The 72,089-nt window shown below is 46.7% G+C and overlaps 1 protein-coding gene across 1 annotated transcript; it reads left to right on the top strand.

Moving 5' to 3' along the window:
• Positions 1-22,124: 22,124 nt before the first annotated feature.
• LOC144819274 (L-threonyl-[L-threonyl-carrier protein] 4-chlorinase-like) lies at positions 22,125-48,598 on the top strand. Its single transcript, XM_078677239.1, has 6 exons — positions 22,125-24,585; positions 25,396-25,612; positions 26,338-26,429; positions 36,817-36,956; positions 42,481-42,585; positions 48,018-48,598. Exons 1-6 carry the CDS (start codon positions 24,456-24,458, stop codon positions 48,123-48,125), a joined length of 792 nt encoding a protein of 263 aa, XP_078533365.1. The 5' UTR covers positions 22,125-24,455; the 3' UTR covers positions 48,126-48,598.
• Positions 48,599-72,089: the final 23,491 nt, after the last annotated feature.

The following is a 72,089-nucleotide window of genomic DNA, read 5'->3' as shown; positions in this document are numbered from 1 at the left end:
GACATTTCACTCATACATACAAAACCATAGAAATTTCTCTGTTATATTTAGTTCTGCTAGCTATAACTCGCACCCCTGCAATGCGCTGCTGATGACATCACATATTACATCACTCATGACATGGAGAGTGATATCACTGATTACATCACTGATGACATCTCAAATGACATCACTGATGACATCACTGATGACATCATCCAGTGACTCTGTTTCTGTGAAGTTTAAATATGTTTAATATATATATGGAAAGGCATATTGAAGAATGAGTGGGTGTATAAGTGTCTGAATGGATGATTTAGTACGTGCGTGACTGACACTATAAGTGAGTGATTAAACGTATCTTACTGAATGCATGGGTTAGTGACTAACTATGTGAATGTCTTTATCCATCTGTCTGTCGGTGGATAACCGGCTACATGGGTTTGTGAATAGCTACATGAGTGTCTATATGTGTTATCGATTGGTTGTCTGAGTGTCTGTATGGGTGCCTGAGTGTTTATGTTGGTGGGTTGTGTGTGACTGTGCATAGATGTGTAAGTGGGTGATTCAATGGGTGCATGGTTTCAAGAGTGCATCTGTGAAGGACTGTATGGGTGTGTGACTGTGTGTATGGCCATGTTAGTGAGTGAATGTATATCTGAGTTGTACATGTATGAGTAACTACATATGTGAAAGGCAGTATTTATGTGTGTTGGAGTATATAAATGGCTATAAGTGAGAGTGTGTGATTCTGAGAGTGGCTGTATGGATGGGTGTGTGCTTGTATCTGTTATTGTATAAGAGCGTAAGAATGTGCTAGTATTGTTGTATAGCGTTTTGAAGAACCGGGTTTTAGAACCCAGCGGCGCCAGGGGCACGCCCAAAGTCTTCGGGTATCACCTGTCTTAGAATACAGAGACACGGAAAGTTCTTGGTGGCGTCAAAGATCAAATTTATTGGCTGCAGCCAGTAACAGAAGTCCTAGAAATCATCACGGTATGAGTTCTCAGGAGACGGCTCAATTTTACACAGCAAGTCATCCCTTTTTATGCCAAACATTATGCTTCAGGCAAACATTCCTTGTTTACAGTTTAACCAATCACATGTGTCCACAACTAAAGTATCAAATGACGACAAACCCACTTTTCAGTTGCCCAGCCCATGATCAATAATCGGTCAAACCCAACATTCTTCTTTAGACAGGTCGAACGAACCCATAATAAAACAAGCATTGAAAATGCAATAGGTCTCGCCTGTGATTAAATTAAAGCCATTTGCTTTGCTAATGGTATTGTATAGCAAAGCAAATGGCTTTAACTTAATGAAAGGCAAGACCTTTTTTATTTTTAAAGCTTGTTTAAGTGTCTAGTCACTGCAGGAGGGTGATTTTTTTACATGAGTGCATTGCTATCATGTATTGTAGGAAAACATGAGAAAGTATGTGTAGTATCCCCAGTGCCACGTGCTTTGTAAACTTTACTCCAAGCATTCTGTAGGTGGAAATAGCAAGTCGTTTTGTGTGTTTTAATGCATCACTAGTAATCGGGTAACCACACTTTTCTTTGTTAAAATAGGTTATTGTCACAACCTGAATAATCCATTTATTTATCACATCCAAGGCAACATTTTTAACCATGACCACCAACCACTGTCCCTATCTTTCTTTCCTTCCTCTGTCCCTCTCCCCATCTCCCCTTCCACTGACCATGTTTGCACAGCCCACTTAATTGACCACTCATTTCTAATCAAACAGGCCTGCGAACATAGGAGCGATCATCTCCCACGCATTTCTGGTCACCGGACGATTGTAACACAGTCCACTCTGCTGGGCCCGAATAGTCTCATATTCTGAGTGTTGGTCAGAAAGTGAACCCATATTATTATTATCCAAGAGCATTGGGATCGTGGACAATAGTTAATAAAAAAAATTCAAACGCTACCGAGTGAAAAAAAGCGATGACATCGCTCACCTACGAAACCGAAAGAGCCCGGGCTGAGAGTGAGGGCGGGGGCTGCCCGCGCATGCGAGATCCGAGCCCCGAGCCCCGGCGCCGAAGCAGAGTGCGTCATCTTAAGTCCCGGGTCCCAGGAGGGGGCCCGGGTGAAGACCAGCGCTGCGAAGGGAGATCGTTGATCGAGACTTACCCCTGGCTGACGAGAGACAGACACGGAACACGCTAAAAGAGCCCGGTGAGTTTGGGGGAGGGGGGGAATGTGTGTGCGTGCGTCTGTCTGTGTGTGTGTGTGTTGTGTGTGCCTGCGTGTGTGCCTGCCTGTGCCTGCGTGTGTGCCTGCCTGTGTGCCTGCCTGTGTGCCTGCCTGTGCCTGCGTGTGTGCCTGCGTGTGCATGTGTTGTGAACAGCCGGCCGGGATCGGAGCGCAGGGGGAGGGGGGGAATGTGTGTGCGTGCATCTGTCTGTGTGTGTGTGTGTTGTGTGTGCCTGCGTGTGTGCCTGCCTGTGCCTGCGTGTGTGCCTGCCTGTGTGCCTGCCTGTGTGCCTGCCTGTGCCTGCGTGTGTGCCTGCGTGTGCATGTGTTGTGAACAGCCGGCCGGGATCGGAGCGCAGGGGGAGGGGGGGAATGTGTGTGCGTGCGTCTGTCTGTGTGTGTGTGTGTTGTGTGTGCCTGCGTGTGTGCCTGCCTGTGCCTGCGTGTGTGCCTGCCTGTGTGCCTGCCTGTGCCTGCGTGTGTGCCTGCGTGTGCATGTGTTGTGAACAGCCGGCCGGGATCGGAGCGCGTGACCTGATCCGATTCCGGCCGGCTGCGTGCGCGTGACAGTCTGTTGTCTCTGCCTAGTCCTTGAACGGGAAAAGGACTAAAATGATTACAATAGATCGCTTTGCGACAGCAGGGGCTTTCGCCCCTGCATCGCAGGCGCGACCTAAAAAGGCACAACCCAATCGTAAATAGACCATAAAGAAAGGAGCAGAAACAGGTGAGAGTAGGATAAGGCATATTTGTGTGCAGTAAAAGTTTATGATGTCCTGTGCTCTGATCCTTAATCTTGATCAGCTAAAGGGCAGGAACTGGTTTAACAAGATCGGCTTCAGGCAACAGGGTCAGTTCACTCAGGTCAAACAGGAGTCAGCACGAACTGGAGCTAAGGTGTACATGTCCTAGAAAAGAATAGTTCAGCCACAGTCATCGGCCTATGTGAGGGCAACCACAAAATGGCTGCCATACATAAAATGGAACCCAAAGGTTCAGAACGAAATCCCTAAATACGTAGTGAATCCATCGGTCTAACGTGATGAAAACACTCATACTTGCCGCACTAACTAGTTACGGTTCGCTAATATCAAATTCGTAACGAAACCATGACCTTTATGGAACGGGTTCAGAATTCACGGAACCTCAGGCCCTCCTTTTGCCCTTACATAGGCAATAACCTAAACTCACGTCAATCTGAATCCAGGTCTATAATAATGAGATCATCAAGATGTTGCTGGAGCATAATCCTATTACTTAGTACCTCTCTTGGGACAGGTCTCCTTGCACACGTAGTAGCACAGAGGTCACATATAGCAGGAGCGCACTGCACACAAAGAGAGAACAGGAAAAGAATCGCTAAAGCCATCCCAATGATCATCAGAATTTTCCATCCCCAGGACGATAACAGTTCCCAAAACCATCCAATCAACGACCAATCTCCTTTATCCACATTTATAGACTCAGAGATCTTATGTAACTTAGAAATGGCCTGGTATACTGTAGGAGCATTGTCTGGTATGAAAACGCAGCAACTCGATTGGATCACTTTACATACCCCACCTCGATCTGCAAGTATGATGTCTAAAACCATTCGATTCTGTAACGTCATAAGACGATCCGCTTGAAGCTCAGCGGTCAGATTACTAAGGGCACCAGCAGTTTCATTTATGGTGGATTCAACCACTCTCGTTAATTGCCGTAAGTTTCTACTGTTTGCCATAGGTCCCCAAAACGGTAGGAAACCCTTAAAAAAGTCTCCCACTTCTTGTCCAGTGGTATCTTCCTTACTGAAGACACCCCTAACAATTCTCGTTCTGTGGTAATCTACAGCAGCAGTATACGTAGGAGGCAACAAATATGCAACATAACATGTTCCCGAAAAATCAGGGGGCAACCATGTATATGCTCTATCATAGCAGACAAAATACGTGCCCTTAGCTGCTAAAAACGGTGGGGAAGTTTGGGATGCAAAGACATACGTCTGAGTACAAATACTCTTCCCTAACTGAGCTCACGGATTCTTGCCTTTCCCTTGCAGACAAAAATGAACACGATGGGGTACAATCCAAATCGGAGGTGACCTTTTTCGTCTCTGCTTCTCACCCAGACTAATACTATATCCGGTTGCATCCCACCCAACATATGCTAGTAACTCATCCTTGGGAATAGTCTCATACGTTTCGATAGCTCTACTCATATCTGTAATTCCCTTCACCAAGGCTTTATTACTTGAGTTATCTCTCATGGAACGCAGGGGATAGATTTCGATGGCATAAATAAACATCGTCTGATATGCCCATACGGACCCATTGTAACTGAATGGCAGAACCAGATAAGGAATACCTCTATCCATAGTATGTGGCATAAGACCACACACCCAACAATTAGTGGTGTTTACTACTAACTGGTGTTGATGGAGAAGTTGCACAAAGGAATTATTCACAAATTCCGACCTTCTAATCTGTTCGTGTTCAGGTAAAGTATGAAAAGAATGCAAAGAAGTAGTAGCAGGTAAAATCGTAGGTTGGAAAATGGGTGCAGAAATCAGTTGAAGAGAAAATACAAACCAACCCACCAAAGCTAACGTCATGCTAAAAAACATCAAAAGACATGCGATCAGAAAACATTTACTATGCATAATTTTACACAGTTTCTTCTTAAAGTTAATTTTCTCAATGGCTCTCCCAATCTCAAAATACTCCATCCTCTAACCGATGCTGTTCACGGCGGTTGGTTTTCTTCTGCTAAGGAATGATTCTGTCAGCCCAGGGAACTCCTTTAGACTAACCAGAACCGTCGACCTTGCGTCTTCGGCTTGCACTCTCTAGTCTTTACACCGTGACCCTACAGCTGAACCCGGATGGTGGTTCATAAAAATATACCAAAAAAGTTTCTTGGCTGAGAGAGTTCAATTCCTGAGAGAGTTCAGTTCCAAAAATCAAAAAAAGGAATTCATTTATTTTATTAGTCCATTGTTTCTAGGACGTAGATTATAACACTCTTTTCCAGGCCTCGTTTGAGGCTGAAACAACAGTTCAGGTTCAGTAGTGTCTAATCTTTGAGACACAGGCACAGCTTCTTGAAGGACATCGTCATCTTCTTTCTCGGAGCCTCTCCACACCAACTCAGCGTCGCTAAACGGTGCAAACTTCAGCACCCTTTCAGTCTCTGAATCTGCAATACCTTCACGGACCCACTGGTCGTACGGCAGAGGCAACTGTGCTCTCTTACAATGTACGCCGTGGATACAGTTCTTTTTCCCGAAAACTTTCACTGAGGGCCTCGTAGACAACAAGACTTGGTGTGGGCCGGTCCAGCGGGGCTGATCATTCTTGGTTCGCTGAAAGTTCTTCACCAAAATCCAGTCACCAGGATTGAGGGTGTGACCTGGATCCACAGAAGCTGGCGGCAATTTATCATGAACCTGTTGATGCAAGACACGTAATTTAGTTGTTAAGTCATACAAGTAGTCCACTAGCATAGGATAATCGATGTCACTGAACTTCGTTGGCCTTGGCACTCCCCACACATTCGCCGGACGGCCAAAAACTATCTCATAGGGACTAAGGCCTATTCGGGAATGTACTGTAGTTCTAGTTGACAAAAGTGCCAATGGTAAAGCATCAGGCCATTGAAGACCAGTGCTCGCTTGAATCTAAGCCAGTTTTAACTTTAACGTGCCATTATAGCACTCAACTAAACCAGCTGATTGGGGATGATTTGCAGCGTGGAATTTCTGGTGAATTCCCAACCCTTCACACACTCTCTTCATCACCTTCCCCACGAATTCACTTCCGTTATCACTCCATACCATCCTTGGCAACCCAAACCTAGGGAAATATTCTTTGACCAGGACTTGAGCAGTGGACGAGGCAGTATTATCTTTTAGGGAGTATGCTTCTACCCATCTAGAAAAGGCGCAAACAACTACAAGGACATACTTTAAATTATTGCACCTTTCCATGTGGATGAAATCCAATTGCAAAACCTCGAACGGATACGTCGGAGGAGCAAAGTGACCAGCTGGAGTTGGGGTTCCCTTGCCAGGATTATACATTAAACACACCATGCAATTCTTGACCACATTCTCCGCACACTTGGGAATTCCAGCATTCTGCCATACTGGAGCCAACAACTTACAAATCCCTTTCACACTGATGTGAGACAAACTATGTGCCATAGTAACCACTGCAAGCATGTACGCATCTGGCAACATCCATCTTTGGTGTTCTGACAATTCAACCCAACAACCAGTCGAATCCAATCTACCCGTAGTTTCTCTCCAAACATTCTTCTCACTTTCAGTAGCTTCAGCCTGTATCGATTTCACACTCTCAATCGTATCTTCGCATATTCCAACATCACCAATCCATCTCGCAGGGCCTGCCACATACATTCGACTCATCAGATTTCTTGCTGTGTCTTTCGCAACTTCATCCGCAAACGCATTACCACAGCCAACATCATCCGTAACCTTCCGATGAGCACTACACTTCACAATCGCAACTTGCTTCGGCAAAGTAAGTGACTCAAGAAGCTCATTCACCAACTGTCCATGCTGAATCTTAGTCCCATGGGATGTCAAGAATCCCCTTTCTTTCCACAAACGTCCGAAACTATGGGCAACACCAAACGCATACTGACTATCGGTATACACATTCACTCTCTTTCCTTCAGACAAAACACACGCTCTCGTTAATGCAATCAATTACGCTGCTTGTGCTGAATTATAGCTCACTCGTGCAGTTTCAACAACTGTACTTAATGTCGTCACGGCATATCCTGCAGTCGTGTCACCATTCGGAAGCTTGTAGCATGAACCATCAACCCATAATGTACCATCAAGATCCGGAAGAGGAGAATCTTTCAAGTCAATCCTACCCTTCGTCTCCTCTTCCGTCCTCAAAAAACAATCATGCTGTTCCTGACCATCTGTATCCACAGACGTCGGCAACAATGTTGCTGGATTTAATACATTGCATCGCTTAATATGCACATGACTAGCCAAAAGTGTCAACTCATAACCCGACAACCTTGCACTTGTAAGGTGTTGAGTTTTTGTCCGATTTAATAAAGTATCCACTGCATGTGGAACCATCACAATCAACGTATTATCCATCACCAGTCCAGCAGACTGTCGGATAGAAACAGCCGCTGCCGCTGTAGCTCTCAAGCAACTCGGCAACGCTCTAGCTACCGGATCTAAAGTTGACGAGAAATACGCACATGGACGCTGCTTATCACTGAATTGTTGAGTCAAAACTGACAATGCACAACCCTCTCTCTCGTGGACATAGAGTGTAAAAGGCTTACTGTAGTCGGGAGTACCCAACACAGGAGCAGAACACAATGCATCACGCAACTCAGAAAAACTTTTCTGACAATCGTCAGACCAAGGAAGAGGATTCAGTGTATCCTTACAAGTCAATGCCAATAGAGGTTTTGCCAATAGAGAGAAATTTGGAATCCACTGTCTACAATACGACGTGATACCCAAGAAAGCACGTACTTCTCTCTGTGTGCTTGGTACAGTCATTTGCGCAATCGCTTGAATTCGTTCTGGGGTCAACCTTCTTCCCTCCTTTGACAAGAGATGACCTAAGTAGGTCACTTCTTGGCGACAATACTGCAACTTAGAAGGTGACACTTTATGATGCAAGTCCGACAAATGTCGCAACAAAGAAATAGTAGCTTCTTTACAAGTTTTCTCATCATCAGCGGCCACTAACAGATCATCCACATACTGAATAAGAGCAGCACCAGCAGGCAACACAAGAGTATCAAGTTGAGTTTTCAAAGCCTGACTATAGATAGAAGGACTTTCGCAATAGCCTTGGGGAGCTCTCTTAAACCGGAAGCTTCGGCCTCTTAAAGAGAAGCCCAAAATATCTCTACTTTCCTCGGCAATTGGAATGCTGAAGAAAGCATTCTTTAGATCTATAACCGAAAACCAGGCAGATGAAGCAGGAATCAAAGTCAACAAAGCAGTAATATCCAGAACAACTGGAAACTGTGGCACGACAATCTTGTTAACCTCTCTAAGATCGATCACAAACCTATAAACAGGTGGCTGAGAAGAGTCAGTGTGTTTCAGGACAGGCAAAACAGGACTGTTACACACATTACCTCTCGTTTTTTCAATCACATCTTTCTCAATCAAATCATAGATGATCGCTAAAAGCGCTCTTTCACCATCGCTAGAAATCCGATATTGGGGAATACGCGGCATTTTAACATTCGCTTTAAGCGTTACAACATACGGTGGAATCTCCAAAAGACCCACATCATTAGGACCAGTAGCCCAAAGAGTATCAGGGAGAGAACGCAATTCCGGTGGAAGCCGATCTTTAGACAAATACATCGGAGAGATCACTTTCTTACCCAATGTAAGCTGTACTCCCGCAGGAGAACACCGTAATGTTGCATGCAACCTTTTCAACAAATCCAAACCCAACAAATTCTCACCACAACCTGTCGTTAAAATGAGAGGTGCTTCCAACTCACAAGGCCCTATAGAAAGAGACAAGGGGCTAGAAACGGGGTTACGAACTGGGGCGCCAGAGAATCCTACTGAAACATTAGTTAAGCCAGACAAAGGTGTGCCAGGGAGTTTAGAGTGCATGATAGAACTCTTCGCTGCAGCAGTATCCAAAAGAAAAGGCTCTACCACACCCGATGTGGCTACTGCAACATAAGGCCCACTCTGATCTACTGGAACCGACACTACTCCCTCTCTTTGTCCATGGCTGTCCTAGCAATCATTATAATCAGCATTCTCACTCTCAACATAATAGTCATCAGCATAGTACTGAGTCGACTGACCAGAGGCAATTTTCTGTTGATCAAAGCAATTCATAGAATTTTGTGGGGGAAAGGAATGTTTGTTCTAAGAAAACGCACCACGTCCTCTACCTCTTGACACTTGCTGAAAACCACTACGGCCTCTCGGGGCCGGCATACCACTCGCACGCTGTCGCAACACAGGGCACTCATTTTTATAATGACCTTCCTCCCTACAATACGCACACTGATTTAAACCCAAGGGTGGTCTTGGAGGAAAATACCCAGCGTTCTGTTGCGGTCTCTGAAACTGTGGAGGTTGCTGAAACTGTGGGCGTTGCTGTGACTCTTGCTGATTCAAGCGAGGCGGATACGCCTGCTGCAAAAGAACCTTTGTCTTTAAGTCTTTGGTCTTTTTATCTACTCTTTCTTTCTCGTCCTTGTCCCTATTCTCGTAGTACTGTGCAGTCGCTAATATCTGGGCCGACGAGGAAATAGCCCAAGAACTCTCAGAATCTTTCAACTTATTACACAGTTCAGGAAGTAAGTTAAAGACAAACTTATCTACAAACAATCTTTGTCCACCTTCCGTACTCATATCTTGGCCGCTATGATCTATAAATGTCTCTTCAAACCTAGTGAAGAAATCAGATACACTTTCGTCCTTCTTCTGCTTACATGCTGCTAACTTGTCCCAATTTACTCGTAACGCTGGCATCATCGTCTTCATTAAATTAATAATTCTACCAGGTAGATCTGCCACTAGAGCTTCAGGTTTAGCACCACCAACCTGTCTAGCATCTGCAGCAGCGACATTCACCCATCAATCACCTAACTTAATCGCATGATCCTCATGACAAATTTTTGCCCACAGATGTTGAGCTACCACCTTACCCAACAGCATATCTATATCGGCTAAATTCATTATGCATGCGTCAACTGTCTGGGACAATTCTTTGTAATAGCCAGCTGGATTCTTATGGGGATCAGGTAAAGACTGCTTAAGAGCCAAGACCTCTGCTCTCTTCCAAGGGACATGTACCCATATTCGCTGAAAATGTGGCAAAACAGGCGGATTAGCATTTGCGTCTCCTTCTTTCCAAAGTGTAGGAACCTCTCTCATTGGAAACTGTCTCACTTTCCTCCTAACAGAGGAATCAGGTTCAAACAGTCGCTGAGAAGGGAAATAGCTCCTAAACGCAAGTACCATCGCAACTGCTTTCTCAATCTCGGGACCCACTATGGTCCCTTTTGCAAACTCAGACTGTACATTTAACAACTCCACTGGGACTGAACCCAAATCATTATCTTCCCATTCCTCACGAAGGAAAGTACACATAACTTCTAAAACATACCTTTGCTTGGGTGCTTCCCACTGCTGGAAAACATCCATAACTGACTCTAAGTTATAACTCGAAACATTCGAAACCCATCTGCGAGCCAAGAGATCTAACACTGCCCGTTCTTCGGGACCAGGTAGCTGACTACACATTTGTTTACGTGCAGAAACAGGGGTCATACTCAATGACCCAAAGAAAGGAGATAAAATACCAGTAACAGTATCAGTCATTCGTTGTCGAGCAGAAGGAGAAGCTATCATAAGGACAGGAGACAAAGTATTTTGAGGTGATAGAAGAGTAGGGTTAGTAGCAAGAGAAGTTGATGGTACAGGAGAATAAGGCAAAGTAGTTCCAGACAAAACTGATAGCAAAGTCGGCGGCCCCAGAGAAGGCTGCACCGTAGGAGGAAGAACCAGCTGAGGAGGAGCCGGTGGCTGAACAGCAACAAGAGGTTGTGCAACTGGAGGTTGCGGAGGTGCCGTAGCACTCTGTGCATAAGGGGGTGGTAATCTCAACAAATGTGACATCAAAGGATCCTTCTCAGGGTCCTTCGTTGCATTCTCAAGAAGAGATGGCAAAGCTGGATAACATTTATCAATAGCCATATTATGTTGCCTATCTGACACCTCAATTGCTTTATCTTCTTCGTTTTCTTTAAACTGCCTAGCAGCTTGCATTATTGATACATCCTTTTCTCTTTTATCTCTTTTAGCTTGTTTAATTTCTCGTTGTCTGGCTTCTTTACGCCAAAGGCGAAAGGAGTCAAACATTGCCGGCCGGGCTTTCTTCTTAAATAGTTTAACTTCCAAATTATCTAGAATCTCTGTGTCATAGCTACCATGATGTGGCCATTTTAAAACACCGTCTTTCCTAGTGTATCGGACCCATACTTCATTGAACGTAATAGGGCCCACGCCGTGTTTAGAATAGAGCTCATAAGTCGGAGTTCCAACAGGAGGTATCGGACACGAATCCTCCAATCGGGAATCCCTGTTGCAACCACAACCAAACCAAGTACCAAATTTGCTACGATTAGGCATCTTCGCTCACTAATCGAGCTTCAAACTTCAAGGGATTATCTCTACCGATACACTCGTAAATATACAAGACCCTCGGCTTTGGAAATTGCAATTTTCAAATCAAAACTAAGGACCAAACAAACTAAGAACCAAAGGACCAAAAACTAAGGACTGGGAGCGACCTACTTATACTTAACTGAGGTATCAGTCACGCCACCAGAAGACCCGTCTATCGTCTCGCCGTACAAAGCATCACAAATGAGTCCAAGACAGGGCGACAGTCAGGGCAGCGGTCCTTCGTAGCCGTCAGGAAAGCGGGAAGCCTTGCAGAAAAGACCTTCAGTCCACATTCGACATGCCGGGGTCGATGAAGTGGTGGCCGTCCTCCAGAATTTCCTCACGAAGCTCCTCTCGAACCTCAGGCTTGGACCGGTACCGCTGAAGTCGCCCCACGTTGGGCGCCAACTGAAGAACCGGGTTTTAGAACCCAGCGGCGCCAGGGGCACGCCCAAAGTCTTCGGGTATCACCTGTCTTAGAATACAGATACACGGAAACTTCTTGGTGGCGTCAAAGATCAAATTTATTGGCTGCGGCCAGTAACAGAAGTCCTAGAAATCATCACGGTATGAGTTCTCAGGAGACTGCTCAATTTTACACAGCAATTCATCCCTTTTTATGCCAAACATTATGCTTCAGGCAAACATTCCTTGTTTATAGTTTAACCAATCACATGTTTCCACAACTAAAGTATTGCATGACGACAAACCCACTTTTCAGTTGCCCAGCCCATGATCAATCATCGGTCAAACCCAACATTCTTCTTTAGACAGGTTGAACGAACCCATAATAAGAAAAGGCACAACCCAATCGTAAATAGACCATAAAGAAAGGAGCAGAAACAGGTGAGAGTAGGATAAGGCATATTTGTGTGCAGTAAAAGTTTATGATGTCCTGTACTCTGATCCTTAATCTTGATCAGCTAAAGGGCAGGAACTGGTTTAACAAGATCGGCTTCAGGCAACAGGGTCAGTTCACTCAGGTCCAACAGGAGTCAGCACGAACTGGAGCTAAGGTGTACATGTCCTAGAAAAGACTAGTTCAACCACAGTCATCGGCCTATGTGAGGGCAACCACAAAATGGCTGCCATACACAAAATGGAACCCAAAGGTTCAGAACGAAATTCCTAAATACGTAGTGAATCCATCGGTCTAACGTGATGAAAACACTCATACTTGCCGCACTAACTAGTTACGGTTCGCTAATATCAAATTCGTAACGAAACCATGACCTATATGGAACGGGTTCAGAATTCACGGAACCTCAGATTTAGGACCCTAGTGTAATTTTCCCGATTCATGCCCTTATATGGGTATAAATCACCTTGTCCTTATATAGGCATAGAAATCATAACCATATTTAGACAAAGCCCATGCAGTCCAAATACGGCATGGCTACTTCCACTAGTTCCGAAAATCCCCAACGATTTCTTGGAAAACTGGGCTTCAGCAGTTAGGGACTTCCCCTTGCTTGAATATTGATTTGTCCAAGAACTCATGGAGTTTTCAAAGAACTGAGACTCTCTGATGACATTATTATGTCCACCTTTATGTCAAACTCGGCACCTTCAAGGTATAAATATGCCCACACGTGCCCTAGCAAACACACGGTGGTTTGGAGCAGTTCGACTATCTACTTGCCGAACGCATCTCGCTACAGCAAGTGCCGAAGGAAGCCGACCCTCCAGCTGACGCACTGAGAGAGAGACGCAGTCTTTTCTCTTGCTGAGAAATCCAGCTCCAGTGTTTCCAAGCTCCCCTTGCGGGGTGTTGGGAAATCGAGTACTGAGACAGAGAGATACCAGACCGCCTTCATTCTGAACCAAGGTACGGAGCCGATTAGACCCTAAGAAAAATCTTGGATAGATTATTGGCAAAAGAATACTAAACTTATGCTACACACAGTTTCTTCTTCCCTCGTACTAGACTTGGGGAGAAGAGGCACCTTGATAATCAGAGCCCCAGAGCGGGTCCCAGAGCGCTGTTCCATGCCACAGCTGCACCGCCATAGCGGGCAGCTGCAATGGTGCCCCTGATTATTCTTACGGCCCCAGTGAGGGGTCAGGGGCACAGTGTTGCCCGAGTTAGAATTGCTAATTTCAGCTGCCCTGTGAGAGCACAGGCAGCTGCAATACTTGGGGCCACTCCAGTTTCAGAGTCCCAGAGAGGGGTTCAGCGGGCACGCTGGTGCCCATGCTCATTTGTCACAGCTGCCCAGCAAGTGGTGGGCAGCTGCCAAGTTTAAGCCTAATCTTTTGCTTTTGCTCCATGCGCAGCTAGCCCGGACATTCTGGACATCGGGCATTTGAGCCCCCTGGAGAGGCCAGTTGACCTGGGCCCAGGTTCAGTGTGTTGTGCCCCAAAATGGGGCACACTGCTTTTATGCTAATCTGTTGCCTAAGGTGTTTACGCTTGTGAGGCCTAATGTGATGCTATGGTGCTCATGCATAATGCATTCATGCCCCTAAGGTATATGCAGGATATGTTTTATTTCTAATGCTACTCTGATGATGCTGAGGTCATTGTTGCGCCAGTAATTACTGGTTGTGCGCTACATTTATTATTTGTGCTACATTTACAATTGGTGATTTGTGATGGTTATGACAGTGGCCCCAGTAGCCCTGTTGTTTGTATATAATCCCCTGTAGATACTGTGTAGTGCCAGTTAGCACAGTGTACATTGTGTGATTGATCTAATGTGTTTATGGTAATACAAAGGCTATTTTTATATATAACCGTGTGTGGAGTTCCTTTTGTGGTGCGCCTAGTGTGTTGCTGCTGTTGTGTGTGTGTTGCGCAAATGCTTTACACATTGCCTCCGGGATAGGCCTGACTGCCCATGTCAAGCTACCAAGGGGGCGAGCAGGGGTTATCTTTGCGTGTAACTCCCTTGCCCTAACTAGAGTGGTGGTCTCTGCCTTGCTTTGGCGCAAGCCGTAGCCAACCAGAGATCCCCATTTCTAACAGGTACCATACTATAGGCCCAGGTGACTTCATTACCCTTCACCCATATTTTCCCTACATACACTTGTCACAGTTTACACGGACTGGCCTTTTACCTATATACGACACTGCATTCAGAACACTGGTTTTTCCTAGTTCGAAATCTCATACATTATGCATGAGGTTTCTTGGAAACACAGCAGGACGACCATCTCCTGTATAATATCTATGTGTAAAGTTCATGCCCGATGTCATCCTAAGGCCGACACGGTAATACAGCGAGGTAGGACCCCTGGGGAGACCGATGGGTATATATACATCACATCTTGCTAAGATAGAACAGAGGAGACCGAGACTTCCCGGCTGACACACTGACCAGAGATGCTGAGGTGCCTGCATGCAGGCACTCCAGCTCGCAGTGATCTAACATCCTTTGTCCAACTTGAGACCAGGACGGGGCCCCAAAGTCTCTCACTTCAGGTACTGGGGATGACTAAATACTAGAGGGATTCTTGGCTTAACACCTACAGACATGCTAGGTACAATTAGGTACATCTAGTTAAGGAGACATCGTAGGAGTACTCATCCTTTAGCATGTGTTTTAAATACTCGTATGTATTCATGATTATTGTAAGATGATAGAGCTATACCATCCCTTTTCCTTTTTAGTACTGCTAATCATTTATATCTTATACTGTCTAACGGTTATTGCAACTCATCTATTCTACACGAGAATAATAACTTCAATAAATACTTATTGAAAATGCCCAGCCTGTTTATTCTGTGTATATCCTAGAGACACACTAAGTAAGCACGAGTGACTGAGCGAAAAGTAGTGTATTGTTTTCACGGTCCTGAGGGATCAGGGTTGTCATGTTCGATGGTTGCCAAGAACTATTCTCTCCTTGATAAGAGGAGATTATAGTGGCACTGTGAGCTAGTTGGTACATGAGGCCAACATACCCGGTGGGGGTGTTCAGAGGCAGTCTGCCACCAATCCTACAGTGTATGCTGTCCAAACGCACAGATCCTGTATAATTATTATAGGAACTACACGAAAGTAGGTGCATGGGAACACACACGCTCCATCCATGGAACACCTCCCTGGGGCAGAGTAACGCAGCAATTTGTGCTGCGTTGCGTTACTCCAGATTTATCAAGCCAGGCAGGGCCATAGAAGGAGGCCTTGCATGGCTTGAGAAATCTGACTGTGGTGCTCCTTCGTCCTTGCTCCTCCTCGCGTGGCACAAGGGCAATGCAACACTATGATAAATACGGGCCTGAAGGTTTAGGCATGAAGTCCTAACACTGTCAGAAATTATTCAATACACACATCTTGTTCATCTCTGGTAGCCCTTTTGGGATTAATATTGTGCCATCTTTGACCCGTGGATGCACTCCACTGGCTCTTGTTCACTAAAAGAAGGGTGTCAATGAGATGTCGGTTGGAATAAGCTGGGGTAGCAAGTATGTAAGCCCAGGTCAGCGTAAAGATATGGAACAAATGCCTCCTGGATGTTAAACGCGTCCTAAAACTTACATCATCAAAGGGTGGTCTCCACAAACACCTATTCACAGAAATGGCACAGCAGGCCAGTACATACGGTACCCACCGCAGATTGACATCATCACTTAACACCTTGTGACACCACACGTGGAAATGGCGTCCCACTGAACAGCATTGAGAACGCCTTGCTCCCCTCTTCCTTTAAACAGACTGTCCACTCTTGAATGGATGACTTTCAGAGGACACACACTGTGAATAGTTTGTGTGCTAAGAACACCCTTTGACAAAGTAAGTTTAAGGCACGTTTAGGATCCAGGGGTCATTCCTTCCTTATCTTAACCCTGAATTGGGCTGACATACTTGTTGACTCAGCAGATTTTCCTGAGTGTTGGACTACAAGTACACGTATCGGGTGTTCCTCCGTAAGGTACTATAATCCCATACACAGGGTAAGATGGATGGATTGTTGGTTGAAGTATTGAACTGGTTTGGACATAAGGATGACCAGCTGTGCTGCTTCTGTGTGTTGTGCCCTCCTGACGTGTGTCTCTGCATTGGCACTTAGACATAGGCATGATTTCACTCTTTAAACTATAGTATGTGCTAATCATATCAAGTTCTACTCCTGTGCATGGGTTCATTTCTTTTTTCTGTTGTATAGGACCTCAAGTTCTAGTAATTGTCAGAACACGAGCCTTGGCATGGAATCTAAGGGCCATATTTATCAAAGTATTGCATCACTTTTCTAACAAACAATGGGGTGCAAAAGCGACGCAACCCTTGAGGCGCGATTTCTCAAGCTCACTCTGAGTGGCTTGATGAACCCAAAAAAATGCAATGCGGCCGAAGTCGCGGCATTGTTCTACTCTACCCCAGGAAAGCCTTTCATGGGTGGAGAGTGGGTGTTCCCACTAAAAAATAATGGATTTTGATGGATTCCCAGATTTACCATAAGTGATAGACCCGGAATGTGCCAAAACTGCTACGACTCCCCAGGTGAGACGTAAAGAGGAGAAATATGTTTCTTACTTTCTCTTCGATGCTTCCTCTTTTTATTCTGCAACACACATAGAGGAAAATGCCTCAATGGATTGTTTTTGTGCAGGAAAGTGTTCCTTACTGCACAAAAGCAATCCTGCTAACAATGCAGGCACCCTTGCACCATGGTGCAAGGGTGCCTGCGTTGGCACTAGGCAGCACATTGTACGCCAGTGCAGGGAAAAGAAGGATGCGCCGTACAACGTTAAGTGCGGCACGTTCATGCCCTTTCCCTATTACTCAGCGCAGCAAAGGGTGAATTTTGCGATGCATGATATAATGATAAATATGCCCCTAATGGGGATGTATTTGTGCTATAACCATTTCTGACTAATTAGACAGCATGACACCAAGGCCGGGGTGTGAGGCCTTGCCTTACATTTTTTTATACGTATTCACACCATTTTCTTTAAAATTTTCTTTTATAGAGTTTTATATAGCACGAACTAGACCCGAACCGAATCAGGTATCAGAGCGCTTTACATAGCACCAGTTACGTTACATGAAGACACACTTTCATTTTAGGCACGGGGAGATTAAGTGATTTGCCCAGAATCACAGGAGGTTTTTTGGCGTCGTTACCGAGACTCGAGCCCAGATCCCCAGGTCCGAGGTCGAGCGCCTTAGCCGTTAGGCCAACCCCTCTCCCCATTTATCCTTCATACTCTAGAACGGTGTGCAGACAGAGGGCAAAAGAGTATACAGTGGCAATGAAAGGGATGCACTGATCTAGTTGCCTGTGAACCTCTGTGAGCCCAAAAGGCTGAGACCTGAGATTTCTAAATGCAAAGGAGCGAGGCAAAGATTCATGAGCCCTTGAGTTGTCTTTCTGTTACGCAAGGCAACGCAAGGGCTTCAGTGAGATTTACTAAGCCACGGAAAGCCACCTTGTGTAGCCCTGCGCGGCGTAGTAAATCCGGACTAGTTCAAGGGAGTGCCAGTCGCTGCCTTACTATACTCTGCGTTGAGAAGGCGTTCCATGGGTGGAGCGTGGGTGTTCCCAAGCATCCACCCATGATTTTTGGCGCACTCACAGATGAACTAGCACTAGTAAACCAGGGAATGCGTCAAAATGCTACGCCTCCCAGGGGAGGGGTAAGAAGGAGAAATATATTTATTTCTTCTTGTCATTTCCCTTTTCCACATGTGCTGCTTTCTGCAGCACCCAGAAAGTGGAAAATGCCTCTGAGGAAAGTTTTGGTATGGGACGATGCCCCTGCCTGCACAAAAACAATCCTGCTTACAACCTTGCACGATGGCGAAGTGTGCCTGCGTTGGCGGTGGGCTGCACTGTGTGCACCAGAGCAGAAGTGTACCATATATATGTAAATATAGCACATTCCTACTGTTTGATGCGGCGAGCCATCTTTCTGCATTGCATTGCCCCAAATAACAGTAAATCTTGGGTTTATTGTATAGATCTGAAAAACCTTTCTCCCTACGAGAGAACAGATCATAAACAAGGTGTTAGATCCACCTTTGCCCCCATTACCTTTCTACTCCAAACCGTCAATGGGATGAGCAGTGGCACAAGGCCAGCAGGCCCCAAGCCTGTACCTGGTTGAGAGATGGGGTACAATAAGGAAATGGAAACAGAAAAAGCTAAAGTTAAAAAACCACAGCAAACTCTCAAGTGAAGTTGGAAAAAGCATGTAGAGGTAAATTAATGAAAGGGTCACGTGCTCCAGCGAAGAGGATAAAAAGGAGTTTGGAGAAGAAGGTACTTTTGGCCTCTGTGCTTAAACAATCTGAAGAAATGATTGAGGGATCTTAAGTACAAGTCGAGCTCAGAAAGTGGGCAGCCGACGTGGGTACAAACCCGCTGGAAACTGTTCCCAGGTTGGACATTGGAAACCCCCTTCCCTGGTGTTACCCGGGACTTAGAAGATCAATCTGAACATGCTGGGGCGATTTACAACAACTGGTGCATCCCTGCATCAGCAGGGATGCACCAGTTATTTTGAGTGACAGTTGAAGCCTCTTCCGCCACCATGGATGCGCCGCATTTACAATGTTGCACACCGTGGCGCAAGGACAGAGAGATGCGTGATGCATCTGCCGGCGTAAAGGTGACGCAGTGCTGGAGTTGTTTCACACATGCGACGCAACTCCAGCACTGCTCGGGTGCTGTATACTTGCTGTGCTGCGTCACTCCTTACGCCTGCTACAGGCATAAGGTTTTGATGCAGCAAGGACGTAAAAGTGACTCAGTGATATCTTGTAAATTTCACGGCATCACTTTTACAGGGCTTCATTTACAACGTGACGCATCTCACTAGATGCGTCACGTTGTAAATATGTTGCATGGTGGCGCATTGTTTACGTCGCCGCTGCATCACCAAAGTGACGCAATGGTGGCGTAAAAGTGTCGCAAGGGGCTTGTAAATCTGCCCCCCTGAGTTTACTCAGAGCTCACAAAATGAGTCCGCTGTAGGTGGGGGCCTTAAGTCAGAAGTGTCATTAACAGTCACCTTCATGCCTTACCACTACTGGTGATAGCCGCCTGCACGCGACTCCCCTGAACGCCCCTCATTTCCTCCTCGGGTACAGGTATTGGTGCCGCTGGCCTTCCCAACACTCATGCTCACCCCCATGGGACAGATCCTGCGCCTGTTTCTATGGGTCCCTTTTCTTGCCAGCATTCAATGCTCTCACCTGTGAACCTCCCAGGGAGGGGTTTGCTATGTAGGTTGAAATGTACTGCATCTCTGTACTCTTGTAGGGTTTGTGTGAATGTGCCCAGAGAAAACGAAAGCGTTGCTTCAGCTGCCCTCAAGGAGGATGGTGCGTATGACGGGATGAGGCCAAGGCTCGTGCATTCCCTGCCCAACTTGCTGCATCACAACCTCTTCCCCCCTGTGGTCTGAGCATGACATGAAGTAGGCTGTGTGCTCCCTGCTGAGCCTGTCAAGATCAAAGTCAGCCCCATGAAAATACTTTTCCATATTCCCCACAACTCTACAGCCGGGGGTGACTGCGATCTGCCCTCATCCCCACCCTGTAGAAACAAAGAATTCTGGTACCTACTTTGAGTGCGCATTATACCTTAAATTTACCCAAAAAACCTGGCAAAGAAGTGTATCTCTTTGTGCAGGGTGTACGTGCCACAGTAACTGTGCTAGCCAGGACTCCTTGTCACACCTGCACCCGCTCCTCTTGTCACGTGCTCTGGCAGCCGCCTTATCTATGGTCTGCCCTGCTTTCTATTCCAATACACACTGGCGGTCAGTATCCCTTCAATGGAATAGTGTCTGGGGGCCAAATCTTGTGGTCTGATTGCCACAAAGCTATAGAGCCAAGGAGACAAGTTGGCGCTATATAAAGCTCCAAATAAAGGTGTCTTCATTCTTGTGCTGCCTACACATCCAACCTGCGTTACATACGGGGCTCCTTTATATCAGTGGCCTTCATGAAAGCCTCAAAGAGGAAATGGGGCCCTTGCAGTTTTTTGTCGAGTGAGGGTTTTTGGGGAGATGGAAAGATATGGTTGGTCTTATTGCTTCCCAGCGCCCAGAGTGAGCAGGAAGCAGGCGCGCAACACCCATTGGCTTCAGCCCCCCCGCGGTGCCTGTCAGCCCGGGCTGACACAGCTTCGCGGGCTGGCGAGCATGTAATTGCAGCCGCACCCGAGTACTTAACAGGTCTTTAAAAGACCGTTTAGTTGTAAATGAGGCTTTTGTTGTGTGGTCATCCCATCTCACAACCACTTTGTCCTTGGTTGGAAGAAGTAGCCCCCCCCCCCCGAAATATGTTCACCACGTCCTCCCCTCCCCCGAAATTTGGATCTAGTTGCCCACCTGCCAGGAAGACACCAAAAGTCGAGTGACAGCACTCTGTAGGGTTTTTGGGGAGATGGAAAGATATGGTTGGTTTTATTGCTTCCCAGAGTGACCAGGAAGAGCCCTCGAGGCGCTGCTGTTGTGACACCAAAAGATCCCCGCGCCGCAGCTGCTCCCACTTGCCCCGGGCAGCTGACGGCGCTGCTTTCCTCTTGGTCAAGAGAAGGGCGAATGCGGAAGAAAGATTTAAAAACAGCAGAAAAGGAAACCGAGGAGTCGAATTCACCGCATGCTTGACGATTATGGGGCATTTTTAGGAGCGGAGGACACGCCCTAAATAAGGGGGCTTCAGATTTGCAAAACAATCCCTCTGGCATGTCATGGTAAAATTCACATGAGAAGCAAGGAATGAGAGCGTTTAAGGGGCAGTTGAAAGGGAGAGCAGTGTGGGTTGTTAGGATTTATTAAACTCAAGGGGCCGTATTTACAAGCCGAGTGCGCCACCGGAACGTCACTTTTAATCTGGGAAAAAGTGGAGCACCGGCGGCGCGAGGGGCTTGTAAATACGCCCCAATATGTGTAAAATAACCAACATTCTAAACTTTGAAAACTGAGCAGAGCGAGAGAGTGTGTATGTTTTAGTCTGTGTGTGCATGTACAAATCCCAGGTGAAATCCGACAGACACCTCACCACACCCGACTGAAAGCACCTCCCCTACTATTTACTAGAGATACCGTTATTAGCGGGGTGTAACACCCCAAACCCCCCCCCTGAAGCTACGCCCCTGATTGCCTTACTGTGCTCCAGGAAGGCATTCCATGGGCGTTGCAGGGGGTTCCCACGCTTCTCCATGGATCTTGAATGATTACTAGACTTACCAGAACTGGTAAACATGGAAATGCGCCAAAAAGATACACCTTCAAGAGAGGCATAAGGAGGAGAAACAGTTTTACTTCCTTTTTCTCATTTCATAGGAAATGCCATGTGTAGAATGATTCCTACTGAGAAATGCCATGTGTAGAATGATGCCCACTGAGACCTGCCATGTGTCGAATAATGCCCACTGAGTATTGTCATGAGTAGAGTTACGCCTACTGAGTCGAAGATAGTCTGGATTCACTTTGTACAAAGGACTGAATTGAATTAAAAAAAAATCATTAAGTTCAATTTTATAGGACGATCAAAATTCTGAAGCCAACCTTCTACCCTAAAGATACAGCGTAAAGGAACTATCAAAGGCACTCTCCCAGAAAGTCACACTACCCAACACAGTAGTGGCTAATGGTATATAGAATATGATACACGATATCCTTCTTATAGGTTTCAATTATTCACATATCAGTACATTAAAAAATCACGAATTATACAATTCAGTTACTGAAAAAGAACTTTTTTCTTTTCACTCAAGTGACATCTGTAAGTCCAGATATGGATCCGCTTCACCAATATACACAGTCCTCTTTTATTTGAATTTGGTTTATTTCAGAAACAAACACCGCCTCCAGAAAGAATTCAGCCAACACGTGTTTCGACGATCTTGACTTTTTCAAGGCAGGTAAGTAGAAAACAATCGATGTAATGTAGGTATTTCCATTGCTTCGTCACACGGGAGTCATCCGTAAGGATCTCAGAGTATCAAGTGTTTATCAATTGTTATATAGTGAAATATGAAAGTAATTGGAGTAGCGGATATTAGTCAGTTATTTGGATTGAGCAGGATAGCAGAGGGATAGAAGAGGGAAAAAGGCTTGCATTTATTTAGCGCTTGTTACCCCAGATGGGGTGCGGAAGCACTTTTTTGCCGAGTAGCATGCTACTCCGGAACCCATAAGGATTAGTGGTGAATTAGTATAGTGAAATATGAAAGTAATTTGAGTGGTGGATAGGTTAGTCAGTTATTTGGATTGAGAAAGGTAGTGGAGAGATAGAAAAGGAAAAAGGTTTGCATTGATATAGGTCTTGTAAACCCTGATGGGGTGTTGAAGCATTTTTTCGGCGAGTAGCACGCTACTCCAGAACCCATAAAGGATTAGTGGTGAATTAGTATAGTGAAATATGAAAGTAATTTGAGTGGTGAATATGTTATAAAGTTTTTGAATAGAGAAGGGTAGCGGAGGGATAGAAGAGGGAAAAAGGTTTGCGGTTATATAGCGCTTGCTAGTCCTGATGAGGTGTTGAAGCCCTTTTTCGGCGAGTAGCACGCTGCTCTGGATCCCATAAAGGATTAGGGGTGAATTAGTATAGTGAAATATGAAATTTGAGAAGTAGACATGTTAGTCTGTCATTTTGATTGAAAAGGATGGTGGAGGGATAGAAGAGTGAAGGATTTAGACTTTTGTTTTTTAGGTCATAGCAGCAGTGGGAGGCTTGGGATGAGTTAAAAGGAATGTGGAGGGGACGAGTCAAAGGGAAGAGTTTAGAAAGGCTTGATGGCTGTATCCTGTGTATCATGGCTGTATGCTGTGTATGATGGCTGTATGCAGTGTATGATAGCTGTGTCTGGAGTTTGATGGCTGTATCTGGTAATTAATGGCTGTATCAAGAGTATAATTGCTGTATCTGATTTATGTTGCTTGTATCTTGTGTCTGGTGGCTGTATTTGGCATATGAAGCCTACATCATATGTCAGGGGGCAGCATCAGATTTCCAGTGGCTGCCATGGTGTATCCGGATATGCTTGCTGTATTACGGCTGTTGGTCGGTATGATGGCTGTATTCCTTGTATGAAGGCTGTATCCTTGATATGAAGAATGTATTCTGTGCATGCACTTATGTAGCCTATGACGAGTGTATCCCACATATGAGGCTCTACATCTCGTGTGTGATGTCTGTATCTGGCCTGTCAGCTGTGGTGTCTGCGCCTGGTGTCTGACGGCTGTATTTGGGGTGTGGGCGCTGCACTTATCCTAGGGTCGGTATACCCCTTTCACGTCATGGCTTCACCTCTCCTCATGAAATTGTGGCAAAGCTTTGGGACGTCACTTCCTCGTCTTCTTGTATTTTGAAGAAGAATTGACGTCAGTTCCCATGAGGTCAGATGTACTTTCCCGCCTTTCACTACTGCCTTTACTGACCTGTTGTTTTCAGGTCTGGCCTAGACACAGCTTTAGCGCTCGGGAGCCCCTCGGACCGGTAACACCCCGATACCGGCTTCAGTGTAAATAAGGAATGTTTATTTATACATACACACCTCAAAGTCCCTTTATTTGGGGGCATCACTGTACGACTCCCTTGTGAAACCCATTGTTGCAGCCCCCTTGGACGGACCACCAGGAAACGTCCTTGCTGGCGTCTGCAGTTTCTCTCCTATGCCTCCTCCGCTGCTGACATGCCCAGGATTACACAATGCCAGTGGCCGCTGGGATTAAAGTGAGAAAGCGAAAGCAGCCCAAGGCTGTGGTGACATCATGGGAGTGCAGACCCGGCCCGGGGCGGAGGAGAGGGGCGGGGGCGGGTCTGAGCGGCTCTATATAAGATGCCGAGGCAGAGGAGGGTGGACACCAGCGGCAGTGACCCCCAGCAACATCTGGAGCTCCAGCACTGCAAGGGGCAGGAGGGAGCACTCACATCTGGAGCTCTTGAATACCAGGGTACACAATCTCCAGCACCTTGGGATCCACAGGTCCACATCTGGAGCACCTGCCAGAAGATCACGCCTGCAGCATCAGCACCGCTGGAGGTGAAGGACAACATCTGGAGCTCCGGCAGGAACATATCCACATCTGGGGCTCAGCTCTCAGGAGGCAGACGGCAGACCCCATCCCTGGCACAAGAAGCGAGTCCAAGTCCTCGCCCTCGTCATGAAGGCGGACCCTCAGCACGTGAAGACCCTTTATGAGGCCCGGGGCTTCCTGACGGCAGTGCCAGTGCTGGACCCGGAGGAGCTGGAGGGCGCCAGGAGGGCCTTCGAGGAGCTGGAGGAGGAGTTTGGTAAGTTCAGGGAGGGCAGCCTTATCTCTCGTGGCTTGTTTCTGAGCACCTTGCGTCATGCTTGCACCTTGCTAAGAGGTACATGCACGTGGCAAAGCCCCAAGCCAAATTCATGAAGTCACGCAAAGCCACTTTGCATCGAGTGGCTTCACAAATATGGAGTACGGCAACGCCGCACCAATCGCTACGTTGCATTACTCTGCGCCCAGAAGGCGTTGCATGGGCGTTGCGTGGGTGTTACCACGCAACTCATTGGTTTTTACGCATTCCCAGATTTACAAGGACTTGTAAATCTGTGAATGCGTCAAAATGCTACACCTCCCCAGGTGAGGCTGTGTTTATTTCTTCTTGTTTTTCCTCTTTCCATGTGCGCTTCTTTCTGCTGGACACCTAGAAACAGGAAAAAGACTCTATGGATTGTTTATGTAACACAGGCTCAAGGGTGCCGCGTTGGCGTTGGCGTCAGGCTGCAGAAACGGCACCAGTGCAGGGAGAAAGGAAAAGAATGCACATTATTGGATGAATATCGCGCACCCCTGCCCTTTCCCAGTGGCGTAGGGCAGCGCATGGATGTTTTTTTGCTGCGCTCCGTGCCACCATTCCCATATATAAGCCCCTCGGTTTAGAGGCTTCTCGGTGCAGAGACTAACCCCCCTCCGTGTGTCCCCCGCAGGCTGGGTATAAACTGGGGTGGCAAGGTGAGCAAAAGAACGATGGATTTGACTCAGATCTCTTGTCTGGGGGGTGAATGTTTGATTTGCTCTGCGTTCCGCCCATCATCTGTGTGTCTTTTGCTTTCTCGCCCCGCAGGGAAGGAGCACACCCAGTACAGCCTGCACAACGCCCACCTGCGCCTGCCGTGGGTGCTGGGCCTCGCCACCCACCCGCACGCCCTCCGGGCCATCACCGCCGTGCTGGGGCCCCACGTGATCCTGCTGGACTCCAGGTTCATCTGTAAATACCCGGCCTCCGACGTGGCCCACCGAGGGAACAGCGCCCCCTACGTGGCCTGGCACCAGGACATCAAGTAAGTCAGACTGCGGGGTCCTGGCTCCAGGATGGGGCGGGCCCAGCTGGTGTGAGGTGTCTGTCTGAACTTCAAGGGTAATGCCAAAGGATGACATTCCTGCCACCTGAGCCTGGCGCGGTGCGATTAACGGGCGCCCTCGGGGTACCACAGGGTGTTTAATACAGGGGCGGGTTGGCAGGGGCACACACAGGGTAGATTACAACATCTTTCGTCTAGGCTAGTACAAGAGGGCATGGGGCTGGCTGCACTACCAGACACACTGTGCCATCCTGTGCCCTCATGTGCCATACTGTGCTCTCATGTGTTATTCTGTATCATCATGTGCCATCCTGTGCCCTCATGTGTCATCCCGTGCCCTCATGTGCTATCCTGTGCCCTCATGTGCCACCCTCTGCCCTCGTGTGCTATCCTGTACCCTCTTGTGCCATTCTGTGCCATCCCGCGCCCTCATGTGCCATACTGTGCTCTCATGTGTTATTCTGTATCATCATGTGCCATCCTACACCTTCATGTGCCATGTGCCATCCTGTGCCCTCATGTGTCATCCTGTGCCCTCATGTGTCATCCTGTGTCCTCGTGTTCTATCCTGTGCCCTCAGGTGCCAGCCTGTGCCATCATGTGTCATCCTGTGCCCTCATGTGTCATCCTGTGCCCTCATGTGCCCTCATGCTCTGGGGTTTGCAAATGTTTGGCTGACAGCGTCCTCCTCCTTTTACTTCCAGGTATTGGGGCTTCGAGGGGGGCCCGGTGGCCTCAGTGTGGCTTGCCCTGGATGACGTAGACGCAGAGAATGGTGTCCTGCAGGTTATTCCAGGTATGGATAAAATTCTATAGTCATTGCAGCATCACAACAGCCTGGAGCTTTAACACTGACTGGCTGAGATTGGGGGATGGGCTAATACTCTACTAGTGAGCCTCAATGTAATCACCTAGGAATCTGGGACAGGGTTACAGCACTGGAGATAGATAGAGAGGCCATCTCTTTACCATTGAGCCCCGTATCGCGATGTTGAAAATTAGTACGTTTTGGTGAACATTATCTGCGCCATCTTGCCTCTTCCCCTGATGCCACACTTTTGTCGTGCGCGCCCGCCATTTTAAGATGCCCCGATCAGAACAAACCCTTTTGCATGCCGCTGGCCCCTGACATAGCCCTTTGCCTTCGCTAAGCCTGCACGCTGACCACCCCCTGCTTGCACCTGCCTTGAGTCATAAACCCCTCTTCGGCGCTGCTCTGCCCCAGGCCCTCATCCTGTTCCCAGCGCGACACCTCCCTGCTTTCCTTTCATGATCTCCGGCCCTTAGATGCAAACCCCCTTTTTCCCCGTGTGCCCGTTTTGTCCTCCCCGTTCCCAAGCCGACACCCAGCTCTGCCGATACCATCCTTGCCCCTCCCCGTACAATAGAAAGCTTCCCCCATCAAAGAATCCCCGGGTTGATCAAAGCCCCCACCCCATGAGACCCGATCAAACCCCCCACATTCCGTGAATCGGCGGATTATCCAGCTGCGCGATGCTCATCACCTGTTGTGACTAGGGTGGGGACTTCAACTGTAAATGTGTATGGGAACGGGCCCAAAGGGGAGTTCCGAGAATGTCTTTTCCGTACATCAAAGCTTTAACATGTATGTGTAATCTACAATAAAGTCATAAATGTGTGTATAAGAGGCCAGGCCTCAGGAATACAGTTAGAGCACCTCAGAACGATACCTTCTGTCCGTTTCGTTGTGTTCTCCTCCGGAGAGAATAAAAAACCTTGTTTCCTGCTTTCCAGTCTCCAGCGCCTGCCTCTTCATTTGATTTAATAACTAGAGGGTCACAGAGGCAATACCGCCGGGCAAATATCGATTGTCCCCGACCCGATTGAACTTTTTACAATTGGCGTCCCAAGCGTGGGGCCCATCAGCGACTCGTGGATCCAGTGGGAGAGGTCCCGACGACAGAGTGAACGACTGCAACGATCGGGAGAGCTCTTGCCCAATAGACCCTCGTCTGGCAGCCGATCATCCGAACTTCACTAGTTCCGAACAGACCTCTCTCGAGTGATCTACGGTCCTGACTGGGAACCATCAGGAGTGCCGTGAGAAATACGAGAAAAAGAGGACGATCGGGCGCTGGATTCGGAAGACAAGAAACTGTCCACATGGTCCGGGTAAGGTCGTGTTGCCACGACAAGTTGCGAAAAAAATTTGTTTGATTGCTTGATTGTTCAAAAATACTAGTATTGCTCGTTTTATTTTTATTTTTTTTATTTGGAGATTCACTGTCTGCAAACGGAGAAACAACAGGCTCTCTCTCTTTGCAAGCAGTGGAGGATAGGTAGGGTAGCAGCCGTGCTTGTTTTCTTTCTCCCCCACTTAATAATTGCTTGAAACTGAACTGTTGTTCGCAAAAATATTGTTTCCTGGAGATTCCCTGTCTGCAAACAGGGAAGTGACCACCCTTTTTGCAGATAGTGAAAAGGGTAGGTAACGCAGATCTTTGCGGACCTACTCATTCTCCCCATTGTTATTTATTGGTCTTTTGGTTTTTTGGTCCATGAGGTATTCACTGCCTGCAAACAACGTAGAATAGAAATATTCTGTCTAGTCTTTGCACCTAGTGATAAGATAGGCAGTGCTGACTTTTTTTAGTCCCTCGTTACGAGCCGTCATGTCTGTCTTCTCCCCACTGATAAATAGCCTGTTTAGCCCGGACCGGGTGTTAGAGGTGGACCATATAGCTCCACTAGAAGGCACCCCTAATAAGGACATGTTCATAAACTATGGGTTAGTCACCATAGCTTATAATAAATTATGGCACAGGTATACCGAAGAGAGTCAAGACAAACAGTGGCCACTGGCAGGATCCTTTGACCTTGATAAAATAGAAACGTTAGAAATAGCCCTTCGAAATAATAAGACAACGCCAATTATGCTCGACAGTCTCGGTATGTGGCGCAGAGAGGCTACGAAACGACAGAGAAAAGACGAGGACAAACCAAGTAGAGAAATATACCGACAGGACAACCCCAGGACACCGCTACCCACAACTTATCCCCCGACACTATGCAAAGGACGACCAGACTTAGGGTCAGACCAATGCGCTTTTTGTAGGTATGTCGGACACTGGAAAGCCCAATGCCCGACTCTACTGAGCGTGAGTAAAGGCAAGGGGCCGACAAGAACGACAGACCGACAGTACGAGAAAAGGCGCGAGACAAAGAAGAACCCGACTTACATAGACAGACCAGACAGAACTACCACGTTTGATTATGCCCGATGGCACAGATTTCGCCAGGAAAATCTCAGCGGCATGCTCAAGTTCTCCTAGGTCGGGCAATGTCAAGACGGGAACCCAGCCTCGTTTAAAATTCACAGACGGAAAGAGATAATTATGACCAATAACTGTTTTTATATTTGTCTTGGGTCTTTGTATGTCGTACTTGTACTGTCCCCCGTCTGAGTTTGTGTGTATGTAATATACAAATCTGCGTCATCCCTCTACACGTGTTTCCGTGTTACTCGACCTCTGTTAGCAGAAACTTAGCATAAAAGCAACCTGGAAAGAAAGAAATGGTAAAACAAAATCCGTAGACCATTAATGAACTTGAACTTTTAATTTAACACAACAAACAAGGAATAATAACGATAAACTGTAGAAAATGAAAGTCAAACAGAACATTCGCCCCCCCCCCATTCTGGAACCTTCCAAAGTAGGGCAGGGTTACGGCTACGCCCAACCAACGGCAACCCATATAAGGCGAGCCCGGCCGCCAACTCTTGGTCAGGAAATCTTAACGTATGGGGGAGCCGGAGGAGAGGCAGGAGCCCGCAGCCTGGGCATTTGCAGGTAGTCCCGCCACATGTCTCCTTGGCCGGCCGCAACGGGCCTGGAAAGACTAAGGTAGTCCCGCCACATGTCCAGAGGAGAACGAGGCACCTCTTCCTTTTCTCTTCCGTCACAGCCGCAGCAGTCCTGGACGGCGGGATGTCCTGCACGTACCTCCACAACAATTTGTCCAAGTTGGGCTGGGAGGGAGAGGCGACGCGGACGAGCCTCTCCCACCTCCACCGATAGGAGGTTTCCCAGCCCCCGGCCCGACGCCGAACACCCCCAGTCAGGCGATGGTGCCAATACTTCCACAGCACCGAACGTACAATGGTGGCACCCCAGTACTTGCGCAGCACCGAACGTACAATGGTGGCACTTGGGGAACACCGGATGTGGAGAGACCTTCATGCGGGGCGATGAAAAGGAGCGGCATGGAGTGCACCGGGAGAAGGAGACGATGTGAACGAGTCTCCCTCGCCCCCCCAGGTGGGGGCATCACAGCTGCACCCCAGCTGAACGTCCCGCTTACACAAAACAGGGACCTCTTCCTTTCACTCCGAAGGATCTCTTCCATTCTTGCAAACTCGACGAGAGTGGCCCCTGTAGGGCCTCAAAATGGCGTCTGGATCCGCTGGAAGGCGGGCCCCGGCCACTAGAGTAACTTTGGCCAGCCATATAACTCGAACATTTGTCCCATGGAGCACGAGCCCCCATCTCCGACAGCATCTCCGCAGCCTTGAAGATCATACAAAGGTCCCCGGCGGAACCTTCGGCCTTTGCAGGTTTCCGGTAAGGGACGGCTGCCTTGATCGCCAACGAAACAAACATGACATTGCCACACCTTCTGTTAGCGTGAATTCTAGAACTGCCGAAAAGGACTCTGGTCCAAACTGCCAGTAATGGAAACATTTCCCCCTGATGCTGCTTCCGGACTGTGCCGGCCCCGCCCAAAATGGCGCTGGTATCAATCGGAACTTACGAACACCTCGTGGTGTTCCTTCGCACTAATATAAACTTGATGTTCTGAGATTTTATATGATCCTTTGTACACTTGGCTAGAAAAGACAAGGAGAACTCACACGACGAACAGTATGAAAGGATCCCCGTTACAAATGTTGATTACAAATGTACAATGTATTATATTTTTATAACTGATGTAAACCTCATTTACGACGCTCACGTACGGTATGCATATAGGAAAATAAATGCCCCCGAACCCCCAACCAATTAATAGACGTTTTAGTTACTTACAAATGAACGAGTAAAACTTTCCGATGTTTTTATTGCTGCAAGCGAAACCCCCCACTGTATGCACTTTAGCCATTGCCACGACCGGCCAAATACGACCGCGCCCTCATAATCCATATGCTGAAATGATTTTGCAAAATAAAGTCTTTGAAACTATGGACGGGTATTGCATGCTTTATTTTAAAAAAATGTGGGATCGGTGGGAAAGTTTTTTCTGTGCACCCTACTCTGCTCTCTCTTTAAGGTTAAAGGAAGATGGTTACCCAGCCCTGGAGGACGGATCGGAGCAACAACACGACACTCCGCCTTCAAAGTACGCAACTGACCCATGAACTCTCGCGTAGAGGAAGACCTTGACTTCCAAGGATGGGTAAAACGAACGGTGTAAATGAGGGAATGTAAAAGGAGGGAGAAATAAAATAATGTAAATATTATAAAGTACCACGTTCCAAAGTATCAGGGGCCCAAGAACCGAAAAACCTTAGAACGCCACAGCGTTGAAAGAGGTTTAAGGACCCCGATAGTGAGATACATCCTTTTGACTAGATACCTCGCACTAGGCACCTCTGGTTTCCTTTTTACGTTTCCCCGCACACGACCTATATGAACACACTACCCCCCCCCCCTCGACTCCAGAAACCATATCCCCAGGGACCCTGCCCCGAGGAGGAAAGACGAGTAAGAGGTAAGTAAAGGACTTATGAATCCATGTATTTGAATGTGCGCGAATGCTGTCTCCCACCCCCCCCCCTTTTTTTCCTCCCTCTGCAGGTTACATCAGAGATTACAGCCGAGGTGTGGCGAAGATCCGAAACCTTGCCATGTCTAATGCACGAAACGGACTAGCGCCGCAAGGTGGCGTCTAAGCATGCCTGCAGACTACTCACGTACCGAACAAACCCGAAAAATTAGCACAACCCTGATACAAAGTGATCACCCTTAAACCAGACCGGACGAATGAACCCATGTCACGTATGATGCGAAACTATGAGGGAATGTGTGTGTGTGACTGAGGCGTCGACCCAACTGGTCGAAGGACCGAGAATGCGAAAAGTGCGACAAAATGGTACCTCCTTTCTTCTTTCCTTCTTCTCAAGGCGCGTCCCCTCTACCCTGTCTAATGCTCAAACTGCATGATTACAAGATCCTAACGCAGACCCGCGAATGCCCTTTACTGTGTAATGCACTAAATAGCCTTTCTTGAATACACTGCCACCCTCTCTGTTGCACGTGTACTATTTAGCCTGCCGTTGCACTCTCACTCTCTCTCTCTCTCTCTCTCTCTCTCTCTCTCTCTCTCTCTCTCTCTCTCTCTCTCTCTCTCTCTCTCTCTCTCTCTCTATTTCTGCACTCCCACTCTTCCGAGTGGTTAGCCCCGAAATTGGCAGACTGCCACCCCTAGCACCCCACCTAATTGGCTTCAAATATCGTCAGTATTTGCACAAAAACTTGTCTTTAATATAATCACCCTGAGACCGCGTCGTTACCTCTCCTTTTCCGCTAGAAGTCAATGAACCCAGGTGGGGCCGTAAGGGAAAGGACAGGTAAGACGACAGAGGTTCCCTAATCTGACCCGAAATAAGGGAACTACATGTCAACGGCTCCTATAGTATAAAACAAGGACCTCAGAATACGCGACCCTCCCCTCCCCGAATTGTCGCAATACCCAAGCAAAAAAAAAAAAAATGATCACCCCCGTTACCTCCCCTGTATATGTCCCTGGTTGTTTCCCATAAAACCCCTGTCCTTCCTGATTAAGTAATCGGGCTGTAAAAGGTTACGTAGGATCCAGAATGATGTTTTACAAGGTTAACAGATTAGCCCAAGGTAAAGAAATAACCGAAATGAACCCCGTAGTAGTTTAAAAGCAGGATGCATCTATAGAAAGGAGATGTTTTAGTCATGTTCGCCTCTCAGCAAAATACCTGTGTAGTACCATGTTGATGACTCACAGTACCCTTTGTAAATGTAAAACTCTAGAGAACAGCATATCTTCGCCAGGTTCGTCTCACGAAGGTGGGTCACCATCAGATGAACTGTCGTGAACTAATTATGAAGGAAAGTCATAAGTAAATCCAACAGGCCCGTCACCGGTCATTTCATATGCCAGTTGTGAGAACGAGCATTTTCATTCTTTGCCTGGAGCTGGGAGAGAAATAGACTTTTTTTGATTATCTTCATCTGCACATTTTCTAAAGACTGTCTTTTCAAACTTGTTTAAGGGTACTGCTGTTGGAGGAGAGAAGGACCGGATGTGGGAGCACGAGGCCTGACTGCAGACTAAGGAACACCTGCGACATTAGCCAAGGCGAGACCATGACAGAAAAGAGCTGCAGGACGAGGCACTGTTCTCGACAACATGAGAAGAAAGGGTCGACCTGATGCCCCTGCTCGACGTCCAGTGCTTATCGACAAGTTCCCGCTCTCTGAATTTGGTCACACGCCCGCCTATTTGAAGTCTCTCGTTCCCCTAGTTTGCTCCTAATTTGGCCTTGCTCCATCCCCCTTTTTCCTCTGACCTACCCTATGGACTGTTTTTTGAACACTCTTCTTCCATCTGAACTTTCTGACCATCACCTCAAAGGACACAGGGCGAAAAGGACCGTTCCGACCAGAAACGCGAGGAAAGGGTCGTGCCCTGCAACGCAGAACTTAGAACAGAGCTGGACTTGTAGCTCCACCGCCGGTGCTCAACAGCGCCAACGAAAGACCACGAAGAACAATGAGAACTCGTAAACTTCGAACATTTGACATCCACAATCACCGTTTTTGCTATGCCTCATTTCTCTCCCAGCCGCCATTGTATTGATCACGCTCCAATTCGAACCTGAGATATATGTAATAACCTGCCAGTATGAAATATGTACTTGCTGCTCTCGCTACATAACCGTTTTTGTATTACATTCCTATGACTTTCCTGCTGAACAAGTTTATCAAAGTTTATCAAATAGGCCCACCTCCTAAAAACTAGAAATGTTAAAATGTATTGTTTACAATTTTTTCATCTAGGGTTCCTACCGTTTTCCTTCTCATGCCCACCACAATAGACCCGAGTAGAAAATGAACCAGCAAGATGTCTTGAATATGTTAAAGGGAGGACTGTTGAAAATTAGTACGTTTTGGTGAACATTATCTGCGCCATCTTGCCTCTTCCCCTGATGCCACACTTTTGTCGTGCGCGCCCGCCATTTTAAGATGCCCCGATCAGAACAAACCCTTTTGCATGCCGCTGGCCCCTGACATAGCCCTTTGCCTTCGCTAAGCCTGCACGCTGACCACCCCCTGCTTGCACCTGCCTTGAGTCATAAACCCCTCTTCGGCGCTGCTCTGCCCCAGGCCCTCAGCCTGTTCCCAGCGCGACACCTCCCTGCTTTCCTTTCATGATCTCCGGCCCTTAGATGCAAACCCCCTTTTTCCCCGTGTGCCCGTTTTGTCCTCCCCGTTCCCAAGCCGACACCCAGCTCTGCCGATACCATCCTTGCCCCTCCCCGTACAATAGAAAGCTTCCCCCATCAAAGAATCCCCGGGTTGATCAAAGCCCCCACCCCATGAGACCCGATCAAACCCCCCACATTCCGTGAATCGGCGGAATATCCAGCTGCACGATGCTCATCACCTGTTGTGACTAGGGTGGGGACTTCAACTGTAAATGTGTATGGGAACGGGCCCAAAGGGGAGTTCCGAGAATGTCTTTTCCGTACATCAAAGCTTTAACATGTATGTGTAATCTACAATAAAGTCATAAATGTGTGTATAAGAGGCCAGGCCTCAGGAATACAGTTAGAGCACCTCAGAACGATACCTTCTGTCCGTTTCGTTGTGTTCTCCTCCGGAGAGAATAAAAAACCTTGTTTCCTGCTTTCCAGTCTCCAGCGCCTGCCTCTTCATTTGATTTAATAACTAGAGGGTCACAGAGGCAATACCGCCGGGCAAATATCGATTGTCCCCGACCCGATTGAACTTTTTACAGCGACACAGGGATCTGGGACAGCGCTATACAGCATGGGAGGTAGGCCATCTGTTAACAGGGAGCCTCTTTGTCGTGACATAGGGACGTGGGAGAGAGTTATACAGAGTGGAAGATGGTGCATTCATTCACAATGAGTCCGAGTCCAGACAAGCAGGGTGTGCAGCAGGCTTATATCGAAGCAAGTCCTCAGTGGTGTTGACAAATTGTCTGCGTCTCTATCGGAGCCCACTGCTGTCCTGACAGGGGTGTTGTCCTAATACAGAAAGTCTGGAGATAGAACTCGGGCTCCACCCGCGGGTCCTGGCGCCCTCAGCACCACGAGGGCCACACCTATATCTCTGGATGGAGCAATTCCATGCTGCTCTGCGCGCGCCCATGTGTTATCAGAGGGATCCGTGCCAGGCTCGGATTGGTAAGGGGGCACTCGGGTAAAGGTCGAGGCAGAGGGGCTGAGAAGAAGTGGCCGCACTTGCATTCAGATGTGGTTCTCAGTCTGAACTAATCCATCAACACAGAGTCCTGGCAACATTTGCATTTTTTTTTACTTTAGTGAAGTTAAGAAAACACGTTGTTTTTTTTATAGAAGCACCCATCTTCTTTTTTATAGCACTTAACATTCTGATGCAGTGTTTTAAAAAAAGACCCAATTTGCAAATGTGGGCCACTTTACTTTAGGGCGCCCGGGCCAACTTTTTTTTAGAGCCCATCCAACTCTGATCCGGGCTTGTTTGTACAGCTGGGAGCTGGGGCCGGGGGACATGGGGTCCTAACAGAGAGACGCCCTATAGGTTTCCACAGGCGGAGATGTCTTTGCCTGTAAACATGGGCACCACAGCTTTGAAAGAGTGATATTGGACAGGGTTGGTCAGACAGGGCTCTACCGGTGACCCTCTTGTCTTCACCCAGATTAGTGTCTGAGGCTGGACTCGTGGGGGCTGGTCGAGGCCTCGTTGGAAGCTCCCCGGTGTCCTCACGGGGGGTTCTAGTGTTCAGAGATGGCTCTATATTTACTCAGCTGCCGTGGTCCTCTGTTAGATGGGAAACATCCTTCACCACACACTCTGTTCATGCATGCCTTTACCACGTGTCTTTTCCTCGCAGGTGCCTTTACCACGCGTCTTTTCCATGCATGCCTTTACCACGTGTCTTTTCCATGCATGCCTTTACCACGTGTCCTTTCCATGCATGCTTTTACAACGCGTCTTTTCCATGCATGCCTTTACCACGTGTCTTTTCCATGCATGCCTTTACCACGTGTCTTTTCCATGCATGCCTTTACCACGTGTCTTTTCCATGCATGCCTTTACCACGTGTCTTTTCCATGCATGCCTTTACCACGTGTCTTTTCCACGCAGGTCCCTTTACCACGCATGCCTTTACCACACAGTCTTTTCCATGCATGCCTTTACCACGTGTCTTTTCCATGCATGCCTTTACCACGTGTCCTTTCCATGCATGCTTTTACCACGTGTCTTTTCCATGCATGCTTTTACCACGTGTCTTTTCCATGCATGCCTTTACCACGTGTCCTTTCCATGCATGCTTTTACCACGTGTCTTTTCCATGCATGCATTTACCACGTGTCTTTTCCATGCATGCCTTTACCACGTGTCCTTTCCATGCATGCTTTTACCACGCGTCTTTTCCACGCAGGTCCCTTTTCCACACACATGCCTTTATCATTCGTCTTATCCAATTCAGATGCCTTTACCACTCATGCCTTTACCACACATGCCTTTACCACACATGCCTTTACCACACAGATGCCTGTTCCACACATGCCTGTTCTACACATGCCTTTACCATGTAGATGCCTTTACTACACAGAAGCCTTTACCACACATGCCTTTACCACACAGAAGTTTTTACCACTCATGCCTTTACCACACATGCCTTTACCACACATGCCTTTACCACACATGCCTTTACCATGCAGATGCCTTTACCATGCATGACTTTACAAGGCAGTCTTTCCACACATGCCTTTACCAAACAATTTTTTTCCCACACAAATGATTTTACCACACATGATAATTATAGGTAAGTGTGTGTATAATTATTGTGGGTGTGGCCTACGACTTACACCTCCTTGTAGACAGAGGCGTGGTCTGGATAAGTACCCAGGCCAGGAATCAGGGCCCCCCTCACTCCAACCCCCCTTTCTTTTGCAGGAAGTCACAAACAAGGTGTCCTGGAGCACCGTGCAGCGATGACCCCGGGGAATATGCTGTCAACCAATCAGGAGATTCCGCGGCACCTGGTGGATGCAGAGAAGGCAGTGGAGTGTCCTCTCCAGGCTGGGCAGATGTCGGTGAGTTCACAGCGCTCTGTCATTTCCTGGACTCATGTCTCACATCTGTGGTTATTCCCACAAGCAAACAAGGGGTTACCGCAACATCACAAAGTAACACGAAAAGCCATAATACTCCAGTCCGGTGCATTGTGGGTGTCAGGCAGACCAGTTATTCACCCCAACTTATGAATGAGGCAGCTGGTAAGGGGGCGGGCCAAGACATCCATCAATCTAAGGCACCACCCTTCCCATAGTGAGCCTTTCGTATACATTATAGTGTACTCACTACCCCCCTTAGGGGTGCCCATGTACTGTGCACTCCCTGTACTCACAGCTCCCTCTGAGGGTGCACCAACACTGTGTACTCAGAGTTTTCTTTAAGGGTGCGCCAGGACTGTGTAGTCACAGCTTACCCTGGGGTGCACCAACCTATGTACTCACAACTTCCTTTGAGGGTGCGTCAGCTCTGTGTATTCTGTACTCACAGCTTCCCCTGGGGTTGCACCGGCACTGTGTACTCACAGCTTCCCCCGGGGTTGCGCCAGCACTGTGTACTCCCCCCTTCCCCTGTGGTTGCACCAGCACTTTGTACTCACAGCTTCCCCTGGGGTTGCACCGGCACTGTGTACTCACAGCTTCCCCTGGGTTTGCACCAGCACTTTGTACTCACAGCTTCCCCTGGGTTTGCACCAGCACTGTGTACTCACAGCTGCCCCTGGGGTGGCACCAGCACTGTGTACTCACAAATACCCCTGGGGGTGCACCAGCACTATATACTCTGTGCACTTAAGGTTGGTGTTCTCTTAGGGGAGCTCTAAGTAGCCACAGATGCTCTTGAGTGTGCATCAGGATTGTGAACCAACAGTTCTCCCTGGGGGCGCACCAGCACTTTGTATTCAGTTCCCCTTGAGGATTCTCCAGCACTCCATAGCCCCAGAAACCCCTGGGGGACAACAGCAAAGTATACTCACAGCCTCCTTGAGGGTGCACCAGCAGCGCATTCACAGATCCACCTGGGGTGCACCAGCGCAGTCTCCTCACAGGTCCTCCTTTAGGTGCACCCACAATGTGTACTCACAGCTCCTTCACTGAGTGCACCCAAACTGTGTACTCACAGCTCCTCCATTGAGTGCACCCACACTGTGTACTCACAGCTCCTCCTTTGTGTGCACCCACACTGTGTACTCACAGCTCCTCCTCTGTGTGCACCCACACTGTGTACTCACAGCTCCCTCTGAAGGTGCGCCAGCACTGTGTACTCACAGCTCCTCCATTGAGTGCACCCACACTGTGTACTCACAGCTCCTCCACTGAATGCACCCACACTGTGTACTCACAGCTCCTCCACTGAGTGCACCCAAACTGTGTACTCACAGCTCCTCCATTGAATTCACCCACACTGTGTACTCACAGCTCCTCCACTGAGTGCACCCAAACTATGTACTCACAGCTCCTCCTTTGTGTGCACCCACATTGTGTACTCACAGCTCCTCCACTGAATGCACCCACACTGTGAATGCACAGCCCCTCCATTGAGTGCACTCACATTGTGTACTCACAGCTCCTCCATTGAGTGCACCCACACTGTACTCACAGCTCCTCCACTGAGTGCACCCACACTGTGTATGCACAGCTCCTCCTTTGTGTGCACCCACACTGTGTACTCACAGCCTCCTTGAGGGTGCACCAGCAGCGCATTCACAGATCCACCTGGGGTGCACCAGCGCAGTCTCCTCACAGGTCCTCCTTTAGGTGCACCCACAATGTGTACTCACAGCTCCTCCACTGAGTGCACCCAAACTGTGTACTCACAGCTCCTCCTTTGTGTGCACCCACACTGTGTACTCACAGCTCCTCCTCTGTGTGCACCCACACTGTGTACTCACAGCTCCCTCTGAAGGTGCGCCAGCACTGTGTACTCACAGCTCCTCCATTGAGTGCACCCACACTGTACTCACAGCTCCTCCACTGAGTGCACCCACACTGTGTATGCACAGCTCCTCTATTGAGTGCACCAACACTGTGAATGCACAGCCCCTCCATTGAGTGCACCCACATTGTGTACTCACAGCTCCTCCATTGAGTGCACCCACACTGTACTCACAGCTCCTCCACTGAGTGCACCCACACTGTGTATGCACAGCTCCTCTATTGAGTGCACCAACACTGTGAATGCACAGCCCCTCCATTGAGTGCACCCACATTGTGTACTCACAGCTCCTACATTGAGTGCAGCCACACTGTGTACTCACAGCTCCTCCACTGAGTGCACCCACACTATGTACTCACAGCTCCTCCTTTGGGTGCACCCACATTGTGTACTCACAGCTCCTCCACTGAATGCTCCCACACTGTGAATGCACAGCCCCTCCATTGAGTGCACCCACATTGTGTACTCACAGCTCCTCCATTGAGTGCAGCCACACTGTGTACTCACAACTCCTCGGATGTGTGCACCAACACTGTGTACTCACAGCTCTCTCTGAGGGTGTACCAGCACTGTGTACTCACAGCTCCTCCATTGAGTGCACCCACACTGTGTACTCACAGCTCCTCCACTGAGTGCACCCACACTGTGTATGCACAGCTCCTCTATTGAGTGCACCAACACTGAATGCACAGCCCCTCCATTGAGTGCACCCACATTGTGTACTCACAGCTCCTCCATTGAGTGCAGCCACACTGTGTACTCACAACTCCTCGGATGTGTGCACCAACACTGTGTACTCACAGCTCTCTCTGAGGGTGTACCAGCACTGTGTACTCACAGCTCCTCCATTGAGGGCACCCACACTGTGTACTCACAGCTCCTCCACTGAGTGCACCCACACTGTGTATGCACAGCTCCTCTATTGAGTGCACCAACACTGAATGCACAGCCCCTCCATTGAGTGCACCCACATTGTGTACTCACAGCTCCTCCATTGAGTGCAGCCACACTGTGTACTCACAACTCCTCGGATGTGTGCACCAACACTATGTACTCACAGCTCTCTCTGAGGGTGTACCAGCACTGTGTACTCACAGCTCCTCCATTGAGTGCACCCACACTGTGTACTCACAGCTCCTCCGTTGAGTGCACCCACACTGTGTATGCACAGCTCCTCCGTTGTGTGCACCCACACTGTGTACCCACAGATCCTCCATTGAGTGCACCTAAACTGTGTACTCACAGCTCCTCCTCTGTGTGCACCCACACTATGTACTCACAGCTCCCTCTGAGGGTGCCCCAGCACTGTGTACTCACAGCTCCCTCTGAGGGTGCACCGGCACTGTGTACTCACAGCTCCTCCATTGAGTGCACCCACACTTTGTACTCACAGCTCCGTCTTTGGGTGCACCCGCACTGTGTACTCACAACTCCTCCCTTGTGTGCACCCACACAGTGTACGCACAGTCCCCCTAGGCATGCACCCACACTGTGTACTGACAGCTCCTCCACTGAGTGCACCCACACTGTGTACTCACAGCTTCCCCTGAGTGTGCACCCACACTGTATACTCACAGGTCACCCTGGGCATGCACCCACACTGTGGACTCACAGCTCGCCCGGAGGTCCACCCACACTGTGTACTCACAGCTCCTCCTTTGTGTGCGCCCACACTGTGTACTCACCGCTCCTCCTTTGTGCACACCCACACTGTGTACTCACAGCTCCTCCTTTGTGTGCACCAGCACTGTGTACTCATAGCTTCCCCTTGCACTCACAGCTCCCCGAGGGGTGCACCAGCACTGTGTGCTCACATCTTCCCCTTGCACTCACAGCTCCCCGAGGGGTGCACCAGCACTGTGTACTCACAGCTTCCCGTGCACTCACAGCTCCCCGAGGGGTGCACCAGCACTGTGTACTCACAGCTTCCCCGGGTACACACAGTTCCATGAGGGATGCACCAGCACTGAGTACTCACAGCTTCCTCTTGCACTCACAGCTCCCTGAGGGGTGCACCAGCACTGTGTACTCACAGCTTCCCAGTGCACTCACAGCTCCACGAGGGATGCACCAGCACTGTATACTCACAGCTTCCCCGTGCACTCACAGCTCCACGAGGGATGCACCAGCACTGTGTACTCATAGCTTCCCCGTGCACTCACAGCTACCCGTGGGTGCCTCCACACTGTTTACTCAGATGTGCCACTTTGGGTGCACGAGCAGTGTGTACTAACAGCTCCCCTTGGGGTGCACCATCACTGTGTATTCACAGCTCTCCCTTTGGATGTACCAGCACTGTGCACTCACAACTCCCCCGGGGGTGCACCAGCACTGTGTCCTCATTGCTCTCCTCTGGGTGCACCCACAATGTGTACTCACATGTACCCCTTTGCGTGCGTCCACTCGTAGCTCCCTCTGTGGATGCACCAGCACTGTTAACTCACTGCGCACTCACAGCTCCCAAATTGAGTGCACCAGCACTGTGCACTGACAGCTTCCCCGGGTGTGCACCAGCAATGTGCATTGACAGCTTCCCCTGATGTGCACCAGCACTGTGCACTGAGAGCTCCCCAATTGAGTGCACCAGCACTGTGCACTGACAGCTCCCCAATTGAGTGCATCAGCACTGTGCACTGACAGCTTCCCCCGGTGTGCACCAGCACTGTGCACTCACAGCTCCCCAATTGAGTGCACCAGCACTGTGCACTCACAGCTCCCCAATCGAGTGCACCAGCACTGTGCACTCACAGCTCCCCAATCGAGTGCAGCAGCACTGTGCAGTGACAGCTTCCCCGGGTGTGTACCAGCACTGTGCACTCACAGTTCCCGAGGGGTGCTCCCACACTGTTTACTCACATGTTCCCCTTTGGGTGCACAAGCAGTGTGTACTCACTGCCCTTGATTTGGGTGCACCATCACTGTGTACTCAAAACTCCCCCTATGGATTCTCCAGCACTGTGTACTCACAGCTCCCCCGGGGGTGCACCCCTACTGTGTCCTCACAGGTTCCCTGGTTTGGTGACTCAGTACAGTGTACTCACTGCTCTCCCTTTGGGTGCACCCACACAGTGTACTCACTGCTCTCCCTTTGGGTGCACCTACACTAGGTACTCACAGCTCCACTTGGGGGTACACCAGCACTGACTACTTAGAGCTCCCCTCAGGGTGCACCCACACTGTGTCCTCACAGATTCCCCGTTTGGGTGCACCCACACTGTGTACTCACAGTTCCCCTTGGGGTGCTTCAGGACTATGTACCCTGTTTCCCCTTGAGGTGCACCTCAGGTGGCTGCCTCTCTTTTCTCTGTCCGAAATCCAGTGCTTAATTTGCACCTGTGTTTCCGGTGCTTGGCACCGGCACTTATCTGTAAACACAGGCACATATGTCTGAGAAACCACCACATGGTGGCAGTGTGGGTGTATTTTTAACCAATGTTCATTAGCGGAGCACTAAACGATTTAAGATAGTTTTAAAAGAAATGATAAAACTTAAAGATAAAAAGGTGACTTGGGCAGTGCCAGCTGCAGTGGACCAGTGAGTAACACATTGGGCGCTGACACTTACGTTTTTGGCAGATAAGCACTGCTCATATCCTACATTTCTCTCTTTAGATCCACGACGGGCTGACAGTCCACGCCAGTGAACCGAACACGTCCCACAGACGCAGATGTGGCTTCGTTATTCGCTACGTCCCCACCACAGCCTACCCCGTGGAGGTGAGTACAACCCTCTCCTGCAGACTGTCTGAGCGTGGTTGTGTGTCAGTGGGTTTATTAGAGGACAAGTGTGACAGTGTGGATTGTATGTGTTTGTGTGTGTGCATCCATGCACGTGTGTGTGTGTGTGCATGCATTTCTACTCGGTACTGTGTGTGCATGCAACTTCAAAGAACCATTCACTGAGTAAAGAGTAACCACCCTTTCCCTGGTCTCTCTGATGGATCTGGTCTGGACCCCAGGTGCCGCTTCCTTCTGTATGGGCAGAAGAGGCCTTCTGATGGACTGAGGACCTTATTTATGAGAGCCCTGTATCACTTTTGCACCACGTAAAGTGGCAGGGCTGGACAGGGACAGCAAACCAGCCCTGGCAATTGCATCGGACCGGCCTCCGAGGGAGAGATAGGGCATGGTGGTGGGAAACACTGCTGCTACGATTTTGTTACTGGGGGCCGTTATTTCTGCAAAACCTTCCCTCAGTAACAAAAACGGCCCCCACCAGTCTAAAACCGGCCCCAACCTTTCCGGCCCACTGGGGAAACGCCCGGTGCCCAATGGGCCAGTCCGGTCCTGTAAAGTGGTACATATGTGACGCATGGCTCTCACACAGATTTATGATGCCACACAAGGCCTCCTTACGTTGCTTTGAGTTGCCTCTTAAATCACGAGGAAGGCGGCGCAGCGCAATTGCTGTGTCGCATTCCTCTGCTCCCAGGAGGCGTTCGATAGGCATTGCTGTGGGTTTTTCCACCCAACACCCAAGGAATTTGATGTTGTGCCAGATTTACAAAGTCATGTAAACCTGGGAAAGGGCCAATTATTTATGCCTCCCCATGTGAGGCATAATGAGGGGAAATATGTTTATATCTCCTATTTTTTTGTCTTTCTATGTTTGCTGCATTCTGCAAGCAAACATAAAAATATGAAAACGCCTCTTAGGATTGTGTTTTTTGCAAGAAGGTGCCCCTTCCTGCACAAAAACAATCCTGCATGCAACAGAGGCACCCTTGCACCATGGTACGTAGCCCGAAACGGCACCAGCGCAGGGAGAAAGAACAGGAATGCACCCAATTGCTTAAATATGTGGCATTCCTGTCCTTTCACTGTGCCGTAGGGAAGCACAGCATTGCTGCGCTGCCCTACATCACAGTCCCAAACATAAGACCCATAATCCTTAGCTTGCTGAACCCGGCACCTCAGTTTGGGAACCGAGGCTACTCCATTTGGGGGATGCGCTGGAGGCAGCTTCACTAGTTCAAGATGTGCTCCAAGACCTCAGCTTGCGCTGCAGAGCTTCCTGGGTCAGGAACAGGTTCTACTGCAGTTGATGTTCTGCCTCGCGTCTACCAATAACAGAGGGACAGATGTTACATCCCTCATCTCTGCAGCCTGCAGAGCAACCCCATCCTTTGGGATGAAGGAATTGAGGTCAGAGGCTGCTGCTGCAGCATTGGTGTCTAGGTTTGCATATGCGACAAGCCCCGCCCACTGAGATGCCACGGAGCCAGACCCTCTTGGGAAACTTGTTTGTAACAGAACAGCATTGTCGGACATCAGGCATTTTTAATAGTTAAAATAGGGGGTATATTGGTGAAAAAATCATGCAATGCGGCTAGCCGTCTTGCTCTGTGCTCGGCAAAGTGCACAAATTACCTGTATTTTACATTATATGGCACATTCCTGTCTTTTCCTTGCACTGGTGCACAATGTGCTGCCTACCGCCAACACAAGCAACACTTGCGCGCCGTGGTGCAACGGTGCCTGAATAGCAGACAGGATCGTTTTTGTGCAGGAAGGGGCACCTGTCTGCTCAAAAACAATCCTCAGGCATTTTCCCCTTTCTGTGTGTACTGCAGAATGCAGCACACACAGAAAGTGGACAAAATGAGGCAAAATGAAGATATTTCTCCTTGTCGCATTACTAGGTCTACTACTAATGGTAAATCTGGGAATGTGCCAAAATCCATGGGTGATACGAGGGAACACACATGCTCCCCCCATGGAACGCTTCCCTATAGCAGAGTAATGCTACGCAGCGATTTGCGCTCCAATGAGTTTCTCTAGATTTACCAAGCCACTCAAGACCACGAAAGGTTACCTTGCGTGGCTTGATAAATCTAACTCAAGATGCATTGCTCTTGCATCCCATTGCGTGGCACGAGGGCGACACAACTCTTTGATATATTTGGACCTCAGTTTTGTGTGTTATTTAGGTTTGAAGGTCGGATCTATTTGGGAGTTTGGTTAGCCTTGGGGGTCATTTTTGTTTTGGAGGGAAGTTATTTTGGAGCTTAATTTGATGATGAAGGGCTTTAGATTTTGCAAAAAAGTTTATTTCAGTGGACACTTCCTTGTGGCTGGTTTTATGGGCTTAACCCCATGCACGCTGCAGGTTTTCCCGCTGTGCGCTGACTTTTTCAAAAAGCCGCGGTTCATGACGAGCGGAGCTCGTCATGAGCGTGGAAGGGGTTAAGCCTTGGAAATTAGATACTTTTTGAAGTTTTTGGATATTTTCTTTTCAGAGTGTATTTTGGGACTAAGTCCTTCTTGAAGGTTTAGTTTGTTTTTGGAAGGCATTTCATTTTGAAGGGGTAAAACGTAATTTGTTCTTGTATTCTAGTTATGAAGTTTGGTTCTGTTATGACATAATCTAGAAAGTTCAAAATCACATTTTCCATGTACTTCTTAAACTGGGTATTTCTTGACCATACACAGACACTGAAGGGGCTTTTCTAAACAAACCTTGTAATTAATATCAATTAGACATAAATCTGTCAGCATATTAGTATGGAACGTCCCCTTTTACTATGGCTCTGTTATGTCTTCAAATATGCTTTCATTCTGATTTCTTAATGTATATTTGAATATCCCACTTAGAGCCGTAAGTACTAACACATCTACCCAAAGACAGGCAATGGGTAAAACACTTGGCTAACTCTACCTTAAATTTATCAAATGAATCAAACTTTGAAATGTTATCAACAAATTGTAAAAAAATCAAATTGCAAAGAAATGCATTTAAATATTTGTCATTGAAATGGTTATAATTTAACAATACCTCTGTCTTTTTTCATCAATGTCCTAGTAAACTTTAGCTTTTTAGAGTGGAAAAACCCTGTTAACGCCCTAAAACTATTAATACATGAAAGCATGTTAATCCTTGAAACTTAATCAGAATCTTGAGAGACCACCATGTAGTATATATCTAAAGACTGATGCCTTGAATGCAGTTTGTTGTAGAAGGATTACTACTTGAAGGCCATGCGGACTAAGGGTCTTATTTAGGAGGCCTTGCAAGAGTTTTGCGCTTCCGTTGCGTCGCCTTTTGTGATGCATCGGCCACGTAAACAATGCCCCCTGTTGCGCCCTATTTACAAAGAAACACATCTAAGCAGATGCATCACTTTGTAAATCCCTGTGCTACATTATACCTGTGTCAGGTATAATGTATGCGGGGGGGGGGCATTCCCACAAAAGTAAGCCTTGTAGAAGTAACGCAATGACATCTATGAAATTTTACTGTGCCACTTCTAGGACGCAATTGCATCAATATCTTACGCCTGCCTCACAGCAGGCGTAAGACTGACACAGGTCCTTTCACATAGGGCTTGCTCCATGTGAAAGGACACATTGCTGGAGTTGCGTCACTTTTGTGACACACTGCAGCCAGCGTCACTTTTGCGCCTACATATATGTCAGAAATACTGACGTATCTGTAACTCCTTGCGACATGATGCGTCATACAGTAAATATGACAAATCCATCATGTCGCAAGGAGGGCGCTGTGAGAAGTGACGCAACGCTGCTTTCACACAGCGATGCGTCACTTCTCATAAATGAGGCCCTAAACGTTTTTGTCTTGACAATGCACTGTTTTAACAAATGAGAATACAGCAAGAGTGGCAGCGATTCTTGTCTGAGTCTGAAGGTGAATAAACGTTTACGTTAGATATGAATAAGAAATAATATATAATTTTTAACTCTTTTACTGTCACAAAGACGTACTCCAGATTGGTAATGTGTATAACATGCACTGTTCACCAATGAAGATATCGGTGTATTAAATTCTATCAAAGTTCAAAGATAGAAGTTGCTAGAAAGGCCTGATGAAGGCTCAATAGAAATGTTCTTTGAGCCAAAACTGCGGAGAGAGTGTGGCGATGGATAGTTTGGTCCTTCTCAAAACACTACATACATACATTCTTCGGAATTGCATAGGTTTAACACTTTGTGGTAAAACACCTTCTGAGAATTGTGGAGCCAAGTAGGTGCATGTTTAGTTTGTTATGGATGGAGGCAGGTTTGAATGTCAGTTGTGGGATTTAAATAGGTTTGGTTGTTAGTTATGTAAGAGCGGCAGGTTTGAAGGTGAGTTGTGGGATTTAAATAGGTTTGGTTGTTAGTTATGTAAGAGGGGCCGGTTTGAAGGTTCAATAGTTTGGGGATTTAGATAGTTTTGTTTGTTAGTTATATAAGATAGGTAGGTTTGAAGGTTCAATAGTTTGGCGATTTAGATAGTTTGGGTTGTTAGTTATATGAGAGAGGCATGTTTGAAGGTTCAATAGTTTGGGGACTTAAATAGTTTTGGTGGTTAGTTATATGAGAGAAGCAGGTGTGAAGATCAGTTGTGGGATTTAAATAGTTAAGGTTGTTAGTTTTTATAAGAGAGGCAGGTTTAAAGGTATAATAGTTTAGGGATTTAAATAGTTATGATTGTTATGGTCATTAGTTATATAAGAGAGGCAGGTTTAAAGGTTCAATCGTTTTGGGATTTAAATAGTTTATGGTCGTTAGTTATATAAGAGAGGCAGGTTTAAAGGTCCAATAGTTTGGGGATTTAAATAGTTATGGTTGTTAGTTATATAAGAGACGCAGGTTTAAAGGTTCAATGGTTTGGGGATTTAAATAGTTATGGTCGTTAGTTATATAAGAGACGCAGGTTTAAAGGTTCAATGGTTTGGGGATTTAAATAGTTATGGTCGTTAGTTATATAAGAGAGGCAGGTTTGAAGGTTCAATGGTTTGGGGATTTATAATAGTTTTGGTTGTTAGTTATAAAAGAGGGGCACGTTTGAAGGTCAGATGCAGAATTTAAATAGTTATGGTTATTAGTTATATATGGGGGCAAGTTTGAAGGTTCAATATTTTGGGGATTTAGATAGTTTGGGTAGTTAGGTTGTTCTATAAGAGAGGCAGGTTTGAATGTTAGATAGTTTGGGGATTTTGCTAGTGTTGGTTCTTAGGCTGTTTTGAAAGAGAGGGAAGGTTTATGGTTAGTTATTGTTGCAGAGTACACATTTTAGAGATTTGCTTGATCATGCCCTTTTCTCCCTCAATGGATGACACCAGTGAAGGTCCTATATGACAATGTCTTGCATTCTCCTACGTCTGAATGCCCTCATTCTAATGCACTTCTCTCCTCTCTGATTCCAGGACCTCGAGCGCCCACGCTCCTTCCCCGCCACCATGCTTGTTGCAGGAACAGATGAATTCCAGCACTTTACAGATCATGCACCCAACTTTTTCTCCAAGACTTTCTGACACTTGTGCAGAGCATCATCAGGAGACGAATTCCTCTCTTTGTGTAGTTCATTACTGCCAGTAATAGACTACTGCATGGTGCAGGTTCATTCCTGATCTCAGATGGAGCCTTATAGGTTCAAATATGTATTTCCTCTTTTTTAACATCTTGCAGTGAGCCTCAATATTGTCTACAATAATGTTCTGATGGTAGGCCAATAGGTGCTTCAACTATTACTATGAAACAAACAATTGCAATTTCAGAAATTGATAATGTGAATTTCTTTTTGCACTGCATTGCAGTTTCAGTAGAAAACACAAGCCTGCATCCTGTTTTGGAATCTCAGCTGCCTGACTATATGTAATTCTTTTTTATTAAGGTTTATTTATGCTAAACATACAGCTGGTAGACAGATTTACAATCAAAAGTGCAAATGTCTTTTTGTATTCTTTTTCTACAAAAGTAAAATAAAAATGTATCAATAAACTTTGGATAACAGTACCACTTTTGATTTTCAACACATCTAGATGATTCCCGGTTAAGAAATATGTAACAAGGAAGCTGGACTCATTTTAAGCATGAATTTGGACACATGCCTGTACATAAGGAACTTCAATATAGAAGTCTCATTGACTGAATATATATATATATATATATATATATATATATATATATATATATATATATATATATATATATATATATATATATATGAGATAGATATATATAGATATAGATTCACAGAAAAAACCATAGGTTATAGACCATATATAGTTAGGAATTAGCATTTACAAAACCTTGAAAATTCACTGAAAAAACCATAGGTTATAGACCATATATAGTTAGGAAATAGCATTTAGAAAACCTTATTTTACTCACACAAAACCATTGAAATTCCATATATAGTTAGTTGCACTAACTATATATCGCGCACCTGCAATCCACTGCTGATGATGTCACATATTACATCATTCATGACATGGTCAGTGACATCACTGATGACATCACTGATGACATCTCAAATGACATCACTGATGACATCACTGATGACATCTCATTTGACATTACTGATCACATAACTGATCACATCATTCATGTGATGATACAATGAACCTCTTCAGACTCTAATATAACCTTAGATACACTCAGTGTAAACAGACACTCACAGACTGTCACTCATCCATGGAGTTACTCACACACCTAGTCAGTCTTGCAAAGAATCAATCACACCTCGATTTCCTCAACTATATAGTTATACACACCTTACTTATTGGAACATATAATAACACATATTTACTCTGTTATACAATCCCTGATACAAGTTCACAATAATCCATACAGCCACTCACACATTCACTGGCTCTTATGCACAGTTATTTATATATGTCAACTATCACATGTACTGTGTTTTACATATGTACTTACTTTGACATGTAGCACTGAGATATCCATTCACTCACCAATACACTCATGCACACAGTCAACCGCCCATACAGATGTTTCCACATGCACTTTTGAACCCATACATCTAGTGAATCAACTGCTCACACATCTATGCACAGAGTCATACACCTCCCAGACACCCACACACACACTCAGTCTCCCATACAAATACTTGGGCAACTAATCAATAACCCATATAGTTAGTCATATAGCTAATGATCAACACATGCATCAGATTACAAAACAACAGACACAATGATGCACAATTTAAAACAGTTTAGTCACTAACCCATGCACTCAGTGAGACACATTTAATCACTCACTTATACAGTCAGTCATGCACCTACTAAATCCTTCATCCAGACACTTATACATCCACTCATTCTTCAATATGTAAGACATATTTTAACTTTACAGAAGCATACAGTCACTGGATGTTGTCATCAGTGATGTCATCAGTGATGTCATTTGAGATGTCATCAGTGATGTCATCAGTGATGTCACTGACCATGTCATGAATGATGTAATATGTGACATCATCAGCAGTGGATTGCAGGTGCGCGATATATAGTTAGTGCAACTAACTATATATGGAATTTCAATGGTTTTGTGTGAGTAAAATAAGGTTTTCTAAATGCTATTTCCTAACTATATATGGTCTATAACCTATGGTTTTTTCAGTGAATTTTCAAGGTTTTGTAAATGCTAATTCCTAACTATATATGGTCTATAACCTATGGTTTTTTCTGTGAATTTCATTGGTTTTTTAACAGCTAATATCTGTAGCTGTAAAATGTATTCTTCTTTAAATCCAAAAATATATTTTATATGTTTATGAATAATTTTTTTTTTAAATATTTTTTTTTCTTCGTTCCCGCTTCGCGAATCGGGAAGCTTCCCGTTAGCTGACCTTGATGCCGCGAAATAGACCGCGAGCCGGTAAACGTTTCTTTACCGCAAGTGCCGCGTTAGAAAACAACATCGTGACGCCTCCCGTCCGCATGACGTTCCACGTTGTCGCTTGATACGTCATATGACGTGCTACGTTAGCGAACTGGTACGCGAAGCGAGTGCCAAAGCGCAGGTTTCTGGAAGCAAACAGGGAGGCCCTGCAAAGCGCTTAACGTAAACACAGCAAGTCATGTGACTTGGTAATAACACTTTTCATTGGTTCATTTCACTTTTGGTTTCCTAATGATGTAAGACTAGGTCATATAATCTAAAATGAACACTTTTGATTGGTTGAGAACTCTTGTTTTTCCCAAATGATGAAAATCCCTCCTTCTTTCCTCACTCTGACTTTCATCATTGTGAGAGAAAGACCCTTTGTGATCACTGAGCAATGGCTTCTTTAGTAGCTTCAGCTGGTGCTTCCCCACCACCTCCACCACATCCAAGGAAGAGTGGACCACCTGCTCAAGTTGTAATTCAACAAGAAGAAGAAGAAGAGGAACAGGAGGACGAGCACGAAGAGAGGCAGTTTTTGCCTGAGCAGCCCAAGACGTCTCACCGGAAAGAAAACTTCATTTGGCAACTTTTTAAAATTCCCAAAGGTCAGAAAAAAGTAAATGCAAGATACGTAACTTGCCTTATATGTCAAGATAGACTGTCCAGAGGGACCGACAAAAAATACAGTTTCGGAAACTACACAATGCATCGCCATATGACTAGGTGGCATCCTAACAACTACAGTGCTGCACAGTTTCGGAACGACGTAGATAATCTCCCTATTATGGCCAGAAGATCTGTTGTACCGGAAGTAACGGGACCAGAGGGCAGGGAGATGGTGCCAAATATACAAATGAGATTTGGTGAAGTAAAACACACCTGCGTATTTTGCGATGGATTCATTTCCTACGGAGAAAGAAGCATCACTCTGATCAACAGAGCTATTGACTATCATATGCAAGTTTGTCCGAAACGCCCAAAATAATAAATACTTCTTTTTTTTGTTTTGTTGCTCCTGTTGAGCCCTTTACAATGAATCGTTTTCATTGCCCCCTCCAAGAAAAACCCAAAAAAATATAAAACTGTTCCGAAAAATTCAAAAACAGTAAAAAAATGTTCAGAAAAATAAAAAAAAAAGTTCTTTTCAGAACTACCTCCCCGTTATTAAAAAATTGGTACAATATTTGGAACTGTGCCAACCTCTATTTCTCTTAGTTCGCTTCCTAGTTCGCTCGCTGGTACGCGAACTGGAAGCGAACCAAAAACAGTAAGTATAAGGGAAGGAAACACACACTTATGTTAAAAGAAAGACAGCTATAGGGGAGTAAACTAGAGATACTATTACCCATAATCCACTACTGATGATGTCACATATTACATCATTCATGACATGCTCAGTGACATCATCAGCAGAGGATTGCGGGTTTTTTGGCAACATGCCTTATCCACGGTTTAATAACGCTGCCTTTTGCTTTATATAAGTTTTCAAATTGTATGAAATATATACCAATAGGTCTTTATGAACCTTTAGGTAGTGCTTTTGTTCATGAGGTCTGGTCGCTTCCATACACATACAGATGTTTCAAAGATGATCAAGAAGTTTATCTGAATGGAGAGGAATGCACTGAGACGCCAGATCATTCACTAATGTGTAGGCACATACAGTTACACGATTCATGCAACAAACACCGACCAAATATGGCTTGCGTGTTGCAAGGCACGCCAGTTCCTGCTATCATCCCCACGTTCAAGTTGTTGGAAAATGGTAGTTATTTGATGCTCAATAATGAAGATTGTTCTGAGTTAATTAAAAGTATTCCTTTTATCGTAACAGTAAGTGAACGGGTTATTTGCTGCAGAAATGTTCTATTTCCTCCCACACATGAACATAGGGAGTTTTCAATCTGGCCACAAATACCAACCTTGGGACACGTTTCAACGGCATGACAAGAATAAGAGCTCTTTTGTCTCAGAGAGAGGTGGCCTTGAGTTCGGCCCGTGAAACTTTCCTACTTCACATAGCGAACACCCGTACACAGGTTTGCCTTTCAATTTCAGCAACATGTTTCCGACTATCTTTAACGCATCCTCCACAAAATCCCTGGCACACTTTTTTAAAGTTGTTACCAGTGGTCTCGTGACTTCATTTGAGAAAATCTTTGGAGTCATCCCTGCTCCCTTTCATTCCATTTTCTCCACTCTGGTTCGTGGATTGCATTTTTACTTGCATTACCAGCGGACGCTCTTGTGCTTTTTTACATTTTTAAATATGGATGTCCCTCCTATGCAACCTCCGACCCTGCAGCTGCTGACACTGTTCCGCAATCGCATGCTAGAATATTATGGCACAATGCCGTTGGCGATATTAAGCACGGCATATGGATTATCTTTTCGGTTCTCCTACTTCACCTGTGTCCAGCCTGTATTTCACTGCCTGACCTGTGATTTCGATTGGGCCATTGATTTGTGTCTCTGCGGACCGGTTTCTCCTGACGTCGACTTTAATCAGCTGATGACTCCTATCATTACTCACGAGTTGATTTGTCCTGGCGAAAGGATTATGGCTGTGGCATTGATGCATGGACTACTTGGTCCCTGGAATTTACTGGCGGCAGCACAGTCTTTCTTGGAACACAGCTTTCTTGAAAACCCACCGAGCTGTCCTCTGATGGTGATAGAGGATCCGGTGCTGGGAGAGCACGTATGTTCTTTTCCGCTTTTAAATTGGATGGCTGAACTGTTTTCGGATGAAGACGGTGACTTCCTATTGGAGGCTGTTGCAGCTTATTTTGCATACACAGTTATGTCATAGACCTTTTTCATGTTTGATATGCTGAGTACTAGCATTTCATTGACAATTCATTGACTTATTTGTCAAGTTTTTATTATTTACCTTGCCTATTGGCTTAAGACTCGATAAAGTACTTGGCTGTTTTATTTTTCTTTAGCATTGAATTTTCCTAGTTTTTAATGCTTTACCTTGCGGACCGTCCACATATAAACTTGCAATCTGCTCTCATGAGATGGCACTTCTATTATCTTATTCAGTTCGTTTCCGGATCATGAGGAGGTGTCATCTAGGTCCTGGATATCTTTACACCGTGTTAAGTTAGCATGGGCTCATTACCGGTTTAAACGCCATTTTTCCTTTTTTGCAACTTCTGCACACGACACTTAGTTGTTGCTTTAGCTTTCCACCTAGTAGTTCATCGTGGTTTACATGAGAATAATATGTTATTGGTCTACTATCTGCTTTACTTGTTAAACTATATCTGTACAGCGAGTGCTAAAGTTTCAAGAACAACACGATACAGAATTGTTATGAGGTCTGATCTCCACGACTTCATACTCATAACATAAGTGCAACTTCTGCCAATTCTGGGCATGAGGCGGGTTTTATATTGCTTTGCCGAACACACATACACAACAGTTGATGCGGTTCACATGAAGAGAGAGCTGGTGTATGCTGATGTGATTCCTTCAAATCTAAGACACTAAAGTATGGACACGCCCTAAACCAACACAAAGAGACCTTCTTAGCAAATAATATAATATGTGTATTAGGGAGGGTGAGATATAAGCAGCCGCGGGCCGTGGAGGGAGTTACGATGGGGCAGGGAGGCGGGGAGGGGGAGAAGCAGGGTGGAGCCCTCTCTACCTTGCCCCTCCCCCTCCCCGCCTCCCTGCCCCACCGTAACTCCCTCCATGGCCCGCGGCTGCTTATAAGTGTTGCTAACTCTTATTCATTTACAGCATGTTAACATACTGTCACCATTCGCTTTTTATGTACTAGTAACTATGCTGGTAATTTTGCTACTGATAATATGTGTACTTGTATTCTCCACCCTGCTTCTCCCCCTCCCCGCCTCCCTGCCTCACCGTAACTCCCTCCATGGCCCGCGGCTGCTTATAAGTGTTGCTAACTCTTATTCATTTACAGCATGTTAACATACTATCACCATTCACTTTTTATGTACTAGTAACTATGCTGGTAATTTTGCTACTGATAATATGTGTACTTTTATTATCTAAGGTACTACGCCTGAGAAGACGGCATTAGTAAATAAACATTTCAAATACACATGTGTTCTTCTTAACTCCATGTTCTGGTTTCTAAGAAATATATAACGACCGACTGTTCATGAGTTCCACGTATCCTGAGGTACTATAAGTTCATATTCTGGATTGTCTAAACATTGAGAGTTTGTTATATCCAATGTGACACTGTACCTAGCTTGCTAAATAGTTTTTGATTACTAACGTGAGTTTTGGGACACCCTAATTCGCCGAGGTTCCAATCCTCTGTCCACAGTTCTGTGTGAGAACAGAAACCCTGCGACAGGGGCACCCCCGACCCTTGCTGGAGCTTCATCACACTTGCGATACAACTCCAGCAATGCGCCACCTTTACGGCACAGATACATCACGCATCTGTGCTGTTTTTGCCCCATGATGCGCCGCATTGTAAATGCAGCACACCATAGGTGACGGAACAGCGGCACAGAATGACTAACACATCCCTGGTGATGCGCCAGTCATCATAAATCTATCCCTATGCTTCTTATCTTGTTAGAGATGAACCGCCATATGTATCATCAAAGTTATTTGCATTTCCTAAATAGCGAACTTTAAGGAATAAATAGCGATTCTTTACCATTCCTAGTTTGCGATGAGCTATTTACTAATTAGCCGAATGTAGCCCAATGAAGCCCAATGTAGCCCAATGTAGCCCAAAGATGGCCGCCAGACACACAAAAAAACAAATGTAGCCCAAATATCAGCCAGATGTAGCCCAACTATAGCCCAGTGACAGAATGACCAATCAGCTTCGCAAACCTCCGTTACGCGAAGCGGAGCGCTGTTACAGATATATATCTTTTTTTGAACGTTAATTTCTCAAAATCCACTGGAGCACATATATTGAGACCTAGCAAAGGCACATCGGGCTACCAGTCCCTAATATTTTGCCAAGTTTCGTGCAAATCCATTCAGCCGTTCAATTATTATTTTTATTATTTTTTTTTGCCCCGCGGGGCCCTTTTAAAACCTCCAGATCAAACCTAGGGGGTCAGCGAGGATCTACTATGCCCCCTTATAGTTATTTCCCCCTTTGTTTTGACCTCCTCTTGTCTCTCGATCCTACCGAGAGACAAGATGGCGGCCGCTACGGACTGTTTGGAATGTTGACAGACGCCGGAGAACCAATCAGCTTCGCTTCACAAAGCTCCGTTGCGCGAAAAGTCCGCGAACCAGAGCGCTAACCGGTCCGCTGTTACAGATATATATCTTTTTTTAAACGTTAATTTCTCAAAATCCACTGGAGCACATATATTGAGACCTACAAAAGGCACATCGGGCTACCAGTCCCTACAATTTTGCCAAGTTTCGTGCAAATCCATTCAGCCGTTCGGGCTAAAAGTGAGGCCAACCGCCCTATGGAAAACTCAATGTTAAAAACACGTTTTGGGACCCCCCTTTTTTCTCGGCCCCCACTGGACGAACCCCCCCCAAATTTTCAAGGGCTGCTCAGAAACAAAATGTGCCATTTTCCTGAAAATTTCAGCCAATTCCGTCCACAAACGCCAAAGTTATTAGACATAGAATTTTCAAAAAACCCATAGAGAAAAAATCCTAACTATATATACCTACTGGCGACCGCCAGTAGGTAATATAGATATAGATATAGATATAGATATATGCAGTCCACAAGTTCCGGTCATGAAATCACGGGCTGTCATGGGCGGTCCAAAGTCAGGATACCGGCAATCCTCTGTATTAATACCACAAGTCCCTTTGTTCAAAGGAAACACTCGAACACCCAGGCTTCTTGCAGTTACATTTATTTGGCAAATGCATAAACAACACATTTCGCCATTACGGTTTGATCACGCTCGTAGCCCTATGCAAACCACCATCTTTAAATACACCTCTTAATTTGTCAGTAATAACAAATCACCCTTCTAGTGCAAAAATGTGCAAACCTGGCGGCCATTTTGGAATCTCATTATATTAAAGTCACATCTTGAATCCCACGTTGTTGAACAATTTATACAACATATTTGGAAAATTTAAATAACATATTCTGCGGAAATGTCAACGATCGCATAAATGAGCCCACAAAATACATATACAGCTCAACATGGGAGTGGGCCCAGATAATCAATTTTAGGCTCGTATTATCGCCCATAATTCATCATAATTAATATTATGTAAGTTCTAGACCTTAAGTGCTAATACGCATTAAAGAAAACAGTCCGTACCTCATTTTGATCTGCTTTCTGTCTCCAGCGCGTACATTGGCTGAAGCAACTGCCGATATTAATATGAGCAATCAGATAGGCTCAACATCATCACCCTTTTGTTATTGTTTACAACGGCAAAACAAATAAAGTTATAAATGGACAAGACGAATTTAAACCAATAGAGCCCAAGTGGGCTGAAGCGCATCTTACACTGTACAAAATGTATACAGCTACTGCACATACTTTCAGTTACAATACTGCCCAAGTGGGTTAATTCTATATACACAATAGTATACTCAATACAACATGTCCATGAATACTTCTGTGATGCCAGTGACTTGTCCAATTCTCCACCACTTGCAAAAAGAAGTGTCCCATCTGTAAAAAAACAAATATTATAAAATACTTAAAAACAGAATAGAATGCAGATCTAATGTGCCAAACCATTAATCAAACAAATGAATTGCTAATTCCTCGCTAAGATTCAATCCTTTGAGTGCCAGACTTTCTAAATTGTTAATATACCGGGATTCCAACTTTCTTAATAGCAATTCACGATTGCCCCTTCTCACACCCAAGTTCACAGAATCAATCACCACCATACGCACAAGTGTGTCATCCTGCATATGGTTCTCATAGAAATGGCGAGCAATTGTAACTGAAAGTATGGGCAGTAGCTGTGTACATTTTGTACAGTGTAAGATGCACTTCAGCCCATTTGGGCTCTATTGGTTTAAATTCGCCTTGTTCATTTATAACTTTATTTGTTTTGCTGTTGTGAACATTCACAAAAGGGTGCCAACACCCATTTTTTGTCTCAGATTTAGTACTTCTGATATACTATTTGTTTCAAGGATAAATCAGGACATATATACTATATGGCATGTGACAAGTGAGCTTTTTCTTGATTTCTACACGCTTTACAGTTATGGCAACACCTGAAACTAGGTGTACCCACAACTGTACCTGTTTCTTCTTTCATTACATGATTGTGGCTGAGTTCATCTCTCAAAGATCTCCCTTTCCTGAAAGTAATCTGAGAATTACTATTCGGATTCTGCTTAAGATGGTCATCGGTCATAAGAACATGCCAATGTTTTTTGAATATCCTCCGTACTTCGTTTGCCTGTCCTGAAAATGTAGTGATGAACCTGATACATTCTGTGCCCTCGTCTTCCTTCCTTGGATGTAGTAGTTCATTCTAGATTTCATTTCAACTATGGCAATAGCTTAATTGATAGTCTTTTTGCTATATCCTCTACTCATAAATCTTTGACACATGACAGCTTCCTCATTTTTGTAAGCAGTCATAGTGCTGCAATTTCTTTTGGCGCGTAGCAACTCTCCATAAGGGATACTATACACCAGAATCCGAGGAAGACTACTGCTTGCACTAAGGTTGCTATTGCCTGCTGTGCTCTTACGGAACAACGTGTTAGTCAGTTGGGTATTTTTGACTTCCAATAACACATCAAGAAATTCCATTGCGTCTTTACTGATGTGTTCTGTAAATTGTAAGTTCAGTGTGTTCCTGTTGAGTTTGTCAATACAAATTCTTACTGAGGTCTCATCCCCACACCATATGAAGAAGATGTCCTCAATGTATTGCAGCCACAGGGCCACGTTAAATTCTGCCATTTTGGTGACAACATGCTCCTCCCACCAGCCCATGAATAAATTCGCATAGCTGGGGGGCGAAGCAGGTTCCCATAGCTGTGCCCTGTGACTGCTTGTGTACAGTGTCATCAAAGATGAAATAGTTGTTCTTCAGACAGATTTCAATCATGGATACAATCATCTGAGAATGATGGAATAAGGAAATTGACCTAGTCTTGTGGAAGTGTTGGATGGCAAAAAGCCATTGATCATGTTGGATGCTAGTGTACAGACTGCTAACATCAAGGGAAACAAGAGTATACTTGCTTTCCCAATGTATCCCATTGATTATAGTTAAGAAATGGGTAGTGCCTCTTAGGTAGGAAGGTAAAGCCAACTACATAAGGTCTTAAATAATAGTCAATACATTTTGATGTGTTTTCCAATAGTGATCCTATTGATGAGACTATTGGTCGCCCTGGAGGATTACACATATCCATGTGTATTTTGGGGAGTAGATTATAGAATTGGGACACTCTGGTGGGCACAATACAAATAATTATATTCCGCCCATTCCATCACCCCTCTTTCTCTCCACTCCACAAGTGTCTCTCTTTACAAAGTGTTGGACTTAAGTACTTCTGCCATGTTGGTCTTGCAGTAATGTGTTGTATCATTCAGTTGTCTTAGACCCTCTTCCAGATTTTTCAGTTTGTCTAAGACAACCACTTTACCCCCTTTATCTGATTGTCGAATGACAATATTTTTGTCTGCCTTAAGACTATCAATAGAAGTAATTTGATCAAGTGCAAGATTTTTTCAATTACACTGTATCTTTCTGTATCAAATTTTATGTAGATCCTGCAAGACTCCCTTTAAAAAGACATCAATGGCCTCACATTGTACATTGGGCAGAAATACAGACTTGAGTTTGAATTTGCTCCCTGGGTTCACACCTAAGTCTTCACCCCAAGCCCCCCAATCAGGTGTTGAAACAATTTAATTTGTTTCTTCATTCAAAGCATGTAACATTTCTATGTCAATCATGTTTAAATTAATGTGACTTTCTCTATTACTCACAGTTCCTTGTCCTTTTGCTTTGTACAAAACCACTTTTTTAGTCTTAATTTTCTTGAAAACAGGAACAGATCAATTCTTGTTTGTGCATAATTCATGTTTAGTGACGGGCAAAATGAAAGGCCAAGCAAGAGGATCTCGATTTCATCCTGTGAAAGAGACCGCTGAGAAAGGTTGACAACAGTCATGTTTTCTGTTTCCTGCTCCTTGTTACCATTCCCATCGGAGCTTTGTCGGCGTTTGTTCCTCCTCTTTTTGGCTTGTTGATTCCACCTGTTCTTCCTCTGTTTCCTCGACCCCGTCCTCTCTGGGTTCCTCCATCTTGTTGAAATTCTGTCCTGTTTTGACTGATTAATTGGAACTGTAATAAAAAATTACTTGCTCTCTTCTGTGGATCACTTCCTATTTCTTGATTCATGCCTGAAGGTGAGGCGTCAGACAAATTACCATCTGAGATATCGCTCTTGCTAATCCTCTGGTCGCACCTCCAATACTGGGTACTGTAACACCTGTTCCAGTCTTTCTATCAAAGAGATGGTCATATTTTCTCTGGAATGTCAGAGTCTGCCCAGATTGATAATCTTTGTAATCACGTAGAAACTTTCTCTGTTTCTTGGCGGTGATTTCTTCTTCCAATTTGTCCATTTTAATCAACAAATTCTTTATATACTACTCTAAAGCCTCTTTAAACATGAGTTGACTGATTTCCAGTGTCACCTTATCAATTTTTTGCAGAAATTTGGCGCGATCTTTCAGTGCATATTTAACAAGTATCCGCATCACGGTCATTGAACACACTGATGAGTTGTTGGACCATTCTTCCAACATGTCTGTATCAGGGTCCTCATATGTAGGACTTGTAAAAATACAGAGACCCCTGGGGAAACGTTTCACGTCAATGTATCGCCGTAAGGACTCTGCTTCCCACCATTTAGATAACTCTTTTCTGTACAACTTTTCCAGCGTACTCACTAAGGCTTGTAAATTAATTTCTGCATTAATATTGGGTGTGGCATTCAATTCATTACTGCTGGGTTCTAGCTGTGCAAAGAATAGCTAATCTGCAGTCTGTTTTCTATGAGCTTCCAATCCACTTGCCATGTTTTAGATCTTCAAATATTTCTGCAATCGACCTGTGCGTGTACATAGGCTTTCCTGTCTGTTGTTAATAACCCACTCCCTTGCCTCTTGGCACACAAGCTTTAATGCAGTGCCCGTACGTAATAGCCGAGGTCACCGTACGCGTAATCAGGAGAACCCCAGACCGCATTCCCACAGCGCACTCCTTACCTCTGCTCCAGAGATCCAAGCCTTCACACTCGAGCCACTTCCAAGCTCACCGGTGACTGGCACGTATCTCACAAAGCAAGTATATTCTGCAGCAAATCAGGTGGTCATAAAAATACCATGACCTGTACACCGATGTCACAGCCAATTCGGGGGTCAGCCCAATTCTAGTTAAATCTGCAGTCCACAAGTTCCGGTCATGAAATCACAGGCTGTCATGGGCGGTCCGAAGTCAGGATACCGTCAATCCTCTGTATTAACACCACAAGTCCCTTTGTGCAAAGGAAACACTCGAACACCCAGGCTTCTTGCAGTTACATTTATTTGGCAAATGCATAAACGACGCGTTTCGCCATTAAGGCTTGATCAGGCTCGTAGCCCAATGCAAACTACCATCTTTAAATACACTTCTTAATTCGTCAGTAATAACAAATCACCCTTCTAGTGCAAAAATGTGCAAACCTGGCGGCCATTTTGGAATGTCATTATATTAAAGTCACATCTTGAATCCCACGTTGTTGAACAATTTATACAACATATTTGGAAAATGTAAATCACATATTCTGCGGAAATGTCAACGATCTCATAAATGAGCCCACAAAATACATACATAGTTGAACATGGCAGTTGGCCCAGATAATCAATTTTAGGCTCGTATTATCGCCCATAATTCATCATAATTAATATTATGTAAGTTCTAGACCTTAAGCGCTAATACGCGTTAAAGAAAACAGCCCCTACCTCGTTTTGATCTGCGCTTTGTCTCCAGCGCGTACATTGGCTGAAGCAACTGCTGATATTACTATGAACAATCAGATAGGCTCAACATCATCACCCTTTTGTGAATGTTCACAATGGCAAAACAAATAAAGTTATAAATGGACAAGGCGAATTTAAACCAATAGAGCCCAAATGGGCTGAAGTGCATCTTACACTGTACAAAATGTACACAGCTACTGCCCATGTCATGTGATCAAGGCTTTGTGCCGAAACGTTATGGCGACAGCTGAATAAAATGTAACAGCATCCAAGACAATTTGGTCCGTGTCTGTGTCCGTGCCGTTTTCTCCTTAGTGCTTGCACGCACAAACAGGATCACAGACTCGAATATAGCTGATGCCAGAATTCAATTTATTTATAACAAAGTGCTTGAACAGTGCATGCCTCAAGACGCGTTTCGGACACGAGGCTGTGTCCTTGCTCACTTGACAAACGGTGAAGCATTGACCCTGAATTTAAAACACTCATTTTGGCGCCAAAACGCTATGCCCATTCCCATCATGGACATAGAGGACATACTTTTAAAAGACAGACTGCTGTTACGAGTCATATTTATATCGAGTGCTGCCATAAATTCATGAATTCATTCAGTAAGTACATAGTCCGTAAAGATGCAATATTGTAACAGCATTTTGATGCGTATACACAGAACTGGTCTGATTCGATAAACTGCCCAAATGCACGGGCGACCCAATATATGATATAATAATGCCCATGCTGCTATAAAATGCATTTCTACGATAATGAATGCCAATCCAACTGTGCAAAAACCTTTTAGAAAATATAAATACATAAATATATCGTCATAAAATAAATAAATTACATATATACATATTTACAATATAAAAAACTTAGACATATGTAGAAAAAAGCGCACGGTCGAATGTTGTTACTAAAAGGTCTCTCATCAGACATATAGACAGAACTGTGCAAATCACGCTACAATATATAGAACTGCTAGTGCAATCTGTTGTGCATGTACACTTAAACAAGGAATAATGGCAAAACGAATCTAATTGACAAGTGGCCTGTTCTGTCTCAAATCAATGTGTCATTAAGGCGCCACTCTTGTGCCACATACCACAAAAATAAGAATAAAAACATTTTTTGAATTCTCACTTAGTGTAAAAGAGTGGAGAAAAGGGAATCATTGGTGTATGATATAAAAAAAAACTGTCATGGGAAATTGGCAACGGAAGCCCCTATTATGTACTGAATGTGTACCTGCATACCATAGGGGATAACTGTGTGCTTTCACCGTGCCTGATCTCAAGATCCTAGGTTGGTAATACCCTTGGATATGGATCCAACTAATAACATGTTTGATCAGGTTATTCCCAGTGCAAACCTCAAGATATAAAGTGACTGCGTGTGAAGCTGTACAATACAAATGTTCAAATACAGATTGTGTACAAAATGGAAATATTTCCACAGAAAATGAAGCTCTAAACAACTTCAGTCTAAAGGACAAGGAAGGAGCTAAGATACCTGACAATATTGAAAACCAGACCTAACCTAACTATCCCAGCCGGGACATGTGTATCTGGGACATAATAGCACTCAGATGTAAGCCAGGGAAATACTGTACAGGGTTTCTACAATTGATAAACGGATTATTTAGTTACAAGAAATTGTAAAGGTCCTCCCCTAAATTAAACCCCAATGGCGATTTGCAATCTAAATCTACTGTGTAGCGTGACTCCAATTGACGAAGTGCTCTCTCCCTGTTACCCCCCCCCTTTTGTTGAGGGCTACCGCATCTATAACAAAATATTGTAAACAATTTAGATTGTTATCATGGGTAGTCCTAAAATGTCAAGCAACCGGGTATGCAGGATCGGAGTTCACGATCGCTCTTCTGAATGCGTACGTGTGCTTGCAATTGGGTGCTGCCTACATAATACAAATTGCAACTGCATCTTAAGACGTACACAGCGAATTCTGTGCGTCAAGTATAATGTGCTTTAAGAGCGATAGGGACTTTGGAAAATTGGGTAATGTAGGAGGTCGTATTTATGCCAAATTTGCATGCTCGGCATGAGCTGCATTTGAAAAAAAACCTTACGTGGGGACAGCCAGTTGCCAGTGGAACTGGATTCCGGACTGTTCCTCACCAGTTAATTCCGCATAGAGTATACTCTCCTGAAGGTAACTGTTGGGGTTGTGGGGACAATTTCTCTCAGTGTATGATCAGTGAGTATAATGGGCCATTCTTTTTTGACGATATTCTTAATCTGCCTGGCCGGCCTGCCTGCTGTAACTTGTGATCAATCTAATCTCCCCTTTGCTGTTAGAGCATGCATCTGCCACATGTGTGTTCCTACTGGGGTCCAAAAGAGAGGAACAATTGAGGGCATTAGCTTTCCTCATGGCTATTTCCAGACTACTGGATGTGAAACCCCTGTCCTCCAATCTCATCTTGGCCTCCAATTGGCAATGCTGTCTATCCTCAATGGTGCTGCATGCTCTATATATTCATAAAAACTCGCCGTACGGAATACTAACAATAGTGTGTTGGGGATGAAAGCTTCCTGCGTGCAATATGGTATTCCCTGATGTTACCTTCCTGTATAGACATGTTTCGATATTCCTGTCGATAATCTTGAGTTGGATGTCAAGGAAGTTGGCCACCATAGCATCAATATTAGCAGTAAAATAAAGATTTAATGTATTTTCGTTGATCTTATTCACAAAACTCATTGCCTGATCTTTGGTCCCTCACCAAATGATGAACACATCATCGATGTATCGCCAATATTTCACCACATGAGCTGACGACAATGTAGCATGCTGTACCCTGAGGACATGTTCCTCCCACCAGCCAACGTGGAGCCCCGCGTAGCTGGGTGCGAAACATGCCCCCATGGCCACACCTCTCAGTTGTTTACTCACCAAATTGTCAAACCTGAAAATATTGTTGTGTAGACATTTGCTAATCATTTTGAATAACATTTGGTTGTGGCGGTACATATGGATTGGTCTTTTACCAAGGTAAAATTCCACAGCTCTTTTGCCGTCCATGTGGGCGATACTTGTGTATAAAGCGGATATGTCCATTGTCAAAAATAAAAAATCATCTGACCACTCACAGTTACTTAATAAATGTAGAAATTCCGCTGTGTCCCTGATGTAGGCCGGAAGGCTGGTCACAAACTCCTGAAGATAAAAGTCTAAATATTTGGAAGTGTTCTCAAAGGTGCTGTTGATGGATGACACAATGGGTCTCCCAGGAACTATATTGGGCAAAATGGGATGATCTTTGTTGAGAAACTTATATTCATCTTTGGTGATAAGTCCTTCCCTTTTCCACTCATTGATTTCATCCTTATATGATTTAACAATTGTTTGTACTGCTGCCATATTTGTTTTAGTGTAACATTCACCATCTTTGAGGTGCCGATAGGCCTCCTTAATATAGTATTTTTTCCCCAAAGAACGATATTACCACCTTTATCAGATTGATTAATGACGATGGTGTTGTCTTTTTTGAGTTTGTTCATCAGGGTTGAAAAGCTTTGCATTTGTTGGTTCGGTGGCCTTTGTTTTGCTTTGCTATTATGTGGCAATTTTCTTTAGAACCTCAATGACTCTGTCATGGTAAATGTCGATGGCATTGCGAGGCATGTTTGGTACCAAAGTGGGAACTGGTTTGAAAGGACTATGGCCTGTGCGGGATATGTTCACCTCCGCCTCTTCCGCCTCCTCTTGGGTGCTGCAGGAACCCTCATTGCTGTTTCTCAAACCATGTAATGTGCGCAATAACGATATGTCCTTGGCTTGTAAACCATCTGTGGCAATATTGCTGCTACTAGCTGAGTTTTTTTTCTGCTCAAGGTTGTTTTTGCTTGTAAAATACTTGCGTAGTTTGATCTTCCTGATGAATTTAATAACATCGCTGCGGGTGCTGCAATAGCCAAAGTTGCCCTCGGGGCAAAAGGACAGGCCCAAAGATAAGAGTTGTTTCTCAGCTTGATTCAAAACGGTGTCTGTCAAGCTCACTATGGTGTTTTCATCATTTACTTTTTCTTCCTCCAATATCGGTTTTGTTGCCCCCTTCCTCTTGTTGCCTCCTTCCTCTTCACCTTGCGTTCCTCCTCTGTTTATTGAGGCGTTTTGATTCCTAGGACGAAGGGTTTGCTTGCGCTGCATCCTGGTGTACTCTAACTCTTCTGCCAGTGTGAGTTGCCCCAAATCCTCTCTTTTTGCACCTGGGTTACTGTCGTCAGAATCTTCTTCACTGGGGGACTAAACTGGCTCCAGAGGTGGACAGATTCGAATCACTTGCTGCGAAATCTGGATTCCTTGCGATGACCACATTTCTACTGGAATCGCCGCTTTTCTGTTTACGCAAGTTATCGAATTTCCATGCAAATGTAAATATTTGCCCTGACTCGTAGTCATATTTGTCGCGGGCAAACTTAAACGCTTTTCTAGTTTTTATGGCGTCTTCCTGCTTCCGCAAACGATCTTTCATTTCCTTAGTACTTTTATCTATAAAATCCTTGTTGTTAACATATTCAGGTTTACTTAGTTCTTGGTTAATCTTAACAATCTCTTCCAAATTCTTAGCTCAATCTATCTTTGCATATTTGACCAAAAGGCACACAATCGCGCAAATAACCACTCCACGCATCAGTTAGCGTAAAAGGCCATTTATTAGGACAGGCATGACATTCAGCAATAAACATAACATCATTAACTTGAACAATCCCCCCAACATCCTGCCATTCACCCCATCATCCACTCACGTGCTGCACCAGCCACTCCCAATTCACACCATGACCTCTTTGCATCTCATTCACTTTCCCCTTTCACTTTCCAACTCCTCCGTCATCTCCATCCATCGCACTCCCATCTACCACTCTCCCCATCCTGCACCTGTAACCCCCTCCCTCAAAGGGTGATTCTGCCCGTCATGGACTCCCCACCCCTCCCAGTTCCCGCCAACGCCCCTATCTTGCCATCCTGTCCTAAACTGGCACATTGCCCTACTTGGCAATTACAACAAAAACGCCCACCTACCCCCTTTTCAGCTGTAGGGTGGGTGGGTGGTAAAACTAACTTCTTTCCCTGAGGCACCAGGGACAGGAAGAGGAAGTCATTCCCCCTCCTGTCCCCCTAAATAGCCTCCTAAACCCCTCCCACCCCTGACCTAACCCCCTAACTACTTCCTGCCTGTCCTAACTATCGCGCAAACACCCTGGGGAAAAGACTAGTCTGCCGACCTGCTTTCCCCGGGGGCCGCATCGCGCAAATAACCACTCCACGCATCAGTTAGCGTAAAAGGCCATTTATTAGGACAGGCATGACATTCAGCAATAAACATAACATCATTAACTTGAACAATCCCCTCAACATCCTGCCATTCACCCCATCATCCACTCACCACCCCATGCTCCACCAGCCACTCCCAATTCACACTATGACCTCTTTGCATCTCATTCACTTTCCCCTTTCACTTTCCAACTCCTCCGTCATCTCCATCCATCGCACTCCCGTCTACCACTGCCCCCATCCTGCACCTGTAACCCCCTCCCTGAAAGGGTGATTCTGCCCGTCATGGACTCCCCACCCCTCCCAGTTCCCGCCACCCAGGGAACCCCCGGAGGGCGGTTACCTGCCCCACCAAGCGTGCACCTTTCAAACTCAGTCTCTCTTACACCAGATCGATTCATTCCACAGATGGCTAATCAGGTCCCGCAACTCCATCAGGTAGAAAGCATTCCCCATGTGAGAAAGGTGCACGCCGTCATCTCGGAAAAGAAGTGGCTGCTCCAGCTGAAGCCCGACATGAGCCAGCACTTTGATACCCTTATCCGCACAAAAGAGTCTCATCGCCCGATTCAGTTTCCTGCGGGCCCTTTCCACAGCCGCAGGTTTAAGTGCACCCCTCCAAACCCTTCGTGGAACAAACTCAGTCCACACAATACAGGCGCCAGCCAGATTGCGTTTCATCGCTTCCAAATCCCTCTGCATCAAATGCAAAAGTGACACCCCCGATTGCTTCAGCAAGTCATTCTCTCCCAAGTGGATGATGAGCATGTCCGGGCAGCCCAGCTGTGACACTTTCCTTGTGAGCCATGGTAGCAGTTCTCCCCAACGCATTCCGCTCTTACCCCACCATTGTACTTCGTGATGGCTGCTCCTCAGGCCCAGGTTACGGCCGTACACCCGCCTGGCAGCGTATTTCTCCTCCCAGTGCACAAAAGAGTGCCCAACGACCCAGGTGACCGTCTTGGCCCCCGGCCCACGAACACAACCTACGAAGAGAAAGAGATTAGTACCCCAGCAGAACAAGAAAAACAACAACAAACAGTGCAGCCGGCCAAGCAGCACGCCCCACCCCTAAATTTACGCACGTAACGCTCACAGCACCGCGACCGCCATCGACCAATCCCCCGGATCTCCTCCCACGACCAACCCAAACCCGCCGCTGCAGTGGCCGCCCCAATCCGAAACGAGTGCGTGCCAAAACGCGCCGGGTCCCTGCCCAGCCGCCGCAAAGCCATCCGCAGAACCGCCAGCAACTGAGATGGCGTCAAGCGCTTCGGCGACGCATGCACAAAAATATCCCCTTTCAACCCCCGCACTCGACCACAAAACCCCAGCCACTCACGCACCGGGCACACACCCTCACACCCACTCTCCGACAACCATACCCATTTGCCCCGACCTAACTGGTCAGTCTTGGAACGTCCCAACCATATGCCCAAACGAACCCCATCAACACGCACATCCGCAAACATCCGACGCGGCGCCCCACGCGTCCCAAGCAACTCCGACACCCGAAATGCACCAAAAAACATCCAAATCATGCATAGGCGAAACAGCGCCACCTCTTCCCTATCATAACAACAGAAATGCAACTCCCTCAAAACCTGCTCCAACAAATCAAACGTGACCGCCTCACGCGGCAGTTCCCCCCCACCCATTTCCGCCCTCACCCCACCCCAACCTTTCAACATTCGGCTCAGCAGATCCGTCCTAGCCGGATCAAAACCCAAATACACCATGCTGTAGAAAGATACACCCGCCAACTTGCCAGCAATCGTCGTTTGCGACAGCCCTTTATCCATGCAATCCAACACAAATTGCACCACCCCACGCTCACACTCTTCCCTGGACAACCGTCCCACTCCCATCTCTCCCCCCACCAAGGACCCAAACTCCACCCACGCCAACCTGTACGCCCGCCTAGTGGACTCCGCTATCGACCTCTCAACCAACCCAACCACTCTCACTCCCCCCAGGCCCAGATACCCTCCGGCACCTTGGTCTTGCAAGCTTCTGCTCCCGGCGCCAGCTCCCTGAAGCGCTGCCACTGCGAACGAGATAACGCATCCGCAATTTCATTATTCACGCCAGGCACATGTTGCGCACGGAACAGCACATTGAAACGCAGACACAGCAGCATGAAACTTCGCAGCAAGCGCAGCACTCGCAGGTCCCTCGCCCTTTGGTTGTTCAGGACGCCCCTTCGCTGGGGCAGCTGTGCGCCGAATAAAAGTTATTAACATAACATAACATAACATAACCAAGTCCACTACGGTCATATTGTCCACATGAAACAACACTGACCTGTTCCTGAACTCCGGGCCCCACACCAGCAACGCAACCAACAAGGGGAAAAACTCCAAAAATGCAATGCTCCTGCCTTGCCGCAGCCAATGGGCTGGCCACTGTTCTGCACACCAGCGGCCGTCCCAGAAAATCCCGAAACCAGCTGCACCCGCCGCGTCCGAGTAGAGTTGAACCTGCCACACCATCCTGTCAGGCGCAAAATCCAAGGACACACCATTGAAGTCCTCCAGGAAAACAAGCCACACTCGCAAGTCCGACCGGACCCCCAGCGTGATCCTGATCCTGTGGTGCGGGAGGGCCGCCCCCGACATGGCCATGCCAAGCCTCCTACAAAACGTCCTCCTGGCCCTCACCACCCTGCAAGCAAAGGTCAACAACCCCAGCAAGCGCTGCACAGACCTCAACTCAAGTTTCCGAACCTCAATCGCACCTCTCAAAGCGTCCTGCATCTCCACCACTTTCCGCGCCGGTAAACGCGCCTGCCAGGCCACCGAGTCCAAGTCAATCCCAAGGAAAGTCAAACAGCAACTAGGCCCTTCCGTCTTTCCCGGTGCCAACGGCACCCCAAAATCCTGCGCCAACAACTGAAACTGCTGCAAAGCCTCCCCACATGTGCTAGAGCGACCCGCGCCCACAAACAGAAAGTCATCAAATAGTGGGACACCAGCCGGTGCCCACTGCGATCCACGAAGGCCCACTGCAAAAAGGAGCTGAAAGTCTAGAAAAACACGCACGAAATCGCACAACCCATCGGCAGCACCATGTCCACGAAGATGGACCCGTCAAATTGCATGCCCAACAGGGGGAAATCCGCCGGATGAATGGGGAGAAGGCGAAAGGCCGACTTGATGTCACACTTGGCCAACTCAGCCCCCATGCCACAGGACCTCACCAAGCCTATGGCATCGTCCACCGAAGCATACAGCACTCTAGAGTCCTCCTCCGCAATAAAATCATTCACAGACCCTCCTTCCGGCCAAGACAAGTGATGAATCAAGCGAAACTCCCCAGGCTCTTTTTTGGGCACCACCCCCAGAGGTGAAACAATGAGATCCGACATTGGCCAGTCTGCAAAAGGACTCGCAATTCTACCCTCCGAAACTTCCTTCTCCAATGTACGCGCCACCACCTCCGGCAACTCCTTGGCAGACTGCAAGTTCTCAGCCCAACGTCTCTCCCTCGGCCCCTGATAACCAATCCGGAAACCGTCCATGAAACCCCAATACAAACGCAATGCCGCCTCCTTATCAGGGTACCGGGAGAGCCATGGACACATGGCCTCCACCTTAACCGGAGTATGGGCCCTTCGGCCCAGGCTGCCCCCTACTCTTGGCAAGTTTCCACTGTTCCGACGGCGAAGCCAACATGAGGCACTGAGTGACCGCATGCCGCCCCCCGCACTTTGAACACTCATGCTTGAACTTACAAGAGGGGCGGTTGCAGAAACCTTTGTTGAACCCCCAACAGGCCCCTGAAGACACTGGCTTGTACTGTTGCTCCGCTGCCCCAGACCACACAGCCTGGGACCCCAGGCCACCTGAACCTCCTTGACTACCCGCCCCACACTGGGCGGGGCGCGACTGAAAAGACCGATAAGTGACCGGAAGACCGCTAGCTGTATGAGTGGAAGCCGCCGCCTGCGTCGAAGACATCCATTGAATCCAGAGTTCCTGGTCCACTTCCCCCCACGGCTTGTCCGGATTGACACTGACCCTGGCCCTAAACTCCTCGTCGTAGCTCAGCCAAGCAAAACCCCCGAAATGCAGCTGCGCCTTCCTGATCACGTCCATATACTTGAACAGAGCAATCGCCCGATCACCGTGCTTCTCATTTGCGTAAATCAAGAAAGCCGACGTCCAATTCTCCATCGTTACCAGCACCCTCGGCCGCCTGGTCAACTCCCATTCCTCTTCCTTAGACCCTTCCTTCGCCTGAATCTCTCCATGTAGCAGCTTAAACACATCCACATATTCATGCCTCCAAATCTTCCCCCTCGTTTTTCCAGACAAATGAGAACCCAGGGGCATCGCCAACCCCATGTATGGCAATTTCTTTCGGAGCTTCTCAACTCCATCATCCTTACCCCCCAAATCCTCCACCTTGTCCGTTTGTGCACTGGCCGTCGTGACCTGCTTCCCCCCAGCAGCCGCCACCGGCGCCGCCCCAACATGGGACCCCGTCCGCACAGCCCTAACCCCCACCCCCACCGACCGGCAGGGCTTCTTACTCTCTCCTTTTTCCCCTTCAGTCCATGCGTCCCACCAAGCGCCCTCACCTGACAAGGTTGCAGGAGCATCCATCTCCCGTCGCCGTGCGTCCGCCGGCTTCACGGTCCCCTTGCTGGCCCGACTGGCGCCATCTCGTGCCTCATGGGAAACACCGACCGTGGCAGATGCCACCTTAGCCCTGTCCACACACTCCGACTCGCGCAACTCACCCTCTTCCAAATCATCCTCCTCATCCTCCAATCCAACCACTCATCATGAACATCCAGCGGCACCACTTCCGTAACCACTCTCTTAGCACCCTTCCCTTTCACTCCAGGCATAAACTCGCATTCCAGCATCGTTGGTGCCCGCTCCCTCGATGGAGGGCAGGCCGCCGCGGACCCCCCTGCTTCTTCGTCCTGGCGTTTGGAGGCCGTTTTGCGCCCCGCCGGCCCACCCCGGCCTCTGCCAGCTGCCCCCGCTGGCTTGTCCCCACCCCCCCCGAGCCGTATGCGCTCGGGGAGGCCCCGGTGCCAACAGGTCTCTGATCCGTCAAGGCAGTCCCTGAACTTTCCACCCAGACCCACTGCCCACGTGACCCAGGGGCCCCCCTGCCTCTACCTCCAGTCGCCCCCCTGCCACGCGCAGGCGCCAGGGCCCCATCGCCCTTGAGCACCCCACCCGCCTTCGCCTCCCTGGCCTCGTTCAAACGCTGCCACTCCCTCTCATACTCGGCAATGACGCGACGCTGGTCGCGGGCCCTCTCCTCCTCGGTCATGTGCTCCCACCTGTCATACAGGGACGACCGCCCAGACTCCCCCAG

The sequence above is a fragment of the Lissotriton helveticus genome, chromosome 2_1 (assembly GCF_964261635.1).
Source record: "Lissotriton helveticus chromosome 2_1, aLisHel1.1, whole genome shotgun sequence".
NCBI lineage: Eukaryota > Metazoa > Chordata > Amphibia > Caudata > Salamandridae > Lissotriton > Lissotriton helveticus.
Note: the sequence above shows the minus strand (reverse complement) of the source record. Positions and strands in the feature narration are given on the sequence as shown.

Bases quoted from the DNA above. Each gene is read 5' to 3' on its own strand.
- LOC144819274 (XM_078677239.1), top strand. From the start codon at position 24,456: ATGAAGGCGGACCCTCAGCACGTGAAGACCCTTTATGAGGCCCGGGGC. The intron at 26,430-36,816 runs GTATGGATAAAA...TTTCTTTTGCAG, and splicing joins TGTCCTGCAGGTTATTCCAG to GAAGTCACAAACAAGGTGTC. The intron at 36,957-42,480 runs GTGAGTTCACAG...TTCTCTCTTTAG, and splicing joins TCCAGGCTGGGCAGATGTCG to ATCCACGACGGGCTGACAGT.